General features: G+C 50.3%; 1 protein-coding gene across 1 annotated transcript; it reads right to left on the bottom strand.

Moving 5' to 3' along the window:
- Window positions 1-22,983: 22,983 nt before the first annotated feature.
- Window positions 22,984-56,184, bottom strand: TENT5C (terminal nucleotidyltransferase 5C). Its single transcript, XM_069203013.1, has 3 exons — window positions 56,058-56,184; window positions 24,973-25,086; window positions 22,984-24,293 (listed from the first exon to the last, which is right to left on the bottom strand). Exon 3 carries the CDS (start codon window positions 24,272-24,274, stop codon window positions 23,105-23,107), a length of 1,170 nt encoding a protein of 389 aa, XP_069059114.1. The 5' UTR covers window positions 24,275-24,293; window positions 24,973-25,086; window positions 56,058-56,184; the 3' UTR covers window positions 22,984-23,104.
- Between the last annotated feature and the right edge of the window lie 15,905 nt (window positions 56,185-72,089).

Genomic DNA, 72,089 nt, shown 5'->3' on the forward strand with positions numbered 1-72,089 from the left:
GGGCCCTGGGCACTAACAACTTTGATACTACATCAAATATCAAGCAAAAGTGGGAGCTAACCATGACAAAAGAGGCCTTTTCTCACACCTGTGTGCTGACGAGTGCATGGGTCTCTCAGTGCCATGTTCTATTCTGAGTGTGTTCCAGGACCCCGTGTGCTGGTGAGTGCACAGGTCTCTCAGTGACGTTTTCTGCCCTGTGTGTGCTCCTGGTCCCTGTGTGCTGGTGAGTGCACAGGTCTCTCAGTGCCGTTATCTGTTCTGAGGGTATTCTAGGGCCAATGTGCTGGTGAGTGCACGGGTCTCTGAGTGCCCTCATGCTCCGAGTGTGTTTCTGGTACATGTGTGTTCCCTGGTGGGTGCATGGGTCTCTCAGTGCCGTCTTTTGTTTTGAGGGTGTTCCAGGACCCCAGGTGCTGGTGAATGCACAGATCTCTCAGTGCAGTCTTCTATTCTGAGTGTGTTCCAGGACCTCGTGTGCTGGTGACTGCACAGGTCTCTCAGTGCAGTCTTCCAGTCTGAGTTTATTCCTGGGTCCTGTGTGCTGGTGAATGCACGAGTCTCTCAGTGCAGTCTTCTGTTCTGAGTCCCCGTGTGCTGGTGAATGCACGGGTCTCTCAGTGCAGTCTTCTATTGTGAGTGTGTTCCAGGGCACCGGTGTGCTGGTGAGTGCACGGGTCTCTGTGTGCCATCTTCTCTTCTCAGGGTATTCCTGGTCCCTGTGTGCTGGTGAGTGCACGGGTCTCTCAGTGCCCTCTTCTGCTCTGAGTGTTCCAGGGCCCTATGTGCTTCCTGGTGAATGCACAGGTCTCTGTGTGCCATCTTCTATTGTGGGTGTATTCCAGGGCCCTGTGTGCTGGTGAGTGCACGGGTCTCTCAGTGTCGTCTTCTGTTCTCGGGGTATTCCTGGGCCCTGTGTGCTGGTGAGTGCACGGGTCTCTCAGTATCGTCTTCTGTTCTCAGAGTATTCCTGGTCCCTGTGTGCTGGTGAGTGCACAGGTCTCTAAGTGCCGTCTTCTGTTCTCGGGGTATTCCAAGGCCCTGTGTGCTGGTGAGTGTAAGGGTCTCTCAGTGGTGTCTTCTGTTCGGAGTCCCCGTGTGCTGGTGAATGCACGGGTCTCTCAGTGCCATCTTCTATTCTGAGGGTGTTCCAGGGCTCTGTATGCTTGTGAGTGCACGGGTCTCTCAGTGCCCTCTTCTGCTCCGAGAGTGTTCCAGGGCCCTTCCTGGTGAATGCACAGGTCTCTGTGTGCCATCTTCTATTGTGAGTGTATTCCAGGGCCCTGTGTGCTGGTGAGTGCACGGGTCTCTCCGTTTCATCTTCAGTTCTCAGGGTATTCCTGGGGCCTGTGTGCTGGTGAGTGCACGGGTCTCTCAGTATCGTCTTCTGTTCTCAGAGTATTCCTGGTCCCTGTGTGCTGGTGAGTGCACGGGTCTCTCAGTGCCGTCTTCTATTCTGAGGGTGTTCCAGGGCTCTGTATGCTGGTGAGTGTAAGGGTCTCTCAGTGGTGTCCTCTGTTCGAAGTCCCCGTGTGCTGGTGAATGCACGGGTCTCTCAGTGCCGTCTTCTATTCTGAGGGTGTTCCAGGGCTCTGTATGCTTGTGAGTGCACGGGTCTCTCAGTGCCCTCTTCTGCTCCGAGAGTGTTCCAGGGCCCTTCCTGGTGAATGCACAGGTCTCTGTGTGCCATCTTCTATTGTGAGTGTATTTCAGGGCCCTGTGTGCTGGTGAGTGCACGGGTCTCTCCGTGTCATCTTCAGTTCTCAGGGTATTCCAGGGCCCTGTGTGCTGGTGAGTGCCCGGGTGTCTAAGTGCCATCTTCTATTGTGAGTGTATTCCAGGGCCCTGTGTGCTGGTGAGTGCCCGGGTGTCTGAGTGCCCGGGTGTCTAAGTGCCATCTTCTATTGTGAGTGTATTCCAGGGCCCTGTGTGCTGGTGAGTGCCCGGGTGTCTAAGTGCCATCTTCTATTGTGAGTGTATTCCAGGGCCCTGTGTGCTGGTGAGTGCCCGGGTCTCTCAGTGCCCTCTTCTGTTCTGAGTGTGTTTCTAGTCCATACGTGCTGGTAAGTGCCATCTTCTGGGTGTTTTCAAGAGCCTTGTTTGCTCTAGAAGTCTCTCAATCGCTTATTTTCTTGGGGGCTGATTTAAGAGGGCCTAGCACCTCCTTGCAGCACATTAGAGTAATTTTGTTTAACGCTAATGTGGTCCAACGAGTCCAAAATTGAGGCGCCAGATTTACAAAGTGATCCAATGCATGCATTACGTCACTTTGTAAGCCTTTGCACACATTATGCCTGCGCCAGGTATAATGTATGCAAAGGAGGTGAAAAAATGGCGTAAAGAAATCTAAAAGATTTCTTTGCGTCATTGATTTCGGCACTTTTAACGCCTGCTCAGAGCAGGCTAAAAGGAGGCTCGTATTGTTTACAATGGGCCTCGATGGGCTGTGCTGGATTAACCTCAACATTTTTGTTGCTAATCTTGCAAAACTCCGAACTGTCGTCAAAAAGATTGACGCTAGTTCCCCTAACTACTGCCGTGGTGCGCTGTATCTCAGATAAGGCGCACACATGGTGGCGTTAACGGGGTGCTGACAGGTGCAAGGAAAGAGGTGCTATACTGGGTGCCGCGCCGCGTTCCTTACATCAGGCCCTCAGTGTTTTCCAGAGCTCCGGGTGCTCACTATTGATGCATACTCTTTCAGGAACTTCTCTTCGGCGTGTGCTCCCGGTGAGTGCACGATCCTCTCAGCGGTTTCTTCCAGCTCCTTCCTGCCACTGTGAAAGCTTTCCATGAGCTCTGAGTTTTGATGGAAATGCACATGTGACCACTGGCCCCATGATTCTGTATTCAGAAGGAGCAGGAGATGGGGCTTCAGATGTTGCTGACTCTGGGCCTGATTTAGAATTTAAGCCGGGGGGGGGGTGCCGTGTCTGGATTCAATAGACACCCACTGTGTCGACTTCGATCAGTTCCTCATCCGCCTCTTCAGACCCCAGGATAACTCAAACCAGTCACCACATCTCCCCCCGGGCGGTCACTGCTGTGCAGTTATACAGAAGTCGCAGTTTCCAAAGGAAGAATGTTTTTGTTTTGCTAATATCTTTGGCGCCGTTTGAGAAATCTTCACAAAACTTTCAAACAATCCGTTTCAATCACCACAGCTCTACCTGCTCAGTTCTGGGGGGGATCTGCGGGTGTTCTGATTGGTTGGTCTCACCAGCACTAGCGCTCTGATTAGCTGACCGCGCACAGGGTCACTCCTCCCCGTTATAAATGTGTTTACATCTAAAATTCAGGGACAGTGACCTGTTTTTAATATCATAACACAGCAGCAGTTCACTAATATTACTGCAAATCTCTGAGACACCCCCACATTCCTCACCTGAGGTCCAATTGTGATTTTAAAGATTTTCATTGATGAATGTTGCATGAAACAAACAATTCTTTCTTGGCAAATTGTCTGTAATAGAGTCTCACACGTCACCTACACTAAAAATAATTTAAAGGAAACAATATTTAAACAATCTGTTTAAGACTTCCTCAACCTCATGAGGGGAAGACTCTGCAGAACAGAGCTGGCTGTATCGGGGCCCCTGAAAGGCTGGGGTCTGGGGCCAGAGCTGGCTGTATCAGGGGCCCCTGAAAGGCTGGAGCCAGAGCTGGCTCTATCAGGGGCCCCTGAAAGGCTGGGGCCTGGGGCCACAGCTGGCTGTATCAGGGGCACCTGGAAGGCTGGGGCCACAGCTGGCTGTATCAGGGGCACCTGGAAGGCTGGGGCCACAGCTGGCTGTATCAGGGGCCCCTGAAAGGCTGGGGCCCGGGGTCACAGCTGGCTGTATGAGGGGCACCTAGAAGGCTGGGGCCACAGCTGGCTGTATGAGGGGCACCTGGAAGGCTGGAGCCACAGCTGGCTGTATGAGGGGCACCTGGAAGGCTGGGGCCACAGCTGGCTGTATCAGGGGCACCTGGAAGGCTGGGGCCACAGCTGGCTGTATCAGGGGCACCTGGAAGGCTGGGGCCACAGCTGGCTGTATCAGGGGCCCCTGAAAGGCTGGGGCCCGGGGTCACAGCTGGCTGTATGAGGGGCACCTAGAAGGCTGGGGCCACAGCTGGCTGTATGAGGGGCACCTGGAAGGCTGGAGCCACAGCTGGCTGTATGAGGGGCACCTGGAAGGCTGGGGCCACAGCTGGCTGTATCAGGGGCACCTGGAAGGCTGGGGCCACAGCTGGCTGTATCAGGGGCACCTGGAAGGCTGGGGCCACAGCTGGCTGTATCAGGGGCCCCTGAAAGGCTGGGGCCCGGGGTCACAGCTGGCTGTATGAGGGGCACCTGGAAGGCTGGGGCCACAGCTGGCTGTATGAGGGGCACCTGGAAGGCTGGAGCAACAGCTGGCTGTATCAGGGGCACCTGGAAGGCTGGGGCCACAGCTGGCTGTATCAGGGGCACCTGGAAGGCTGGGGCCACAGCTGGCTGTATCAGGGGCCCCTGAAAGGCTGGGGCCCAGGGCCACAGCTGGCTGTATGAGGGGCACCTGGAAGGCTGGAGCCACAGCTGGCTGTATCAGGGGCCCCTGGAAGGCTGGGGCCACAGCTGGCTGTATCAGGGGCCCCTGGAAGGCTGGGGCCACAGCTGGCTGTATCAGGGGCCCCTGAAAGGCTGGGGCCCAGGGCCACAGCTGGCTGTATGAGGGGCACCTGGAAGGCTGGAGCCACAGCTGGCTGTATGAGGGGCACCTGGAAGGCTGGGGAAACAGCTGGCTGTATGAGGGGCACCTGGAAGGCTGGAGCCACAGCTGGCTGTATCAGGGGCCCCTGGAAGGCTGGGGTCACAGCTGGCTGTATCAGGGGCCCCTGGAAGGCTGGGGCCACAGCTGGCTGTATCAGGGGCCCCTGGAAAGCTGGGGCCACAGCTGGCTGTATCAGGGGCACCTGGAAGGCTGGAGCCACAGCTGGCTGTATCAGGGGCCCCTGGAAGGCTGGGGCCACAGCTGGCTGTATCTGAATGTGTAAGTGTAACATGTGGGTGAAGGAATCCGTGGTTAGAATGGGGTGCTGGTGCCTGGTCCTAGATACAGTTTTATTATCATTATTGGGCAGTTTCTGTATCAGGGGACGGACCAGGCCCTGCTAAATGTAGGTCTCAGTAAGAACCCACGATGGTGGCGACAAAGGCCGCAGTTTGTAGGGTCAAAGGAACTGCTGTGAAGGCAACACCTGCGCCAAGACCAGGAGGCAGCGTCCCTGCCTGGAGTCCAGGCTCCACCCCAGATGGAGAAAGCTGTGGTTAGTGCAGGGCCCACGTCAGCACCCATAGCAGGTAATGACTACACGGGGCTGCACGGATGCTGGGGAAGCGCATCACACTGAGGTCTCCTGTGGTACTACTCTGCTGGATCCAGCATGTTAGGGAGAGGACACACAGAACCGGCCACTCTGCCCCTGTGGCTGTCCTCCTGTGTGAGCACCATGGACTGCCAGGACCCAAACATGCCCCCTTGGCGCCTTTTTACGCATCTCTTCCTGCGAGAGGGGGGGGTGTGGGGGGGGGGGGGGAGAGAGAACACACCCATGTGTAGAAACAAGATCATGTGCTCAGTAGGAACTCCACGCGGTCTGTGGGAGGATTATTGGCCCACGCAGACCACATTCCACCTAACACATCCTGGGAACTGTAGTCTAAAACTATTCCCTCCCAAGCAAGACCAGAGCAATGAATGAGATGCAATCATCACCCACATCAGGAGTGATGGACTGTGCAGCCACAGAGTAGTAGGTCAGTGGACTCAGACTGACCGGTGAAAGTTTGCCCCTTTGTTGTTGCTTTTATCCAACCTCATCATTCAAATCGTCACATGCGCAATCTGGGGAACTTACGTTCTTCCCAGGTATGCTGTACATACAGATTAAATGTTGCTTTTTTGCCTGGACTTTAACTTCCTATTATGGTCATACACAGTCCTCACATGAATTGTCAGTTTCCACTGAGTGTCAGTCATTTTGTGAAGAGTTTGGAGCATCAGAAACTAAAGCTCATCTTTTTCCTGTCATTATGTCTCAGAGTCAAATAACAGGGACACGCATTGTGTCTTCGCTACTGCAGTTAGTAAACGTGCGTTGTTCCGTTGAGGTTCAGAGACCAGTATCATTCATAGGTCTCTCCTCCTAGATGGTACTGTCAGCTTACGGGGGAGAAGGGGTTAGAACCCACCCCTTGCTTACCATTGGTCAGCTTCATTGTCACTCTCATGTACTTATTTGTCAGATTGTGAGAGCCTTACTTCCTCTTTGTGAGTTTGTCCCTCCCCCTGGAGCACGGACACATTACTTGTGTGCTTCTCAGGCCTCAAAAAATCATAAAAATGTTACTAGACCTTCAGGTCGAGTAGCTTGAATAGATTACTTGACCTAAATGTAAAATACTCGACCCTGAAACAGGTCTCAAACTTGTGTGATCCTGGGCAAACATTGTATGTTACAGTCACCTTTTTCTTCATTCTCCCATATGAGTGCACCTTCAAATATGGGAGTTCAGCATTTCAGCTGGGGGGGGTCCTCTTTTGTTAATTAAATACACTAAGTGTTTGCTCCAGGTATAATAAATCTAGCACACATATAGGGTACACATGATCCTTGCATGACTTCCCCTTAGTTTTACTAACAGCTTTGCCATCAGGGCAGGAGTGTTTCTCAGTTTATTTTCAAACACTCACTTTTAATAAATATATCACTAAAGCATGATGTGGCAGGGCATGGTCATTTACAGTCAGTAAATTTCCAAGAACTGTCCAAAAACCTTCCCACCAACTTGCAGCTTTACTGATAAAACTATATAGTGTATTAATAAGCCGTGAAAATTGGGTTCCAGAAAACATTTATCATTTGCACATCACCAAGTAAAGTGTTCTGACTTTTTTTCATCCTATTAAAATATTTTTTCCCATCATAAAGAAGTACAGAAATGAAAATGTCACTTACCCAGTGTACATCTGTTCGTGGCATCAGTCGCAGTAGATTCGCATGTTCTGCAATAGCTCGCCATCTGGTGTTGGGCCGGAGTGTTACAAGTTGTTTTTCTTCGAAGAAGTCTTTCGAGTCACGGGACCGAGTGACTCCTCCTTTTGTCTCCATTGCGCATGGGCGTCGACTCCATCGTCGATTGTTTTTCCCCGCAGAGGGTGAGGTAGGAGTTGAATTGTAGTAATAGTGCCCATGCAATGGAGTGACTAAGTATGCACCTATTTAAGGTTGAGATGATACATATATAAATAATTGAAGGTAACTTCCAAACTGCTACAGGCTCCCGGGGAGGCGGGTGGGCACATGCGAATCTACTGCGACTGATGCCACGAACAGATGTACACTGGGTAAGTGACATTTTCAGTTCGATGGCATCTGTCGCTGTAGATACGCATGTTCTGCATAGACTAGTAAGCAGTTATTTCCCCAAAAGCGGTGGATCAGCCTGTAGGAGTGGAAGTGGTCTGAAATAATGTCCTTAATACGGCTTGACCTACTGTGGCTTGTTGTGCGGATAACACGTCTACACAGTAGTGCTTGGTGAATGTGTGAGGCGTAGACCATGTGGCTGCCTTACATATTTCTTGCATTGGGATGTTTCCTAGAAAGGCCATGGTAGCACCTTTCTTTCTGGTTGAGTGTGCCCTTGGTGTAATGGGCAGCTGTCGTTTAGCTTTAAGGTAGCAGATTTGGATGCATTTAACTATCCATCTGGCTATACCTTGTTTTGAAATTGGGTTTCCTGCATGAGGTTTTTGAAATGCAATAAAGAGTTGTTTAGTCTTTCTGATGTTTTTTGTTCTGTCAATGTAATACATCAATGCTCTTTTGACATCTAATGTATGTAGTGCCCTTTCAGCTACGGTATCTGGCTGTGGAAAGAACACTGGAAGTTCCACTGTTTGATTTAGATGGAACGGTGAAATAACCTTTGGCAAAAATTTAGGATTGGTCCTTAGGACGACTTTATTTTTGTGTAGTTGTATAAAAGGTTCCTGTATAGTAAACGCCTGAATCTCGCTTACTCTTCTCAGGGAAGTAATGGCGATGAGAAATGCCACCTTCCAGGTTAGGAACTGTATGTCGCAGGAGTGCATGGGTTCAAAAGGTGGACCCATAAGTCTAGTTAGGACAACATTTAGGTTCCATGAAGGAACAGGTGGTGTTCTTGGTGGTATAATTCTCCTAAGGCCCTCCATGAATGCTTTAATGACTGGTATTTTATATAGGGAAGTTGAATAGGTAGTCTGCAGGTATGCAGATATTGCTGCAAGGTGAATCTTAATGGAAGAGAAAGCTAGGTTAGATTTTTGTAAGTGAAGCAAGTAACCCACTACATGTTCTGGAGTTGTGTGTAATGGTTGTATTTGATTAATATGGCAGTAGCAAACAAACCTCTTCCATTTACTTGCATAGCAGTGCCTGGTGGATGGCCTTCTTGCTTGTTTTATGACTTCCATACATTCTTGGGTAAGTTGTAAGTGCCCGAATTCTAGGATTTCAGGAGCCAGATTGCTAGATTCAGCGATGCTGGATCTGGGTGTCTGATCTTTCGGTTGTGCTGTGTCAACAGATCTGGCCTGTTGGGCAATTTGATGCAGGGTACCACTGATAGGTCTAGCAGCGTTGTGTACCAGGGTTGCCTTGCCCAAGTTGGTGCTATCAATATGAGTTTGAGTTTGCTTTGACTGAGTTTGTTTACCAGGTAAGGAAGGAGAGGGAGAGGAGGAAAAGCATAAGCAAATATCCCTGACCAGTTCATCCATAGGGCATTGCCTTGGGATTGTTTGTGTGGGTACCTGGATGCGAAGTTTTGGCATTTTGCGTTCTCCCTTGTCGCAAACAAGTCTATCTGAGGTGTTCCCCAGAGTTTGAAATAAGTGTTCAGAATTTGGGGGTGAATTTCCCATTCGTGGACCTGTTGGTGATCTCGAGAGAGATTGTCTGCGAGTTGATTTTGTATCCCTGGTATAAACTGTGCAATTAGGCGAATTTGGTTGTGAATTGCCCAATGCCAAATTTTTTGTGCTAGCAGGCTTAACTGCGTGGAGTGCGTCCCTCCCTGTTTGTTTAGATAATACATTGTTGTCATGTTGTCTGTTTTGACGAGAATGTATTTGTGAACTATTATTGGTTGGAAAGCTTTTAGTGCTTGAAAAACTGCTAGAAGTTCTAGGTGATTGATATGCAGTTTTGTTTGATGTACGTTCCATTGTCCTTGTATGCTGTGTTGATCGAGGTGTGCTCCCCACCCTGTCATGGAAGCATCTGTTGTTATTACGTATTGTGGCACTGGGTCTTGGAAAGGCCGCCCCTTGTTTAAATTTATGTTGTTCCACCACAGAAGCGAGAGGTAAATTTGGCGGTCTATTAACACCAGATCTAGAAGGTGACCCTGTGCTTGAGACCACTGTGATGCTAGGCACTGTTGTAAGGGCCTCATGTGCAGTCTTGCGTTTGGGACAATGGCTATGCATGATGACATCATGCCTAGGAGTTGTAATACCATCTTTGCCTGTATTTTTTGTGTTGGATACATGCGTTGTATGATGGTGTTGAAATTTTGAATTCTTTGTAGACTTGGAGTGGCTACTCCCTTTGATGTGTCTATTATGGCTCCCAGGTATTGTTGTACCTTGCATGGCAGAATTTTGGATTTTGTGAAATTGACGGTGAACCCGAGTTTGAAGAGGGTTTGTATGATCTGATTTGTGTGATTTGAGCACTGTATGAACGAATGGGCCTTGATTAGCCAGTCGTCCAAATATGGGAACACATGTATTTGCTGCCTTCTTATGTGTGCAGCGACTACCGCTAGACATTTGGTAAAGACTCTTGGTGCGGTTGTTAATCCGAAAGGCAGTACCTTGAATTGGTAATGTATTCCTTTGAATACAAACCTTAGGTATTTCCTGTGCGATGGGTGTATTGGTATATGGAAATAAGCATCCTTGAGGTCTAAAGTTGCCATGTAGTCGTGTAGTTTTAGCAATGGCAATACTTCTTGTAGTGTGACCATGTGGAAGTGGTCTGATTTGATGAAAGTGTTCACTACTCTGAGGTCTAGGATTGGTCTCAGCGTTTTGTCCTTCTTTGGTATCAGAAAGTACAGTGAGTAAACTCCTGTGTTTATTTGTGTTTTTGGCACTAATTCGATTGCATTCTTTTGCAATAGTGCCTGCACTTCTATCTCCAGGAGATTGGAATGGTGTGTTGTTAAATTTTGTGCTTTTGGTGGTATGTTTGGAGGGAATTGTAGAAATTCTATGCAATAACCATGTTGGATAATTGCTAGAACCCAAGTGTCTGTAGTGATTTCTTCCCATGCTTTGTAATAATGACCTATTCTTCCCCCCACTGGTGTTGTGTGGAGGGGGTGAGTGACATGTGAGTCATTGTTTAGTAGTAGGGGTTTTGGGGCTTTGAAATCTCCCTCTATTTCTAGGGAATTGCCCTCCTCTATATTGTCCCCGAAAACCTCCTCTATACTGTCCTTCGTAAGTGGACGGTGTTGCTTGTGAGGTGCTGGCTTGTGTGCTTTGACCCCGAAACCCCCCTCGAAAGGGCGTTTTACGGAATGTGCTGTAATTCCCTCTGCTCTGCGGGGAGTAGAGTGCGCCCATGGCTTTGGCAGTGTCCGTATCTTTTTTGAGTTTCTCAATCGCTGTGTCCACTTCTGGACCGAACAGTTCTTTTTCATTAAAAGGCATATTGAGAACTGCTTGTTGAATCTCTGGTTTAAATCCAGACGTTCGGAGCCATGCATGCCGTCTGATAGTTACAGATGTATTAATTGTCCGTGCAGCTGTATCTGCAGCGTCCATGGAGGAACGTATCTGGTTGTTGGAGATGGTCTGTCCCTCCTCAACCACTTGTTTCGCCCTATTTTGGAAGTCCTTGGGCAGATGTTCAATGAGATGTTGCATCTCGTCCCAGTGGGCTCTGTCATAGCGCGCAAGTAGTGCCTGGGAGTTCGCGATGCGCCACTGGTTTGCAGCTTGTGCTGCGACTCTTTTCAGCTGCATCGAACTTGCGGCTTTCTTTATCTGGGGGTGGTGCATCTCCAGATGTGTGAGAGTTGGCCCTTTTCCTAGCTGCTCCTACAACAACAGAGTCTGGTGGCAGCTGTGTAGTGATGAAAGCCGGGTCCGTAGGAGGCGGCTTATACTTCTTTTCCACCCTTGGTGTGATTGCCCTACTTTTGACCGGCTCCTTAAATATGTCTTTTGCGTGCCGGAGCATACCAGGGAGCATAGGCAGGCTTTGGTAGGAGCTGTGGGTGGAGGAGAGTGTGTTGAACAAGAAATCATCCTCGACCTGTTCTGAGTGTAGGCTTACGTTATGAAATTGTGCTGCTCTAGCCACCACCTGAGAGTACGCGGTGCTGTCTTCTGGTGGAGATGGCTTTGTAGGGTAGGCCTCCGGGCTGTTATCTGACACTGGGGCGTCGTATAGGTCCCATGCGTCCTGATCTTGGTCACCCTGGCTCATGGTGGTGTGAGCTGGGGAGTGAGATGGAGTTTGTGCTGGTGAAACGTTAATCACGGGCGGAGGAGAGGGTGGTGGTGTAATTCTTTTAACCACTTTTGGTTGTGGTGCTTGTTCCGTCTGGAACTCCAACCTTCTCTTTCTCCTAATGGGGGGAAGGGTGCTTATTTTTCCTGTCCCCTGCTGAATGAAGATACGCTTTTGCGTATGGTCCACATCAGTTGCTTGTAGCTCTTCCTCAAACCTATGCTTTTGCATTTGGGAGGTTAGCGAGTGCTCTTCTGTATAAGAGCCTGAAGCTGGGTCGCTTGCAGTTTGTTTCGGCGTCGAAACTTTGTCTGCGTGTTTTTTCGGCTCCGAGGTGACTTTTTTCCTTTTCGGGGCCGAAACCTCTCGGCGTCGATCTGTTTCGGTGCCGCTGTCTCGGCGTCGAGCCGTGTCCACACCGGCATCTCGGTGTCGAGGCTTGTCTCCAGCACTTTCTCGGTCCCGAGAAGGCTGCGTGCCGGTGTCTCGACCGGAGTCGGACGATCTCGGCACTGTTTTGGCCTTTTTCGGTGCCGACGGTCGGTCACCGAATTTATGGGTGGAGCCATGGCCTGGTGGCAGTGGCGTCCCCTGGGCCTTGTAAATGTTTCTTTGTGTGGTTTTCGACGTCTTACTCACGGTTTGTGTGTCGTCGAATCCTTCGGAGTCTGAGTCTTGGATCGAGAAGGTACCTTCTTCTTCCTGTTCCTCGAACTCCCGTTGGGCTGTCGGTGCGGACGCCATTTGAAGTCTTCTGGCTCGACGGTCTCGGAGTGTTTTTCGGGACCGGAACGCACGACAGGCCTCGCAGGTGTCTTCGCTGTGCTCAGGTGACAGGCACAGGTTGCAGACCAAGTGTTGGTCTGTGTAGGGGTATTTATTGTGGCATTTGGGGCAGAAACGAAACGGGGTCCGTTCCATCGGCGTTGTTCAGCACGCGGTCGGGCCGACCAGGCCCCGACGGAGGATCGAAAAACTACCCCGAAGGGCACCGGAGCTCTTCGATCTTCGATGCGGTGTGAAATCTAAGTACGCCGATCCCGAACGCAACAATACCGACGAAAATCTTCCGAAATGAACTATTTTTTCCGTTCCGAAACTCGGAGCGACAGGAACACGTCCGAACCCGATGGCGGAAAAAAAACAATCGACGATGGAGTCGACGCCCATGCGCAATGGAGACAAAAGGAGGAGTCACTCGGTCCCGTGACTCGAAAGACTTCTTCGAAGAAAAACAACTTGTAACACTCCGGCCCAACACCAGATGGCGAGCTATTGCAGAACATGCGTATCTACAGCGACAGATGCCATCGAACATGATCTTTCACAGCTACCGAAATATATTATGAAATGTTTGTAAAGTGGAGTTAGTTATATAAATGTTGTGTGTTAGGAACAACCCGATACCAAAAGCCTTTCATTTTGTATAGGTCAAACAGTTCACCTTACAAACTCTGGAACTCTGCAGTCATAAGGAAAAGTATTTGCACTGCAAGAAGGCAAATTGACTTTTGACCTCTGCCTCTGAACACAGAGGAAATGTAATAAGATTTAAAGGCATCTTAATTGCTAATTCAGTTTCTGACTGAACAGGACACCTGTTCTTTGTCAGCTCCCCAGAAGGGTGGAGTGGAATCAAAAAATAGCTCAACCTCATCAAATAAAAACTTGCCACAGGGAGTGGTCCAGTAGATTTTTCAAGCCCTGCTTCTCGTGCTCACTTTTAAGCGCTACTTCTTGCTTTTTGGTTAAGTACTCCATGAGAGTTCATCTGCTTTCTGTCTCTTTCGTACAGTCCTCCCCCCGTTGTGTGGTTCTTCCTCTGCTCATATACTTTCTCCCGCCCCCATTGTGTGCCTCTTCATCCACATTTCTTTCTCACCCATCTGCTTATCCCATAGCTCTAAGACGCCCTCGTGCAACAGTTTGCTCCACATTCCGGTTTGCTTTCCCGCAATGTCCATGTTGCTTTACCCCCACCTTTGCCTGCCCCAGTTGCTTCTGTCAGCACCCCCATGTTGATAGCTCCCCCACCATCTTGTTGTTTCCGCTCACCCATTCTCGTCGATTCCAACCCCACCCCCTCCATATTGCCACCCCCAAGGTGACACACCTATATTTTCTTTTTGTTTAATGATACAACTCAGATCTGTATACAAAAAGAAAACTAAGTGCTGGTGTCATTTTGTAGGTGTGCATGGTCGTTATTGGGGATGCTGTACAGCATGGCTAAACCATTGGCAAAGCCAACAGGTCTCAAAGGCAGGAGCTATTGACTTTGCCAATACTACTTTTGCTGGTCTCTATTGTTTTTCCATGTTACACAAGTTCCACATGTGTGGTGTCCAGTAAAAAGGGACAACCTTGATAACATGCAGAGTGGATTATTTTAAGCAGTAGTGTTCAATCAACTGTGAACAATCTAGTCTGTAGGACGTCTGCCAAATTGAAACACAAAACGTGGTTTACCAGGGTTGCTCTGTTCAACTCCTACAAGGTTGTAATCTTTATTGCCTGTTCTCTTCATTTGATTTGGCAAAGTTAGGCAGGTAACTCCATCATTTACATCCTTGGTGTGTGATTCAAGGGCCTCCTGTGATTATTACAAACTTTGTTTTGCCTTGTTGGGTGTATTCTTTCTTGTACTTTCCAAGATGTGCATTCTCCAGTGCTTCAACTCTAGCCAGCTCAGAGCAATATCATACTTTGCATGTAAAAACTGTCTCTGCAGTAAATTCTCAAGCCCTTTTGCTGGTCCCTGCCAGATGTCGCAGGCCATTCCAAACTTTGGTGTATTATAGACTTTGTGTAGTGCAATCTCATTAGCTGTGAGGCAAAGAAAAAGCAAAGCCAGACTATCTCAGCTTATTGTAAGACAAAAGGAGGACCTTTGAATTAATTAACTCATTCAGAGCTAAATCATCTCCCTTATTATTGCTCCATACTAGCAGGATGGGATCAGTAGACCCTTCCCACAACCACGTGTCAGTGCTAAATGGGTTCCACTTTAGATCGATCACAGAATCATCAAAAAAGAGGGCATAAAGGTTAGCCAGAGAAGAGGCAAAATAAATGCCCATTGATGTTCCACTGATGTGAAGTTAATATTTATGCTGTCCTAGCAGAGAGAGGAAAATTAATCACTAAGGCAGGGCCAAGCCCATGTTCTTAAAAGTACTTCAGCGGTATGCAGTGCAGCCCATTGAGCAACATTAGTACAGGCATCTAACAAGTACAGCGGCGTTTTACCCACTTTTGGTCATTCAAGGGAAGAAATCATAACTTACAAAGAGATTCCGGATGCAATCAATAGCGACAGCCAATCATAAGCGCTACTTCAAGTTCTATCCAGGATTCAAAACACCTTTGTGAGGCATTAACATCTTCCTTTCACAATAAAGCAGAATCAGATGTTCATTTTGATTGCGCCATCACTGAACACTCTACGGAAGCAACTTCTACTACTAGCCACCCGAGGAGCGCTTTAGCTACAGTGATGCAGTCTTAGTCCATTAATCGACGACTTATTAACCTTTCATGAACACCTCAACATGTATTTTTTTGGCTTGTTGGAAGACGGCTACCGTAACACCTCGTGCAATAGTCTTCACTCAATCCCTTGGACCACAATTTTAGATCATTTCTCTTCACTGGTTTAAAGGTCTTCTGAAGCTGGTCATTCTCAAAATCCATATTTATGTGGAGGGGAAACTCCGTCTTAAATTCTCTTCATGCCAGTTTCCAACCAGGTAGAATCCCAGCAGTAGATCCATCTTAGGTGATGTGTAAATCAGCATAGTCAGTTTACTTGCTTTGCTTCAAGTATCTCCTACTTTTAATACCATGACCATTCCATCTCATCTTCCAGACTCGAGATAGTGCTCATTTTAAGCTAGTTTGTCTTGGACTTAGTCTGTGGTGTCCCACAGGGCCCTGGTTACTCACCTCTTTTCATTGCCCGTTACATGCACCCCTGCCAAACTGCTAGGCACTGCCAGTACTAAATATTACCCGTACGCAAATGATGTTCATATTATTATCATTTTTTTTGTTTTAACAGACTTACTCAGCTTGTTTTAATATGCTGCATAGTGTCCACCTAGTTAGATGATGGATGCAGCAAAACTGAGGCCAAACCCAGCAAAAATTGAATTATTTCTTGCTTCCACGATCAAGGTGTTTCCTCTGGGCTCCTGTTCCGCTCCCTCAACTTCAGTGCAAAATCGAAGCATCTTTCGAGAGTCCAAATGACCCCTCAGGTGGCACGTCACATGCACTTGTGTTTTTCCCCCAACTTAGTCTTGTAAAACGTTCTTCCACTTATCTATACAAGTGTTCATGTTCCAGTTATGACTACCCTGGTCAAATCACATCTATCCCGTGGAAATTTAATATATTTATCAGTAAGTTATTAACCATATTCAGCATAGTCAATGCTTAAGCGAGTCTAATTTATGCATATTTTGCCTTTCTTAAAAAAGCTCCAGGGACTCCCTATGTACAACAGTATCATTTTTAAGGCAAGGGGCAATGTAGGCTAGACTCTACTCATTTTCTCCAGATATCGTGGCCTCCAAATTCAATGGACTTAAGCCATGGCGCAATTCGGGGTCTTTTGATAAATGATTACTTGCAGTTCCTAGAAAGATCTCTTGCAGCAGCAACAGCCGTCCCTCTCCTGAAAGCCTTCCCACTTACTCAGTAGCAACCCAGGCACCTGCCTACTACGAGTTATTTCAAGTGCCAAGAAATCATGGAATAAATCCATCCCAGGGCCTGAAGCAATGGTTCATCCCAAGGGAAGGTGCTCTGTTCTCGTGCATATTTTTTTTTGTGTACTAAAACAAACATTCAGATGCCTTTTGGCTAGGTTCATGCTATGTAAATAACATACTATCAAGTATGGAACTACCGGTTTGCCAGGTCTTAAATCAAGTTTGTTTGCTGATCAAATCAGCCACCTGCTTCAGCGAGGCAGAAAACAGATCTCTGCGTATATTGTTTGGTGGTTCTGGGTCCGGTTTCCTGTAGTGCTGCTTGTGTCAGTCCACAACCCAAGAACCCGGTGCAGAGCTGGCCATTGCCTCCCAGATCACCTCAGACAACAGTCCAGAGGTTCAGGGTCAACATGTGCCTTCCCGACGCAAGGCAAGCTGTGCACCCATTAATGTGTGGGCCACATACAGTCAGTCATTGTCGCATGAGTCTCAAACAGGTCGCGGCTTCCCCATCTTGAGTGCCCAAGTGCCTGGCACATCTCTGCTCTCCCTGGACTCTGAGACCCGCACAGCTTAACTGCTCCAGGACAGAGCGATCTGCACATGGCTGGAGTAAGAAAAGTTGTGATCTTTCACATACACAGCAGCTGTGTCCGAAAGTCTACAGTTGTACCATGTTTGGTGTCAATCCCTCAGGATCCGAGGGACAGAAATATGGGACTTCGTGACTGCATGGTGTTCACCATGACTGAGCGCTCGACAATTCCAATGGCCTGTGGCCAGAGCAGTGTAGTGTAGTTTTGCGAGAACTCCTTCATTTAGCAAAGTGTTTGAGATCGGACGTCAGACTGCACAACTGCAGCAACAAGTGTAGATAATCTTGTCCAGAACAACCACATCAGCCAATATACTGCAAACATCAGTTACTCCAGAGAACCTGGACAACTCATCAAGAACATCTTTGAATGTTGACAATGCCACTGGAGCCATCCCAGGGATCGGACATTCAAGGGGGGGTTCTCTTCCTACTACACTCCCCGGTCCCAGATAAACAGCTTCACCATTTCATCTAGAAACAAGAAGCCTACATTTGGGGTCAGCAGCCTCAGTGGCTACCATTTAGCAGGGCCCCTTGTGCACCAGTTAGAGCTTCCCCTGTCAGTGCACTGGGAAGGACCAGCCCAACTCCTTTAAAACCAGATCTTGCCTGAGAGTTCATTCTCCTTTTACATATCGAAACTCCTGTCCTTTCCAGATCACCACTGGTGCACGATATTCAGATCAGCCACCGCCAAATGAGAGGAGGAGCCGCCTGCGATGCCTTGACAAGGTCTTCATTGCCAAGGAAAGAGGACGAACTATATACTGAGAGTTCTCCCCCTAGAAGTTTAAAACCATGCTACATGTATCTCAACTGGCCAGAAAAAAGTGTGCAGGGTTTTGATTCGTGCCAGGCTTGTGAGGAACCCTAAATTGATCGTTTTGGCAGCTGAAGGCTCACATTTACACTTAAGGGGGCATCTTCACTTTACTGAAGATTGATACAACTTGTGGACCAGTCTACTGGGAAGGTCTTTCCCTACACAAACAAACTGAAGTTTCCCTAAGACCACACAGTTAGGCTTTCCTTCCCTGCTTGTGAATATTTCTTCTTTGGGATCATCAACCTGCAACTCCAATATACAATGACTTACTAGTTTCTTCAGTCATGAAGACACTGAGGCCTTGACAGCACCAAGGCCAACTGGACTGTCAATCATTTCCATGCACAAGGTAGGGTCAAAATAGGGCATGTGATCTGCTCAGATAATGCAATGCCTAACTCTTCAAAGACAGCCTGATACTGTCACCACTAGCTATTGATTTGGCCTCCTGGTGAAATTTACTTCCCAAAGCAAAATGTTGAATTTGTCAGATGAGTCAGCTATGATTGGCAAGGATCCAGGGTAGGCACCTAATAGAGCTTTCGCTACATCTGGGTCAGGGCGATTGCCATCTCAAGGAAAAACTCATCGGTAGACGAATGATACTGCAGTTATATTTGAGCTAACGTGAGAGTACAAAGACCTTCCCCCAAACCAGATACTAAGAAGAGTCAATATCAGACCATTTTGACCAGCTTAGAAGATACAAACCCTGAAAACACCTGGAACTGGCAGCGTCTGTCAATATCACTCCTGCACTGAGAACTGGAGTAGATTCTAAAAAGATAAAATGATAACCAACCCCTACTAATCTTCCTAGATTAGTTTATATCATCATTTTTTGGCTCTGTATTCTTATTTACAGATATTTCAGGACCCCAGTTGCCATGTAATACTGAATTTAGGCGATTAATGTCCCCCTCGTCTAGCCAGCATACCCAGAGGGATGAGTTGGAACCTAAAGTGAGCCCAGCACCCCTAATCCATGGAGATTCTGTAGCGTGGGGTGGACAAAGTTCTTTTTCAGGTCTTACGAAGCCCAGCTTATCTGCTTACATTCATACCAGGTGTATAGTAACCTCTTGCATGGATCTCAAGCTGCCATATTTTTCCTCAGGGTGTTTGCCAGAGTAAATAGGGGTGGCCGGAGCAGGTACTAGAGTCTTGTACCCAGACACAACACCTGACGCAATGTAGAATGTGACAAAGAATTAAGTCTTCCTATTTGTGTGTCTGAGGAAATTAGAGATGCTAATGACTTAAGCCCACAGTATGCTCATCTCTGCTTAAAATACTCACACTGGGCTGGACATTCACTGTTGATTACCAAGCTCCAGCACAACCACACTACCCTGAGAAGCCAGACTGTTCGACCTTGCCACCAAGAGTCAAGTGCAGGAGGGTAGCACCTGTCTTATGCTTTGCAAACTGGCCACCAGCTGGCGGTGTCCTCAACCACCAAGGCCATTAGGTTGTTGCCCCCCCTCCCCCCCGAGTAGGGCTGAAAAGGGTCCAAGGCTCATTAAAACAGTAGGAGCAAGTCACTGCATCTTTGTGTCCAACTGAAGTCGCACACCAATCTTTGCCTTAGGAAACCTGGCATCCCAATGGGAGGCGCTGTAACAAAGTATCCGCAGCAGTTAGAGACCTACGTAACTTAGCATTTTTAGTTACTAGAATCAGTTTCTCTTGGACCCAACTCCTCTACTTCGGTTAATTACACATCATACACATGCTAGGTAAGGCCACTGGTGTACCCTCCATGCCACGCTTACCAGACAGATACTCCAGGTGTTTCCTAAAAGTGTGGTATAGAAGACAGCAGGGACATGCCTCCTGGATGCCACGCCGTGGCCTTCCACAAGAGAACTGCAGAAGCTAGCTCTAACACTTCAATAACTCAGGACAAAGGTTTGTAAAAACACATTTTTATTAAATCTTGAAAGAAAATGAACGTCAACTTCTTCAAAAATAAATTCACAATATCAGCATTACTGGGTCAAGAGGAAAGATTAAATCAGACAAAAAAAAAAAGTAACTTCATTGCAGCTGCCAAGTAAATCTTTGAGTTCAAAGTAGATCACGTGAGTCAAAGCATCCAGGATAAGTGGTTCTGATCAGACCATCCAAAGCCACCTTTTGGAAGGTGAGATGGCGTCCAGGATACAGCCCTGCCCACTGCAGTCCTCTCCCTTTTACTTTAAGCAGGGAGGGAACTAGTGGTTTGCAGTACTTAGTCCTACAGCACGTAGTCCGTATGTAAAATCAAACATCGCTCACAGGAGGAGCCTGCAAAAACCTTCACATGGAGGCAATGGGGACAGGTTGACTAAACAAAGGGATGGTCATCTCCGTGTGCGGGCGGGGCTAGGCCTAGTCCCAGAGTGAAGTGCCCAGCTCATTACAGCTCTAAACCCGACTGGGACTCTTAAACATGCACTCAGCGGTCTCAGATGCCTTGTTTTTCGTGAGTGCGGAAGTCCCCATTTCTCTTGGGGTAAGACCAGTTGAACAAGTGTCCCCTAAGCTCTGGGGGTTCTTGAAGAGGATCGAGGAGTGTGGGGTGCGGGAGGGGTTGGTACTACAGTAGATTGATGCTGGTCGTCAACATCCAACTGATCACCCCTGGCCTATAACCTGCTGTCCAGACAGAATGCGGTCACATCTTAACGGCTGTGAACAAAAGTCTGAGTCCAAGCAACACAAACAGTTAAACCAATGAAAAGAAAGATTGATTCAGTACCAAAATCTGAGACAGGGGTCCTCCCCTGAAGAACTGACTGCCACTTGAATACCTTTAAACACGTGCTCTTGGATAAGAATCCTAAAGCACAGGAGACATCACTGCAAGGGCACCTTTCCATGGAAACCCTTCAACTCGCCAAGCAGGAAGTAGCTATCCAATCAAGAGTAGATATTTGGACAAGATTGTATGAATAAGAACTCTTCAGAACAAAAAGGTGGGGGGGGCTGTAGTCACTGAAATTTAGAGCAAGGACATCATGTCCCCCTCTGCTCTTAGACAAGACCTGCACATACGTGTGTATGAAAGAATTTTCCCCTCTAATACACACCAGAAACATACCAACCCAGCAATCTGCAAAACTGCAACTCAGAATAACCTACAACAGACACAAGGCCCCATCTCAGTAGAGGTGGGAGTGCACCAACTGCACATCAGAACCAATGACTCAAAGCACACTTCAAAACACTGACCTGAAGCAGTGTCAAAATATTACTTTGCTGAAGCGTGGTTACAGTAAATTTTGATCTACGAAGCAAAAGGACAATCCATGAATATATACAGGAAGGTAGTGGCCTCACAGGCACACAAGAGGCAAGCCCAGGAGCAGCGAGACCACAACCTTAGTCCAGAGCCATGACCAGAGCATACCCTCAATGACTAGAAAACAGCCATCACCTGGAGTGTTTCAGCCTAAGGACTCGCAGGGTTGTTGTTCCCCCCCCCCCCCCCCCCCAATGGGAACTTTCAGTATTCACTGTGGCACAATGTGTGCAGATTGCACACCTGCCAGAAATAACCAGGACTTCTGGGATAGGGAATCAGAATGCCTTGTAACTCATCCCAAAAAGTCACCCCACACACCTCTAAGGGAAGCACCAACAGCAATGATGTGCAGATTAGGCAGGAGTGAGCAGTTCATCGACTATTCTCAGGTTACACAAACAGAGGGACCCTAGGTGGAAGTGTTGATACTTCCAAATATTCTAATAAGCGAGCCTGCACGGTCCAGGATGCAAAAGGCATCAGACCTACAACTGAGGTGACCCAGAGCAAGAATCCTCTGAAATGGGAAAGGGGCTTCAATATTGGTTACTTGGAGAACCCTCTCACCCCACCCGACGGGGAAGCAGCCATTCTAACACTCCCCACCCAGCTGGTGCTCTCTGCACCCAAGGCCACAAGCCTTCCTCCAACTTCCATCCCTTGCCCAAGACCCTCCAGAACAAAAAAAACACTACTGTTGCATCTACTAAAGCCAGTTCCGGAAGGCCCTGACAACCAGACAAGTACCGGCTGCTACTTAGGACAGCAGTTGTGCAGCGGGTCACTCAACAGCTGGATTCACCAAAGAGGACCTACGCGGTCATAGGACCATAGGCACTGCAAACCACAGGCTGGAAGTTATTCAAACTTGTGCGTTTCTTGCAGTGTGCAGCTGATGTAGACAAGTCTGAGTCACCTCAGCAAAGGCAGCCAATATACAGCTCAGATAACTCTGACCGTACATAATATGACTGCTTGTTGATCAATTAAGACAGCCATTTGCTCTTGAGACCTGCCTGGTGATTCACCTCCACACTGCAAGGTTCATGCATAGGAGTAAAGCGTGTACGTACCCAAACAGCACACCTATGGGGTGGGGGGGGTTCCACATCTATGCAGTAGACTGCATGAGAGTCAGCAGTTACTTAAAAGAAGCCAAGTGGAACGCCAAACCCTACTTCACAGTATTAGTACATGCCCATTATTTGCTTTTAAGTGAATTAGTTCCATTTTCTCTGAAATTAATTAAGAAAAACATAAAATATACAACTTCCCAAAAAAATATATATCACTTGTTCAACTCTAATGAACCTTCAAACTAAACTGTTTTTATTATTTTTGTCTTAATTTTTTTTTTTTTTTTTGTTCTTCCCTGCTGCCCCTTTAACATACGAGGTTTGAACAGTGCTGTCCATACTTAATCCCCCACAATAGTTAGTAACCTGTGACGGGCTTAATGTACCCTCCCATTAGCTGCATCAATCGCCGGGGTACCCCTGAAGTCAGAGCTGAATCCAAGCACAAAAAGACTCTTGCTCGGCTCATTGGCAGCCTGACTACAACACTCTAGCACAAGTGCTAGCCAACAGCCAAGATTGGCTTTTTGTGCCTTAGGACCATGCAGAAACTGTTCACTTTACCTTCATTTCACACAAGAGACTGAAGTGAAGTCAGCCTACAGACATAAACTGACTCAAACTGTACGCCAATTCCAACTCAGTGTAAGTCTCCCCACGTTCAAAGTTTTCATAGCAGAGGACAAGCCACTGTATTGGATGAGACTCCGGGGCCAGCGATCAGGCCATGCTCTGCCAGCATCTACAGAGCTCTGGTTCTTGCTTCTTCACATTGGTCAGTGTCCAAATGGGAGACATCCTTTTAGTGATAAGTGCCAGCACACATCACCCCAAACTCCAATCCAAGTGCACGTGAGAAACCCAAATTTGTGCACCACTAGCCCAAGCAATATTACCAACAATTCACCGTGAACCACTGCAAGGGGAGGGGTGTATTGTGGTCAGTCCTGCTGCTGCATTTAAGATGCCCTGTCACCGAAGCCAACTCAAGCAGCAAGTCCAATCTGCATCTCCACTGGAAGCCTCCCTTGACCTGGGAGGCTTTAGAGATCTAGGTCATGGCTAACTACAGGGCAACCAGGTGGGATAGGTCTGGCTGGAAGACGAATTGGCAATGTAGTAGTTGCTGAAGTTGGCATCACTAACGTAAGGTGCCGGCTGGTAGTAGCAAGTGACATTTGTGGCATTAGGGATGATGTTCTGCTCGGCAAGGACGCGCAGAGCGAGCAGGGAGATGAGGTTAAGCGTCTGCCTGCGCTCGTGTCCCATAAGGCACACTGTGCTCTCGTTCACGACCCGCCGCAGGATCATGAGGTAGTCATACTTGCTCTTCTCCTCCCCTATGAAGTGGTTCTGCAGGTAGCTCTCCAGTTTGCGCTGCTGTTCCAAGATGTCTGAAAAGTCTATGAAGAACCGGGAACACATGTAGCGCTCCAACATTTTGATTTTGTCCTTGTCGGCTGGCTTAAAGTCCCTGACCAGGAGGTTGCTGTATTTCATGAGCCCTCCCCCACGAATTGCCTCTGGATTTTTTGTAGCAATGAGTTTGTTCTGGAGGTGATCGAGTGCAGCCTCGAAGTCACCGTACACACTCTCGCCGATCACAGTAGGGTGGAAGTGTTCAGTCATTGGGTTTTCAGAGCAGCTATAGTAAAAAAGCAGAGAATCCAAGATTATCTGAAACGAGTCTACACTAAATTCAAACTGCCGCCGTATGGAGTCCACAAACTTGAGCTCAATGTTCCTGCCATCTTTGTTGGTCAAGGATATTAGACTCCAGCGGTCCGTCTCAGTACAAACTTTCACAAGCTTTTGTACGTAGGCTTCTTTCAAAGTCACTGGGCTTATCTTCTCCTTGTTCACCCCCTCGGGCAAGAAGTTCAGAAGTGACCCCAAAACTACATTCCGGACCAAATGGAACTCTGCCTCGGTGGGGAGCTCCACCTTGAAGATTAGGTCCAAATCCTTGTAGCCCAAGCCATTGTCCTTCACCAAGACATGGCTGGCTGCAGAGCCATTGAGACGCACGTCATGCACTTTAAGGCCCTTCTCCTCCAGCTGGCTACGCACCATCTGCACAATGTCTTTGAGGGTAATCTCTAGGGTTGGAAAGTTTCCCCTCCCATGGATGGGTACCATCTCTGTAAGGAAGTCATTCAAACGGCTGACTTGCTCCCAGCTGAGGACACTGCGGGACTTGCAGTCAGCGTTACTGTCTCCTTGATCAGCCATCTTGCTATTCAGTAGCACCCTAAAGAGTGAAAACAAGAGCGTTACATGGTAAACAACACTTTACACTTCGTCCTAAGCGTAGGCAGGTATGGAGTAGGCAATAGTCTGAAGATGCGACAAGCAACAAATCAGACTGCCTGTTCAATGGAAAGGTTGATGTACATCGTAGGCCTGGGAAAAATGTGCCGTCAATTTTCAAGACTGACAAAGTTTGCATTACACAGAAATCTGAATTAGGCAGTTTTTGCATGCCGGAGACTCTTAGCAGAAACTCATGTGGCTAGGTGCACGCTCGAAGTCGCAAGATACTGGTACCCCAGGATTCCCCTCTAACAGTAATGCAACATTTTGTAATTTAATCAAACTTCTGCAAAAGAATACACAATTTAACCCAGTAGTACACCACAACCTTCTCAAGAAGGTAAGGAGCCATCATTTACAGAGTCAAAAGGGGGAAGATAAGAACATGTATTAAAAAAAGTTCTGATCAGAAGTCAAACTTTTCTATACTTTTTCATTCATACATAGCTTTTCAAGTTAAGTTAACATTTAAACCCGATGGAAACCATACAGGGACATCAAAACCCCAAAACTAAAAGGCAGAGAGGCTTCAGTTTAATGTTCTCTCGTGAAAAACACCCAACTACTCCCCAGTCAACTAGAGTTTGGTCAACTTCCTTAAAGCTTGCAGTATTCACCTTGGTGCCAGAAGATAGAGGAAGTCTGTTCCAGACGGCCAGCTCTCAGGACGGGGTCCCTTAGCCTCTGCGTAGATGTCTGCACCTGGGGAAGCTGCGCCAAATCAACACTGACTGAAATAAAAAAAGCAACGAACATTAGTGGAAGACTTGCACAAGCAAACACTTGTGTGGGAGAACTTGAGGAGAACTGCAAGGCATATGGAACTGTGCAACCACCAGGAGTCACTGGTGCGGATAGATCTGTACTGCTGCCTGAACATATGGAATACAGTTCACTCGAGCCTTACCACACATCAGGGTTTTACTTTGTTTACAGTAAACTTTAAAGCAAAACTACAAGTTGCATCCTCTGAATGCGGGCACCCCATCAAAATAAAAAGAAGTGCACCAGATTGGGACATGAACCGAGAGAAGGTCAGAGCCATTTGGAAGAGCGGATTTTTCAGGGAAAGGTTGCAGCAAGATACGTTAAACCCAGAGATCACCTACATTTGCCAAACCTTAGGCAGTTTATCATCCAAATTTGTAAACTGCATCAGATTCCACAACCAGTTGCTAAAATCTTCCTTCAAAATATAGAACACTAGGGTCTTTCATGCAATAAGCTCCAGTTATAACACCTCAATGTTCGTTAAACTTAAATTCAACAAAAGTGAAAGTGCAGTTACTGTGGTAACAAACTGGGAGGGGGAAAAAAAAAAAAAAAAAAGCACAACCACACAAAAACCGAAATTCCAAACGTTAAAGGCTACCAATGCAATCCTTAACTTGCTTAACCATGGAAACCATAAGACAAATACAATTCCCACGACCTCCCCATAAAGATACGATAGCCAGTATTTAATTCGTAGATGATTACAAATTATACTTTTACAGAGGACTATGAATGTAGTATCATTGTTTAATTACACTCAGAGGTATTTGTTGGCACAAGTATTGTGAGGTCATAAGCACTCAATTTGAAGAGTAATGCTTTGTTGGCAGTTGAGGAAGAGAAGTCTTAAGTTGTAAATATAACTACATTTTGCAGAGTATACTTACTTTTATTGCACTACATAGAGCGAGCTTCACACCAGAGTCCAATGGATCCTCAATTGGTTTTGCAGAACCAAAAGTAGATAGGACCAATGCTCTATTTTGTGGTTGTGTGCGTGAGTAGTTACGCTTATCAAGAAGTCGTGTTAAGCATTTGTTGTACTCAAAAGGGAATGAACAGGACACTCCAAGAATAAATATTAGGCCAAATTAGAAAAATAAATTATATAGGTTTCAAAGCCAAGAACTTTGTAATCAGGTAAGTAGACTAAGAAGCGAAGAGTTAAACCGTAGTGGACTCACTCTGGGCAGCTGGGGAACCTTGCTGGCACAGTTAGTTCACTTTGCCTTGTGGACATCAGGTTTCAAGGTTCTTGAGGCTGCTGCAGAGTCCTTTGTTACTAATCAGGTCTGCTGCTCACAGGAGTCGAGTCTTTGTGAAAGGCAGGAAGACTTCCTGGGTTTTTTGGCAGCTCGGCTGCTGGTGAAGGCAGCAGGTAGGGCTGGTACCGGTCAGCTGCTGCTTCTGCCTCCTCTTATGTAGGGGGAGGAGACTGTCCTTTTCTTTGCAGGAAGTGGTGATCCAAGTTCTAGGGTTCAGGGGTGCCATCTACCTACTCAATTTAGGGGTGTTACAGGGAGTGCCAAGTGGTAGCCAATGGGCTCACTACACACTTTCTATGCCCACTGGGATGTTGGCATAACCCTAATGGCCCAATTACTTCCCACACAAGATGGACAAATTTATATAAAAAACAAGTCTAATTCAGCTCATTCCCTTTAGGGGTGGGGCTGGCATGAAGTGGGCACACCTAATCTGTCCAATTTTCCTTCCCCGTATACTGTCAAGTGGGGGTCCGGATTGGAGTGGGGCTATGGTCATCTCCATGATCTGGAGAGACCTGGGTCGTATTTCAGAGGCGGCTAGGCCTTTGAAGCTCCCCATCCTGGGATGTCCATTCTGCCCGGATAAGGCATTAGCACCTCAGCCCAAAGCAGGCCCTTGTTCTCAGCCTTCGAGAGTGCAGGCTCTCTCCTCAGGGAGAACCCCTGCGGTCAGCCCTCAGCAGGATCCGGGCACCAAGTCCCACATCAGACCCTCTGCAGGTCTCCAACTCCTGCTGCACACAGCTTTAGGCCAAAGGCCCTTCTCCTGTCCTGATGGCCAAGTACAGCAGTATTACACCGATTACTTTCACTTTTAGCAGGATTCAGGAATCTAGTGCTTGATTTCTGAATCCTGAGGTGAGGATAATCCAGGAATCTGCAAATCCCACTGAGGAATCAAATCCTAATCAAAAACAATGATAAAATTTTTATTTTACTGCTGGTGCACCACATGGGCCCAAGGAGGGTGCGGGGGACCCGTCCTCTTAGTGCCCCATTTTTAGCCCCCCCCCCCCCCCCCCCCCCCCAACACAGTTCTTGGTAATGGTAACCACACAAGAAATGTGACAGCTAATAAGTACTGCAGATTTGTGAACTGTAATTGGGTGGAGAAGAGCTCCCCAATATAACCGTGTCTTTTTAAGCTGGAATCACGAATCTTATGGATTCTTGGTTCCAGAGAATCTGGAAGTTAACAGTCCAGATCTAAAAACAAACTTCTACAGGCCCAACCTGAGCACCTTTGCAAGTGCTAATTTCTCAAAAACTAGCAAACAGATTTACAAAGCTAGCAAACACTTCCCTGAGTAACATTCTACCTTCAAGCCACATTTGGTGTAATTCCATTAAGCTGTTTCTGTACAAACCATATCATAGAAAATTACACTTTTGGACCCCTTTATCTTGGCACCTTCGAGGCATCTGAAGAAAAAAAAAAAAAAAAAAAAAACTATACTCTTTTTGGAAAGTCTGGGGCAGATTCAAAGATTCAAATAGGGCCAAAGTTATTAGTGGGGCGGTGGTACAAAAAACCATTCAATGGAAAGATTCATCCAAAGACACAGCTACCTCACATACACTACTCTGGGGGTGCTAGTGCACTTCCAGTTTGGGGAGACTTTCAGTGACTTTAGCAGAGTTTGAATAATCTGCACACAAAAAAAAAAATTAGTCTTTGATATATCGGCAAAAAAAAAAAATAAGTTTACCTTTTCTGCAGCCAAATAAGGGAACCAAAAGGGGGGGTGGGTTTGCATCAGTACATGAGGTACCATTCAGGACCGATCGTATGGAAGCAGAAAAATATCAGCCCATTTGGTGAGTCGGTGCAGAGCTGGCCCCAGGCCAACCCCTGCTGCACATGGCCAGGAATGCCAGGGCCTTGGGTGTGCCCACCCCACCCCCCCCCCATGCTCAAAGAGCTGGGAGAGGGCCCTGCCTTGGCAAAGCCATCAAGTTGTCTGACCGCAGCAGATCCCCACCAGAGTGAAGGCAGCAAGCTGTAGGAGGCTGCAATTCACAACCTCACGAGTGCAGAGTTGGTTATGAGGGACACTGCAATCCAGTATTTGGTGACCCCACTTATTACATGGGTCCATTTGCAAATAAGATGACCATATTGCTAACCTTTTTGCAGATGACTCCAGAGACAACCTTACCAGATGAGGTTAAGAACCTCCATTCTAGAGACCTGGAAGAACCTCAGCTTTCGTTGTGCACATCTATAGAGTCTTGAGGTTTGGGGTGGTCTTCTCCAAATACCGAGCCCAAAGTTTGGGGGAAATTGGCTACAGCTCAATTCAATTGCACAAATACAGTCACCTTCCAGTCAGAGGACCATTGGTACTGCAACCAAAAAACACCCCACACACACCACTTCCAGGCACTACATTATGGTTTTGGGTAGCAAGGTACCCTGGAAAGAAAGTAAAGGCCTCGAGAGTCACGCAGCGCGCCACCGTGTCTGGGAGACAACAGTACTGTGGTACCAATAGCATATAAAATAAAAATGAGTGTCCGATTTGCTACTGAAAAAAAAAAAAAAAAAAAAAAAAAAAACACAAAAACAGGCTCTAAATTAAAAAGAAGCTGAGCTATTTCCTGCAGAGCATTTACAGATCGCCATATTACAGGGGAGAATTGCTGACCATAGAGTCCAACTCATGGGTTCAGGAAGTCTCCAGCGTAGCAGCCACCCCCCCAGTACATCCACATGGCCCGAATGTGCTCAACCATGAGCACTATCCGACAGCGTGCCTGCTGCTAGGCCCAGAGGGGAAGGAAGGGGTGGTCTGGAAATTCCTTACCTTTGCAGCAGGGCAAAACAAAAAAACTTGCACATCTTGTGCAATCAGATGGGGAGCAGCAATCAACACACCAACACCTTAGAAGCAGCACGTCGAGGCCCCTGGAAACAAATCATCCCACCTACTAGCCTGGGCAGAATCCAGCAACAGCCGAGGAGACCAACACATGGGGTCTTACAAACTATTGGAAACAAAGCCCGAAATCTGCATCTTCCGGCGAGACAAAAAACACAAGTAACCCACGGTTGGTAAAACAACAACTTTCAAGCCATCTGAGGGACATGTAAAATGTATTTACTGCATTGCAGAGGGTTTTCCACATGGCCCGGCAGAAGGTGCCTTACCAGTCCACCTCTGAATCAGCTGAGAGTGATCCATCAAGGTGAAGGGACAATGAATACTTTCTGGAGGCTGCTCAAGGTTAAAAAGTGGGTTACCGGTTAGAGTGTAGAGGCGTCTTGTTAGGGGTATAAAGAGTAACATCCAGCGTGTATAGTTGAGTTCAGGGATAAGCAATACATCCTTAGAGGTGGTATCAACCATCACTTGACTGGGATACAACATTGGGCACAGCTAGAGCTGGTTGAATTACATCCCCCCCCCCCCCCCCCCCCCAACACAAAAAAAAAAACACACTTCATCCAATGGCGGACAGTGGTGTAAGACGAGTTTGTACGTAGTTAAACGACAGGACAAGTAACACTTGTTATTTAAAAAAAAAAAAAAAAAAAAAAAAAAAAAAAAAACTGAAGTTCACCAGTTTTCATTTCGATGTTATTTCTCATTTCAACATCCAACTGAATGGTTTCAACTTTTGCTTTTTCGTATATGTCATGTTTAACGCATACCCAGGTATTACATTTGTTTCAGTCTATTCACTAGACTGAAACAAGTCATGGGAAACACTTGTTTAGGGTTTTCAACAGGATTCAATGTTTGAAGAATGGCCTTTGGAAGTAAGTTCACCAGAAGCATAGTCTATGCGTAAACGTGGTTAGTTTGGAGAACATGAGCTCATTTATTGCAGAAAAGATCACAGCGGAGAGAAGCCGGTTAAGGCTGTGCCCTGCTTTCTAGTACTAGAAAGGCCCGGGTAGGAGGCGACTCCTTACAGCCAAGGGCAAGACGCCCCTTCTTGGGAACACCCAGTGTGGGACAAAGGTGGCATCTCAAACCCAGCTTTACTGAATTACCTCCTGCGCCTTCCTCTCTGCTAAAGCGCTGCACATGTGAGGGTGCGCACTTGATCCCTCTTGCCCTGTATTACAAATTTTTCCGTTGACCACTCCAATAAGTTTCAGAAGTGGTACTGCAGTTTCATTTCAGTCCAGAGCAACCAGGTCTAAAACCCAGGAGGGTGGAACCAAAGATGCCATGCCCTGGCATGAAAAGGACATGCGCTGTTCAGAACAGATTTGTAGTACACGCTACAAAAGTAGTTACAGAACATGGCACTGCTTGATGTGCAAAGGTTTTCCACCCCAAGAAAGGAGAACAGCAGATTGGTGATCTAGATTTGTCCCCAGCCATGTTAGCAAACTACACCACTCCTGTCATGGCTGGAATCTCAGATTAGGATTCACAATCTTTCGAAATGTTTGCATTGGCGTCTCAATCTTTTCTAATGAGTCCAAGGACATGTCACAAGTCACATGCCCCAATCACACCTGTCCTAGTCCATGACATTAGACACCACTCTGCCCATTTGCTGCTTAAGAGCCAAGTCAAGTACCTCACGTACTATTCTTGCATAAAAATTGGACTGATTTGTTCTAATGTGTTGACTTGGAGTAGTGTGATCAAGACTTATGCAGTATTTTTTTGGGGGGGGGCGGGGCGGGGGTGGAAGGGGAAATAAGGGACACCTTCTCTCCCTGTGCTGCACTTACTGGCCTTTCATGTTTGTCAGTCTGCATACAGGTCACATTGGTGGTCTACAAACGAGTCCATGTAGAGGAGAGGGGCACATCTGCCTGGTAGTCGGCCGTGGTTCTTTAGATGTGGTCTTGTTCAAACCACGGTTACACATAGCCCAGCCATGCTATTCAGTGCAGGTATCTGTCTGACTGCTCCCCTTACACACCCGAGTCCCAAAATGAGAACAAGAGTTGTAGAAATACTCAGGATTCCTCCTAGGAACAGTGGTCCGATTCGCCCTCCACACCTGCAACCCTAGTAGACCTGACCTGGGGTGCTCCACCCATTGGTTGTGTACACAATATTCTGAGTGGGTGGACTCTGCATCAAAGCAGATATAGATCCAGGCTATCCAGAGGAGGATTAGAGGCTTCCAGACAAGACCTGGACCACAGGCTGGTGGGTGCACTTTATAACCGAGTGCAACAGTCTTGACAAAATGCTGGTCCTAGCTTTGCAATCATTCACAAAAATGCTAAAAAGAGATTTAAAAAAAACAGGCATGGCGCCTAAGGATGTGCAAAACCCTCAACCATCTGATACTTGAAAATCTTCCAAAAGCAAAATAAAAGCACAAAAGTGGCGACAGAGGTATGGGAGAGGTTGTCCAGTGCATACCTTGGAGACCACATGCCCTGCCATAGTCACCAGCTAACCCTCTGGCCCCAGATGGCAATGCTGGCCCAGATACAGGACTGCTTCCTCCACCTCCGTTCATCAGGATGGCAGATCAGAGCCATGTAAGCAACACAAGTCAAGAGACGCCACTTCAAGACAAATACATAGATGTCACATCTTGATCCAGATAAAAACTGCCCACCCCTCCAAAATTCACAATGGACACCTTCTTCTGAAGTGGCAAGCTATGCCCAGCACCAGCTGCAGAATGGATTTGAGAAGTGCCCAGACCATCATTGGCAGGAAAGGTGACCGAAACTTGGTCAACTCTCGTACGGTCACTTATGGAAAAGTCAGGGACCCAAAGGGACCAGACCATGCCTGGTGTAGTTGCCAGCACAAGGTTTGACCTGGTGGGTCCTCTCACCAAGATACTGGAACCAGCCTTCAAAGCCAAGGATACTTTAGAACAGACTGACCCAGACATCCTTACATGCTGGGCCCAGAGAGCAGTCTGCCAGCTCAAATGCTAATGCACCATTTCAACAGAATGGCGCAGACTGATCATGATGGATCACCAGCTTAATGATGGATCACCAGCTTAATGATACAGCCAGTGCCGAGGCAAGCCAGAGAGTGTAAGGCCCGTTTGGGACCTAACTCATGAAGGACCTAGGGAAATGTGTGGCCACCATTTGCACAACTGATGAAGCCCAAGCTTCCCTGAAATAAGTTTAACTTTGGCCTGCATGGTAGGGCCAGGTGCTCATGGGAATCCCCATTCCAAGGATCCAAGATGGGACTTTACCACAAAGCCAGGAGGTTAAGACTTGTCCAGAGTAGGAACCTTCTTCCCTAACAAGTGTGAGGAGGCAGAGGAAGGTTCAACACAATACTGAAGGGCATCCTCAACAGGAACAGACTCCTTTTACAGGAAATAACTCCCTCTACACAAGATGATTTTGGGGACAGGGTTTAACACTTCCAAGCCAATTGGCAAAGCATACCACAGGAAGTGAGGTGACCGGAAAAACATTTGGGTTACAAGCTGGAATTGAACACTCCCTCCTCCCACCACCCCAAAATGTCTCTCCCCCCACCCCCCCTTCAAGAAAGACTTACAATAATTATTTAAAAAGAAAAGTGTCAACTCCCCACCACAGTGGTTGTGTCAGTACAATTTTCCTAGTGCAAAAGGCAGAGGCTCCAGGTTGGTCCTAAATTTGAAATAATTTAACATAATCATGGAGGGTATACACTTCCTTCAGGACTTCCTGGGGGAGCAATATTTAATGGTGCATCTACACTTAAGACTAACTTGTCAATCCCCTTCTTTGCTCTCCACGGAAAAGTTTTTTGGCAAGGCCCTTCCCTTCAGGCGGTCAGAAGCACCATGATGCTTGAACAAGCTCGTGGGACCAGTAGTAAAATCCCAAAGAACCAGAGGGGGTACAATGGATCTACTCTGATGATCAGACCATCTTATCATAGAACCATCAATCACTAATCCTTCATCTCACTTGGACAATACAACAGCTTCAGGACCTGGGCTGTGAGAAACAGTGAAATCGGTTCTGACATTCAGTGCATCAAATTCCTGGGTTCCAGGGAGCCCCAGTGAAGACAACTGGACGCTGCCTCAGAAGGTGAAAGCGATCAAGGTGTTGAGGTCTGCTCTGACCAGCTAGACTGGGCCACTGAGGTCATTGGTCAAGATAGGGGACTCTTGGTGTTGTCCATTCAGGTGATATTTCCAGTACCATTACATTATGGGGCTCTACAAAGACTCAGAACTCTAGCCCTTTGAAGGGTCAGTCCTATAAGGGCCAGATAACGCAGTAGGCAAACAATGACTAAACCTGTCTGAGCAGCTTGATCATATGAAGGTATGAAATGGCAGGGCCATATATCGCAGCTTACCAGGGGTAACAGCCTGGTGCCAGCAGCAGATCTGATGTTTATGGAGGGTGTGCTGTCCCTGGCCAAAATAAACCTTCACATAAATGTCTTGAAGCTTCTAGCTGACTCCTTTGCCATCAAGAGACTTTCCCCGCAGAAGACAGAATTGAATATGGTCAATTCGGTCACAGATGGCAGAATCAGGACTTGCTTACATGTCAGGAAGGAAAAAAAAAAATCAGTCATATCAGCAGGGCATTCTCCATTGGAAGGTAAGTGCATTGGGGAACATCTGTACATAAATGGATGCGCTATTAGACTATCTACACCACCAAAAGCACAGTATTCTGTTGAAACTAACATTCTTAGATTTCTGGAGCTTTGGCCCGGTGGTTGTGATCTACTAAGGAAACAGTCAGACGGTGGGGGGGGGGGGGGGGGGGGGGGAGAAATAACTTTATATGCTTGATGTCATAGAAAATAATTTGATGTTAAGATGAGCAACTTGGCAAGTAGTGTTGTGGGTTTCTCTCAGAACATAGATTCTCTATATCTCAGTACACAGAAACTCATAATATACCCCACTTTTCTGGATAATGGTGACGTGTGTAAGCAGAGGTTTAAAGACTAAAGCTTGTACAAGAGATTTACAACAGAACATAGGTAAGAAATATGGATTGCAAAAACCACTTGGGCCACTGTGCTGTCCAGGCGGATATGTTGGTTGACAGAAGCAGGTATTTAGGTAACCAAATTCGAAGCGCAATTGCATCAAAGGCCTACAAGATGGGCTCTTGACTGGAGCATCTCAGAGGCAGCCAAATGGTCATCAGAATCTACCTTTAGGACTTTACCATAAACCTATTGCTGATGTGGCTTTAGACAAGACTGCTTTAAACAACCATAATCCAAGCCTCCCGTCCGGACAATAAAAAACATTTTCTAGCCACCAATTTGTTTTATTTTATTGGAGTGTATTAAAACACTTGAGAAACTAATTAATGTAGCTACATGATAAAATGTACATCAAGACTGAAGCTGTGGTTTGATTTCTCCCAACCAAATGTTCAGCTATTGCAGATGGTTACTGTGGCGGTATTATGGCCAAGTTTGCTTTCTTTCCGGCACGGATACTACACGCGTGTAGCGATTGATTCCCCTTCTTTCCGTAAGGTATGTGGTGAAGAGGTTAATTTGGAAAACAGAAGAGGGGTCAGCAAACAAGCTACAAAGACCGCCCCAACCTCAGGTTCACATATTATTGTGAAGGTGGGTGCAATAAAAGCACATTTCAAACAGCATGCAAGAAATTTAACAAATACCACAGCTTTCTAACACTTTAGGCCAGGTGGCAAAATTTGAGTCAAGCTAGTAAAACTGTTCAGCTAGGCCTATTGTCTGTTTATTACCGAAATGTACAAAACATCCACCAGGACAGAGGACGCCCACACTGCCTGCCTCCATCTTTGTGAGCTGGACCTTGAAGGGAGCTTTGAACTCTGGGATGAGTTACTTAAATAACAGGACTGCCACTCCTTACCCTAACCACACCTTGGAATGGAGGGTTAATTTTAGCCTCATTTTACAGTCTCCTGCCCTCACCAGCATGAGGTCTCAGTTACAAATTCCAATGCCACGTGCACACTAGACCACAGATGGGATGTCAAAGCTCAGCATCAGACAGCGGCCCAAAGATGGCCATTTGGCTGATAAGAGGCAGTTTCGCCATTAGGACTAGAGGCTGCACACATGTGAAATTCTTACAAATTCAGATAATAAATACATTTTAGAGATACGATTGCACTGCTAAACAAACAACTATGTATTTAAGTCTGGGCTGTCTGTCCCAGGCTGTCTGGCCAGCCTCACCTTGAAGCAGGAGACAGAAGTCAGGCAGTAAATCAACTTCTCTGCATGGTGATGCACAGTTTAGCTTTCTCAAGCCCTCCATTTCCACTGTGGTCTAAGGAAGTACCCACTATAGGCCAGTGATAGTTTTAGCATCGTGGTTTCAGGCGTTGAAGTCTTCATCCCTGCTTGAGGGAAAACATCTGCCATTCACATGCATAGATCCCACCCATACTCCGTTTGTCACACAGTAGGTGTGGATGCAAGCACGTCTGGTTTAGTGCCTTGTCTTGGGTGAGTGTTATATGCTAATCTTGCGTTATTTTTATTGTACTGAGACCCCTTGTCATGATAGCCTCCCCCATGTGACACCCCAGGCCCTGGCTGCAGCTTGACGGCTCCTTTAGAAGTAGAGTGGCTGTATTGTTTTCCTCATGAAACTGTTCCAAACAACTAGCAGGGTTCTTGCAACAGGGATCCAGATCTCCTTCCACAGGCCTCAATAGTATTTAATTCACAGCCTCTAAGGAAATGCCTCCTTGGCATGGTTACCCCCTGACTTTTTGCCTTTGCTGATGCTATGTTTTGATTTGATTTGAAAGTGTGCTGAGGCCTGCTAACCAGGCCCCAGCACCAGTGTTCTTTCCCTAACCTGTACCTTTGTTTCCACAATTGGCACACCCTGGCATCCAGGTAAGTCCCTTGTAACTGGTACCAAGGGCCCTGATGCCAGGGAAGGTCTCTAAGGGCTGCAGCATAGCTTATGCCACCCTGGGGACCCCTCACTCAGCACAGACACTGCTTGCCAGCTTGTGTGTGCTGGTGAGGACAAAACGAGTAAGTCGACATGGCACTCCCCTCAGGGTGCCATGCCAACCTCACACTGCCTATGCAGTATAGATAAGTCACCCCTCTAGCAGGCCTTACAGCCCTAAGGTAGGGTGCACTATTATGCCATAGGTGAGGGCACCAGTGCATGAGCACTGTGCCCCTACAGTGTCTAAGCAAAACCTTAGACATTGTAAGTGCAGGGTAGAAATAAGAGTATATGGTCTGGGAGTCTGTCAAACACGAACTCCACAGCACCATAGTGGCTACACTGAAAACTGGGAAGTTTGCTATCAAACTTTTCAGCACAATAAATGCACAATGATGCCAGTGTACATTTTATTGTGAAATACCCCCCAGAGGGCACCTTAGAGGTGCCCCCTGAAACCTTAACCAACTACCTGTGTAGGCTGACTGGTATTAGCAGCCTGCCACACTCGAGACATGTTGCTGGCCACATGGGGAGAGTGCCTTTGTCACTCTGTGGCTAGTAACAAAGCCTGCACTGGGTGGAGATGCTATCACCGCCCCCTTGCAGGAGCTGTAACACCTGGCGGTGAGCCTCAAAGGCTCACCCCCTTCATTCCAGCGCCACAGGGCATTCCAGCTAGTGGAGATGCCCGCCCCCTCCGGCCATAGCCCCACTTTTGGCAGCAAGGCCGGAGGAGATAATGAGAAAAACAAGGAGGAGTCACTGGCCAGTCAGGACAGCCCCTAAGGCAACCTGAGCTGAAGTGACTGACTTTTAGGAATCCTCCATCTTGCAGATGGAGGATCCCCCCCCCCCAATAGGGAGAGGAATGTGACCCCCTCCCCTTGGGAGGAGGCACAAAGAGGGTTACCCACCCTCAGGGCTAGTAGCCATTGGCTACTAACCCCCCCAGACCTAAACACGCCCTTAAATTTAGTATTTAAGGGCTTCCCTGAACCTAAGAATTTAGATTCCTGCAACTTACCGAAGAAGAGGACTGCTGAGCTGAAAAACCCCTGCAGAAGAAGAAAGACACCACCCACTGCTTTGGCCCCAAACCTACCGGCCTGTCTCCTGCCTTCAGAAGAAAACTGCTCCAGCGATGCTTTCCCTGGGACCACAGACCTCTGAATCCTCAGAGGACTGCCCTGCTTCCAAGAGACCAAGAAACTCCCGAGAACAGCGGCTCTGTTCAACAAAGACTGCAACTTTGTATATAGAGGAGCAGATTTAAAGACCCCTGCAATCCCCACAAGAAGCGTGAGACTTGCAACACTGCACCCGGCGACCCCGACTCAACTGTTGGAGAACCAACACCTCAGGGAGGACCCTCCGGCGACTCCGAGACTGAGTAACCAAAGTTGTCCCCCCTGAGCCCCCACAGCGACTCCGGCAGAGGGAATCCCGAGGCTCCCCCTGACCGCGACTGCCTGACTAAAATCCTGACGGCTGGAAAAGACCCCGCAGCCCCCAGCACCTGAAGGATCGGAACCAGGAGGCCCTCTCCCTGGCCCAGGTGGTGGCTACCCCGAGGAGCCCCCCCTTGCCTGCATCGCTGAAGAGACCCCTTGGTCTCTCATTGACTCCTATTGAAAACCCGACGCGTGTTTGCACACTGCACCCGGCCGCCCCAGTGCCGCTGAGGGTGTACTTTGTGTGAGCTTGTGTGTCCCCCCGGTGCCCTACAAAACCCCCCTGGTCTGCCCTCCGAAGACGCGGGTACTTACCTGCTGGCAGACTGGAACCGGGGCACCCCCTTCTCTCCATTGAAGCCAATGCGTTTTGGGCACCACTTTGAACTCTGCACCTGACTGGCCCTGAGCTCCTGGTGTGGTAACTTTGGGGTTGCTCTGAACCCCCAACGGTGGGCTACCTTGGACCCCAATTTGAACCCCATAGGTGGTTTACTTACCTGCAAGAACTAACATTACTTTACCTCCCCCAGGAACTGTGAAAATTGCATTGTGTCCACTTTTAAAAACAATTAAATGTGTTTTATGTAAAAAGTATATATGCTATTGTGATTGTTCAAAGTTCCTAGAGTACTTACCTGCAATACCTTTCAAATGAGATATTACATGTAGAATTTGAACCTGTGGTTCTTAAAATAAACTAAGAAAAGTTATTTTTCTATAACAAAAACCTATTGGCCTGGAATTATTTCAGAGTGTGTTCCTCATTTATTGTCTATGTGTATGTACAACAAATGCTTAACACTACTCCTTTGATAAGCCTACTGCTCGACCACACTACCACAAAATAGAGCATTAGTATTATCTCTTTTTGCCACTATCTTACCTCTAAGGGGAACCCTTGGACTCTTGCATACTGTTCCTTACTTTGAAATAGTGCATACAGAGCCAACTTCCTACAGCGTCAATTTACAAATTGAAACATTTCCAATGTTAATTTTTTTGTAGCTAATCATTGTTACTCATTTATCTTAAACAACTAACAAACATCGACAAAGTCAACAGTACTGATAGGTTTTAGGTGTATGTCAGTTGCTGTGTTATATTTCTGGACGCAATAACATCTCATACAGAAACCAAGATACAGGCTGGATGGCACACTATGGTAATCACAAAAATATTTTATATGTCCCTTTTAGAGAGTACCAACTTTTTCATCCCACTTAAAGATCTGTCTGCACATGTGTAGGAAAGTACCATCTTGCCTGGCATGTTACCCCCATTTTTCACTGTATATATGTTGTTTTAGTTGTATGTGTCACTGGGACCCTGCCAGCCAGGGCCCCAGTGCTCATAAGTGTGCCCTGTATGTGTTCCCTGTGTGATGACTAACTGTCTCACTGAGGCTCTGCTATCCAGAACCTCAGTGGTTATGCTCTCTCATTTTTCAAATTGTCACTAACCGGCTAGTGACAAATTTTACCAATTTACATTGGCTTACTGGAACACCCTTATAATTCCATAGTATATGGTACTGAGGTACCCAGGGTATTGGGGTTCCAGGAGATCCCTATGGGCTGCAGCATTTCTTTTGCCACCCATAGGGAGCTCTGACAATTCTTACACAGGCCTGCCACTGCAGCCTGAGTGAAATAACGTCCATGTTATTTCACAGCCATTTACCACTGCACTTAAGTAACTTATAAGTCACCTATATGTCCAACCTTTACCTGGTAAAGGTTAGGTGCAAAGTTACTTAGTGTGAGGGCACCCTGGCACTAGCCAAGGTGCCCCCACATTGTTCAGGGCAAATTCCCCGGACTTTGTGAGTGCAGGGACACCATTACACGCGTGCACTACATATAGGTCACTACCTATGTGTAGCTTCACAATGGTAACTCCGAATATGGCCATGTAACATGTCTATGATCATGGAATTGCCCCCTCTATGCCATCCTGGCATAGTTGGCACAATCGCATGATCCCAGTGGTCTGTAGCACAGACCCACTGCCTTTTCAGGGGTTTCACTGCAGCTGCCAACCCCTCAGACAGGTTTCTGCCCCCCTGGGGTCAAGCCAGGCTTGTCCCAGGATGGCAGAACAAAGGACTTCCTCTGAGAGAGAGTGTTACACCCTCTCCCTTTGGAAAATGGTGTGAAGGCAGGGGAGGAGTAGCCTCTGGAAATGCTTTCATGGGCACAGATGTGCCCATTTCTGCATAAGCCAGTCTACACCGGTCCAGGGACCCCTTAGCCCTGCTCTGGCGCGAAACTGGACAAAGGAAAGGGGAGTGACCACTCCCCTGACCTGCACCTCCCCTGGGAGGTGTCCAGAGCTCCTCCAGTGTGCTCCAGACCTCTGCCATCTTGGAAACAGAGGTGCTGCTGGCACACTGGACTGCTCTGAGTGGCCAGGGCCAGCAGGTGACGTCAGAGACTCCTTCAGGTGTTGCTAGCCTATCCTCTCTCCTAAGTAGCCAAACCCTCTTTTCTGGCTATTTAGGGTCTCTGCTTTGGGGAATTACTTAGATAACGAATGCAAGAGCTCATCCGAGTTCCTCTGCATCTCTCTCTTCACCTTCTGCCAAGGAATCGACTGCTGACCGCGCTGGAAGCCTGCAAAACTGCAACAAAGTAGCAAAGACGACTACTGCAACTCTGTAACGCTGATCCTGCCGCCTTCTCAACTGTTTTCCTGGTGGTGCATGCTGTGGGGTAGTCTGCCTCCTCTGCACTAGAAGCTCCGAAGAAATCTCCCGTGGGTCGACGGAATCTTCCCCCTGCAACCGCAGGCACCAAAGAACTGCATCACCGGTCCCCTGGGTCTCCTCTCAGCACGACGAGCGAGGTCCCTTGAATCCAGCAACTCTGTCCAAGTGACTCCCACAGTCCAGTGACTCTTCAGTCCAAGTTTGGTGGAGGTAAGTCTTTGCCTCCCCACGCCAGACTGCATTGCTGGGAACCGCGACTTTTGCAGCTACTCCGGCCTCTGTGCACTTACGGCAGAAATCCTTTGTGCACAGCCAAGCCTGGGTCCACGGCACTCTAACCTGCATTGCACAACTTTTTAAGTTGGTCTCCGGCGACGTGGGACTCCTTTGTGCAACTTCGGGTGAGCACTGTTTCACTCTTCTTCGTAGTGCCTGTTCCGGCACTTCTGCGGGTGCTGCCTGCTTCTGAGAGGGCTCCTTGACTTGCTTGACGCCCCCTCTGTCCCCAGACGCAATTGGCGACATCCTGGTCCCTCCTGGGCCACAGCAGCATCCAAAAACCCTAACCGCACGATTTGCGGCTAGCAAGGCTTGTTGGCGGTCTTTCGGCAGGAAAACACTTCTGCACGACTCTCCGCGGCGTGGGGGATCCATCCTCCAAAGGGGAAGTCTCTAGCCCTTGTCGTTCCTGCAGAATCCTCCGCTTCTACTGTCCAGTAGCAGCTTCTTTGCACCCACAGCTGGCATTTCCTGGGCATCTGCCCATCTCCGACTTGCTTGTGACTTTTGGACTTGGTCCCCTTGTTCCCCAGGTAACCTCGACTGGAAATCCATCGTTGTTGCATTGCTGGTTTGTGTCTTTCCTGCAGAATTCCCCTATCACGACTTTTGTCCTTTGGGGAACTTTAGTGCACTTTGCACTCACTTTTCATGGTCTTGGGGTGGGGTATTTTTCGAACCCTTACTATTTTCTAATAGTCCCAGCGACCCTCTACAAGGTCACATAGGTTTGGGGTCCATTCGTGGTTCGCATTCCACTTTTGGAGTATATGGTTTGTGTTGCCCCTATCCCTATGTGTCCCCATTGCATCCTATTGTAACTATACATTGTTTGCACTGTTTTCTAATACTATACTACATATTTTTGGTATTGTGTACATATATCTTGTGTATATTTGCTATCCTCATACTGAGGGTACTCACTGAGATACTTTGGCATATTGTGATAAAAATAAAGTACCTTTATTTTTAGTATATCTGTGTATTGTGTTTTCTTATGATATTGTGCAAGTGATACTAGTGGTACTGTAGGAGCTTCACTCGTCTCCTAGTTCAGCCTAAGCTGCTAGACACCACTCTACACTAATAAGGGATACCTGGGCCTGGTGCAAGGTGTAAGTACCCCTTGGTACTCACTACAAGCCAGTCCAGCCTCCTACAACATATGTCTATGACTGATTGCAGCCAGTGGCTTCTTCCCGATTAGAGCATCTTCTTCCGAAGTGGACGCCGCATGCAGTGCAAGACACTGGGCATGCACACACTTGAAAGGGCCTGAAGTTGCTGCGCTGTACAATTTTCACCTTAAAGTAACTGTCGAACATTAATGCAGTAACATGGGACAGTTTATGTGTTTGGTGTTTCCAGGCTATGTTCCCACTTCTTTATAAGCCTAGCTTTCTCACTAAATTCATTTGCTTTCTAATGCACCATTTGTCAACCATTTTTCAATTTTCTTGGGAGGACTCTCCTTGGAACTCATGTTTGTCCATTAAACTTGCTTGCTTCACTCGTTAATAAGTCATACCCAACTTTTACACCCCACCACTTTCAAATGTCACCAGTGTGATAACATTGTCTTCCACGGGTGCCTGTAGGCAGCACAGGGGCCATGACCACTCCATTACTATTCTAACCCCAGCCCTAGAACATTTAAAGAAGTGCAAGTATTTGGAAAATAGCCCAAGAAGCTCATTAATTATTCTAACTCCAGACATTTGGGGAACCTTTAAAAGGGTTGAAAGGTTACAACGGTACCTTGCTGGAAACTACTGCCCTGAGGGCAGACACTAGGAATAGCTCAGAAGTAAAGGGCTGAAGCAGTGCCAGTTAGTGCAGCAGGTGAAGTGACAGAGGTCCAAGAAGCCCCCCTGGACCCCAATTAAAGTGATCTTTACTATGCAGGAGGGCAATGCCTCAATTTCTACACCACTGGCATGGAGGCAGAGGTGAGAGCCTGCTCTGAGCACTTCCAGGAAGGCTTCAGTGAGGAATGCCAAGTCCCCCACTAGCACCCAGGTCAAAGGTCACCCTGTACATCTGTTCAACATTGATGTCATAAGCAGAGTCGCTCCTGCCCTCAGGAGGAAGGCAAGGCCCATCACCAAGGGCAACATGGACCTCCATTTCCCCAGAACAGCCACGGGAAGACCAAACCCTTCCCACCAGACAGACCCCACAACCACCCTCTTCAAACCACTGCAGTCTGATGCTTAACACCTCTCATCTTAGTCTCTTAAGGTTTTTAAAGCAGACCCTCAAAGGCACCCTAACCCAACAGGACATTACCTTTTCTGGCAGACTGTCTTCCCATCACTGACGCAAGCTGCCTTACCAGTACGGGTGCTTAACTACACAAGTCTATGATCAAGGTGCTATAGAAACACATCCGAAGTGTAGGCAGTGGGACAGTGAGGGTCACATCCAGAATGTCCTCTCTGCCACAAGAAAACAGATCTTATGAAAAACTTCACTGGGATGACTGCAGATTACACCATAGTGAGCAGACATGGATGTCCATGAGAGTGGCCAGCAGGATGCAGTCCTGGTGCAAAGCTCCAGAGGCCAGAATACTGCTAATTTACCCACATCAAGCTCACTGAAGAGATAACCGCACAGAAACACGCCCCATGGGTGAACAAGAGTCACTGCACTAGAATGTGACTCACTAGTGCACACGTGGTCGTTTGAAGTAGCATCATGGCCTAGTTGTGTACAAAGGAGTCATTTCACTAGTGTGGCACACCAGGACCCACTTGTGTACGTAGGTGCCCTTCACTAGTGCAGATATGCAGTGTGACCCATTCTTACAAATGAGCCTCTTGCGTGAAAGGCATTTACTACTGCAGATATGCAGTGTGACCCACTATTGAAGGAGCCTCGAGGGAGGATCCTTCACTAGTGCAGATATGCAGTGTGACCCATTCTCACGAATGAGCCTCGAGTGAAGGGCCTTTACTATTGCAGATACGCAGTGTGACCCATTCTTAAGGAGCCTCTTGTGTGAAAGGCCTTTACTAGTGAAGATGTGCAGTGTGACCCACCTTTACAAAGGAGCCTCGAGGGAGGATCCTTCACTAGTGCAGATATGCAGTGTGACCCATTCTTACTAATGAGCCTCTTGCGTGAAAGGCCTTTGCTACTGCAGATATGCAGTGTGACCCACTCTTAAGAAGCCTCGAGTGTACCTCTCGACTAGTGTGGATATAGTTTGACCCGCTCCTATGAAGGAGCCTGAGTGACAGTCCTTCAGGAGTGCAACCCACTCTTACAAAGAAGAGTCTTGAGTGACTATGCAGGCTACAGGTGCAACAGATCTAAAGCAGGCATCTGTCTTAGCAGGTTCCCCTGCAGTGGTCATCTTCTGAGGACCAGACCCCATGGGGTGCGGGGGGAATACATGGTTATGCAGAGGGTGCCTCTGGTCTAGGGGCCACTAAACTAGAAGTCTAGTTTTCAGAAGTGTCCAGGTTTGCTAGGTTTTCCTAGGAGCTGGCTGAGCTAAAAGCCAAAATCCACAACTATGCACTTTCCAAAAAACGTCAGATTTCAATGTAAAAATGTGATGTGTTCATGGTTAGGTTCCTGTTGCGGGCATTAGCCTAACCACGCAAGTGTGGTACCATATATATTTTTTGGGTCAGGGGGGAGGGAAGACAAGACAGAATAGAAGATGTTATTGCCCTTTGTATTTCTACAATTTTCCTTCCAAATATAAGACAGTGTGTAAAAAAAGACGTCTATTTGACAAATGCCCTGTAATTCACATACTAGTATGGGGACCCTGGAATTCAGAGATGTGCAAATAACCACTGCTTCTCAACGCCTTATCTTGTGCTCGTTTTGGAAATACAAATGTTTCCTTGATACCCATTTTTCACTCTATATTTCAGCAAATATACAGTGAAAACCCATTGCAAGGTGCAGCTCCTTTATTGGCTCTGGTAGCCCTATAGCCCCACAACCCGAAAAGTCCAGCAGACTTGTAATTGTATATTGCTTTTGAAAATCTGACATAGTAGGAAAAAGTTAGCGTAAAACGTGGAGAGAAATTTTTCACCTCAATTGCAATATTTTTTATTTCAGCTGTTATTTTCTGTAGGAAACCCTTGCAGGATCTTCACAAATGACCCCTAGCGGAATTCAGATGTGTCTACTTTTCAGACATGTTTAGCTGCCCAGGATCCAGCATTGGTTTCACACCCATTTCTGTCACTAACTGGAAGGAGTCTGAAAGCACACACACAAAAAAAAAAACAAAAGTAAAAAAATGTAGTATGTCACAGTAAAATGCAGTTTTCGGATTCAAGTCTGTCTGTTCCTGAAAGCTGGGAAGATGGTGATTTTAGCACAGCAAGCCCTTTGTCGATGCCATTTTCAGGTAAAAATTAAAAAAATTGCTGCAGTTCCCCACCCCCCCCCCCCCATTTCTTTTAAATGAAAAAACATTTGTTGTATTTTGGCTAATTTCTTGGTCTCCTCCACGGGAACCCACAAACTGAGTACCCCTAGAATCCCTAGGATGTTGGAGAGAAAAAAACAAAAAAATAAGCACATTTGGTGTGGATACAAAGTTACGAGGGACTAAGCTTGAACTGCCCCAAATAGCCAATAAATGCTCCCCACAGAAATTGAATATATTACTGCAGGGTTCATTCTCCTACACAGTAAACATTTATAAAGTGTGTTCGAGGCAAAAGAATTAAAAACAAAAACAAAAAAGTACACCACTTGGTGCCATTGTTGCGAATAGGTGGAAGTGTTAGAACACGACCTTCTAAACACCAAACGAACCGTAGAGGGTTACTACTATCCCCCTGCTTAAGTGGCTCCCAACCTGGGGTCCTGGGACCACTGGGGGTCCCCCGAACACTCCTATGGGGAGTCTGTGACAGCTTAACAATTTTACAACATTAACAGATTAGGTCCACAGCTTAATTGGGGTCCCGGTCTTGGGAAAGTGGGGACCACAGAAGACAAGAGGTTGGGACAGCAGGTTTAGAACACTGGTCGTGAGGCACACGAAGGACCAGGGCTGGAGCCTGCCCAGCATGGTTTAGGCCTGTGTTGTGTGGGCACTATGCCCTGTATACCGGTGAAGCTGCTGCAGCCTGAACTTGTGGTGTAGAGGTTCACTTCACAGGGTGGTGCGTGTTTGAAGCTGCACATGGTTCACACAATAGCAAACAAGCTTTGTCCGAGCCAACAGACACCGCCTATAAGGCCTTGTTACCCTGCTATGTTTTAGGCATGCTGTACAGCATGGCAAAAATACACGCCACACAGCAACATTAGTGCAGGGGGTGGGGAGAAGCCCACAGGCAACACGAGCACAGGTGGGGGAAGGAGAGCACACAGGCAACATACCTGTCTGGGCAGACTAGGTAACCATGTCCTTGCTGGAAGGCCAAGGATACCTAATTTGGCAGAATAGTGAACCACGTCCTTGCAATAAAGGAGAAGACCTGTAGCCACCCTACAAATGCAGCGACGCCTCACACTGCATTAGCACAGATGGCATCATCTGTGCAAGGTACCCATCCTAGTCACAGCTTAAATCCTCCCCACCCCGTGCCAAGTTCCCAACTGTAGCTGACACCCCAACAGGCATCCTGTGCTTTGTGATCTGCAGCTAAGCAAGTCTGTGCCATAAACAAGCATTGGCAAAAGCAAGTCTTGCCTTTGGGTTTTATTGGCTTGATACTGCCTGTGTTGATTTACAGAATCAGCAAGATGCTGTGCAGCGTGGGCAAAAATGAATATAAGTGAAAAACGCAATGGTGACTGCGCCATTAGGTAGGTGCAGATGCATCATGAAGCCTAAACACCTTCAAAATGATGTGGGTGCCATTATACTTACAGCTTCCAGATAATCAGTAATCAACAAATCAAGTTGTGCAATTTGTTTTTGGCAAAGTGGAGCGGACAGCGGTTTGCTGCCTGTGTTCCCCAAAAGAAAAGGGGGGTTAAGAGGCTAGAGCAGTTTTATCTGTACAGTGGGGCCCTGGCAGAGCACACTGGACTGAAGCCTTGAAAGCAGGGCCCTGGCAGGGCAGAGCTAAATAAATGTGCACACACTGGTTCAGAAGTGAGCCAAGCCTTTCTAGGAGCCTTCACAAATGCCACCAGGAACAGTTCCGTGGCTCTGACGCAGGTGGGGACCCTGGAACAGGCTGTAAAGCAGGACAGAACAGCATGCAAGTCACTGGCTGTGCTCCAGGCCAGGAGCACCTTGGAACAAACCTGTGGAAACACCCTGTGAGTGGCCAGATCCGGGGTGCCCCGGAAGAGGGCCAAGACAATAAACTTTACAGGGTGAAAGCTAAATATAGCAGTGGAGCCTTACTCCGAGGTGGACAGTTTAAGAAACCATGAGAGGCAGCAGTAATGCCACACCGGCTAGTAATAGCCTGCACGCCATCCTGGCTGGAGAAGGCAGGGCCTGAATGACATGGAGCTCAGGTGGCAGGCATTCCATACTGTGTAGAACCAGGAGGTGCCTGCACACCCGGCACTGCAAGCCGAGGACCCACCCTGTGCAGGGTACCCCTGCACTGGCAGCTCAGCACATCCGGTACCCCAACACTGCCAGCTCCAGACACCCTGGGCACAGTACCCCAACACTGCCAGCTCAGGACACACCCTATGCACTGCCAGCGCAGTACACACCATGTGGATGGCACCCCACCACTACCAGCTCAGCACAGCCAGTACCCCAACACTGCCAGCTCAGTGCACACTCGGCACTGCAAGCTGAGGACCCACCCTGTGCAGGGGTACACACAGCCGGTACCCCAACACTGCCAGCTCCAGACACCCTGTGCAGAGTACCCCAACACTGCTAGCTCAGTGCACACCCAGCACTGCAAACTGAAGGCACACCCTGTGCATGTTACTCCAACACTGCCGGTACCCCAACAGTGCCAGCTCAGGGCACACCCTGTGCATGGTACCCCAACACAGAGGGGACATGGGGCCTTAGAGTGGACTACACACCGGTGCTGCCTGGGGAAACGCTCTTGCAGAGGGTCCTAGAGGGGTTCACCCCACACCCCTGCATGGACAGTCACTGCAACTTTAGACTTGACATCACTGTACAGAACGAAGACTACACCCCACAGCTAGAGAGCCCCTCCTTTTGAAGTGCTGCCCAGAAAGCCTCATCCCAACCCCTGCATTAAGGGTCACTGCAGCCTCGGGTACTTTACATCATTGCACAGAGGTAACAAGGGGGCCCTAGACGGGAGTACACACTGCAGCATGGACGGTCACTGCAGCCTCGGGTACTTTACATCACTACAGAGAGGTAACAAGGGGGCCCTAGACGAGAGTACACACTGCAGCATGGACGGTCACTGCAGCCTCAGGGGCCGAGGTACTTTACATCACTACACAGAGGTAACAAGGGGGCCCTAGACGGGAGTACACACTGCAGCATGGACGGTCACTGCAACCTCAGGGGCCGAGGTACTTTACATCACTACACAGAGGTAACAAGGGGGCCCTAGACGGGAGTACACACTGCAGCATGGACGGTCACTGCAACCTCAGGGACCGAGGTACTTTACATCACTACAGAGAGGTAACAAGGGGGCCCTAGACGGGAGTACACACTGCAGCATGGACGGTCACTGCAACCTCAGGGGCCGAGGTACTTGAGATCACTACAGAGAGGTAACAAGGGGGCCCTAGACGGGAGTACACACTGCAGCATGGACGGTCACTGCAACCTCAGGGACCGAGGTACTTGAGATCACTACAGAGAGGTAACAAGGGGGCCCTAGACGGGAGTACACACTGCAGCTTGGACGGTCACTGCAACCTCAGGGACCGAGGTACTTGAGATCACTACAGAGAGGTAACAAGGGGGCCCTAGACGGGAGTACACACTGCAGCATGGACGGTCACTGCAACCTCAGGGGCCGAGGTACTTTACATCACTACACAGAGGTAACAAGGGGGCCCTAGACGGGAGTACACACTGCAGCATGGACGGTCACTGCAACCTCAGGGACCGAGGTACTTTACATCACTACAGAGAGGTAACAAGGGGGCCCTAGACGGGAGTACACACTGCAGCATGGACGGTCACTGCAACCTCAGGGGCCGAGGTACTTTACATCACTACAGAGAGGTGACAAGGGGGCCCTAGACGGGAGTACACACTGCAGCATGGACGGTCACTGCAACCTCAGGGGCCGAGGTACTTTACATCACTACACAGAGGTAACAAGGGGGCCCTAGACGGGAGTACACACTGCAGCATGGACGGTCACTGCAACCTCAGGGACCGAGGTACTTTACATCACTACAGAGAGGTAACAAGGGGGCCCTAGACGGGAGTACACACTGCAGCATGGACGGTCACTGCAACCTCAGGGGCCGAGGTACTTTACATCACTACAGAGAGGTGACAAGGGGGCCCTAGACGGGAGTACACACTGCAGCATGGACGGTCACTGCAACCTCAGGTAACAAGGGGGCCCTAGACGGGAGTACACACTGCAGCATGGACGGTCACTGCAACCTCAGGTAACAAGGGGGCCCTAGACGGGAGTACACACTGCAGCATGGACGGTCACTGCCACCTCAGGGACCGAGGTACTTGAGATCACTACAGAGAGGTGACAGGGGCCCTTCTACCCAGAGGGGCTCATCCTACCCGCTGAGTGGACGGGCACTGCCACCTCAGAGACTGAAGGTACTTTACATCAGTGCACAGAGGTAACAAGGGGGCCCTAGAATGGACTACACACCCGCACTGAGGAGTCCTAGAGAGGATTCACCCCACCCTGCAGGAGACCCGCTGACCTCACTGCACAGAGCGCTGCACCCCCACAGTGCCGCATGTGAAGTATGCGGCTTCGAGGCACGTGTGCTGTACTACGCACCACCCCCATGGGACAGCAGTGAAGTGCCCCCTCAAACACCCACACGTGCCCCCACCAGGCCGATAGTGCCACAAGTCAGCGAGTTGTATTCATCCCCGGGGGCCAGAGTTGTCCCTGCAGGAAGCTGTGAGTGAGCCCGGTGGGGGCTGGAGCCTTCCTCATTGTGCGCGGCACTGAAGGCAGGGGGGGGTGGGATCAGGCGCTGGGGGCACAAGGGGGCACCATGGGCACTGAGGGGTAGAGACTGCCAGCAAGGAGGGGTGACTCTAGGACCAGGGGGGACCAGAGGCACTGAGTGCCAGCGGGGAGGGGTGACCAGAGGCACTGAGGGGGCACCAGAGGCACTGAGTGCCAGCGGGGAGGGGTGACCAGAGGCACTGAGGGGGCACCAGAGGCACTGAGTGCCAGCGGGGAGGGGTGACTCTAGAATCGGGGGCACCAGAGGCACTGACTGAGGGGGCACCAGAGGCAGTGACTGAGGGGGCACCAGAGGCAGTGACTGAGGGGGCACCAGAGGCAGTGACTGAGGGGGCACCAGAGGCAGTGACTGAGGGGGCACCAGAGGCAGTGACTGAGGGGGCACCAGAGGCAGTGACTGAGGGGGCACCAGAGGCAGTGAGTGCCAGCGGGGAGGGGTGACTCTAGAATCGGGGGCACCAGAGGCAGTGACTGGGGGGGGGGGGCACCAGAGGCAGTGACTGTGGGGGGGGGGGCACCAGAGGCAGTGACTGTGGGGGGGGGGGGGGCACCAGAGGCAGGGGGGGGGGGGCCGCAGCGGCAGAGACTGAGGGGCCGCAGCGGCAGAGACTGAGGGGCCGCAGCGGCAGAGACTGAGGGGCCGCAGCGGCAGAGACTGAGGGGCCGCAGAGGCAGAGACTGAGGGGCCGCAGAGGCAGAGACTGAGGGGCCGCAGAGGCAGAGACTGAGGGGCCGCAGAGGCAGAGACTGAGGGGCCGCAGAGGCAGAGACTGAGGGGCCGCAGAGGCAGAGACTGAGGGGCCGCAGAGGCAGAGACTGAGGGGCCGCAGAGGCAGAGACTGAGGGGCCGCAGAGGCAGAGACTGAGGGAAGGAGAGGCTGAGGGGCCGCAGTGACTGAGGGAAGGAGAGGCTGAGGGGCCGCAGTGACTGAGGGAAGGAGAGGCTGAGGGGCCGCAGTGACTGAGGGAAGGAGAGGCTGAGGGGGCACCAGAGGCAGAGACTGAGGGGGCACCAGAGGCAGAGACTGAGGGGGCACCAGAGGCAGAGACTGAGGGGGCACCAGAGGCAGAGACTGAGGGGAGGAGAGGCAGTGAGGGGCAGAAAGAGGGGGGGTAGAACCAGGGAGGCAGAGGCAGTGACTGAGGGAAGGAGAGGCTGAGGGGGCGCAGTGACTGAGGGAAGGAGAGGCTGAGGGGGCGCAGTGACTGAGGGAAGGAGAGGCAGAGACTGAGGGGCCGCAGAGGCAGAGACTGAGGGGCCGCAGAGGCAGAGACTGAGGGGCCGCAGAGGCAGAGACTGAGGGGCCGCAGAGGCAGAGACTGAGGGGCCGCAGAGGCAGAGACTGAGGGGCCGCAGAGGCAGAGACTGAGGGGCCGCAGAGGCAGAGACTGAGGGGCCGCAGAGGCAGAGACTGAGGGGCCGCAGAGGCAGAGACTGAGGGAAGGGAGAGACTGAGGGGCCGCAGAGGCAGAGACTGAGGGAAGGGAGAGACTGAGGGGCCGCAGAGGCAGAGACTGAGGGAAGGAAGAGACTGAGGGGCCGCAGAGGCAGAGACTGAGGGAAGGAAGAGACTGAGGGGCCGCAGAGGCAGAGACTGAGGGAAGGAAGAGACTGAGGGGCCGCAGAGGCAGAGACTGAGGGAAGGAAGAGACTGAGGGGCCGCAGAGGCAGAGACTGAGGGAAGGAAGAGACTGAGGGGAGGCAGAGACTGAGGGGAGGCAGAGACTGAGGGGAGGCAGAGACTGAGGGGAGGCAGAGACTGAGGGGAGGCAGAGACTGAGGGGAGGCAGAGACTGAGGGGAGGCAGAGACTGAGGGGAGGCAGAGACTGAGGGGAGGCAGAGACTGAGGGGAGGCAGAGACTGAGGGGCCGCCGAGGCAGAGACTGAGGGGCCGCCGAGGCAGAGACTGAGGGGCCGCCGAGGCAGAGACTGAGGGGCCGCCGAGGCAGAGACTGAGGGGCCGCCGAGGCAAGGAGAGACTGAGGGGCCGCAGAGACTGAGGGAAGGAGAGACTGAGGGAAGGAGAGACTGAGGGAAGGAGAGACTGAGGGAAGGAGAGACTGAGGGAAGGAGAGACTGAGGGAAGGAGAGACTGAGGGAAGGAGAGGCAGTGACTGAGGGGCCGCAGAGGCAGAGACTGAGGGGCCGCAGAGGCAGAGACTGAGGGGCCGCAGAGGCAGAGACTGAGGGGCCGCAGAGGCAGAGACTGAGGGGCCGCAGAGGCAGAGACTGAGGGGCCGCAGAGGCAGAGACTGAGGGGCCGCAGAGACTGAGGGGCCGCAGAGACTGAGGGGCCGCAGAGACTGAGGGGCCGCAGAGGCAGAGACTGAGGGGCCGCAGAGGCAGAGACTGAGGGGCCGCAGAGGCAGAGACTGAGGGGCCGCAGAGGCAGAGACTGAGGGGCCGCAGAGGCAGAGACTGAGGGGCCGCAGAGGCAGAGACTGAGGGGCCGCAGAGGCAGAGACTGAGGGGCCGCAGAGGCAGAGACTGAGGGGCCGCAGAGGCAGAGACTGAGGGGCCGCAGAGGCAGAGACTGAGGGGCCGCAGAGGCAGAGACTGAGGGGCCGCAGAGGCAGAGACTGAGGGGCCGCAGAGGCAGAGACTGAGGGGCCGCAGAGGCAGAGACTGAGGGGCCGCAGAGGCAGAGACTGAGGGGCCGCAGAGGCAGAGACTGAGGGGCCGCAGAGGCAGAGACTGAGGGGCCGCAGAGGCAGAGACTGAGGGGCCGCACAGGCAGAGACTGAGGGGCCGCACAGGCAGAGACTGAGGGGCCGCACAGGCAGAGACTGAGGGGCCGCACAGGCAGAGACTGAGGGGCCGCACAGGCAGAGACTGAGGGGCCGCACAGGCAGAGACTGAGGGGCCGCACAGGCAGAGACTGAGGGGCCGCACAGGCAGAGACTGAGGGGCCGCACAGGCAGAGACTGAGGGGCCGCACAGGCAGAGACTGAGGGGCCGCACAGGCAGTGACTGAGGGGCCGCACAGGCAGTGACTGAGGGGCCGCACAGGCAGTGACTGAGGGGCCGCACAGGCAGTGACTGAGGGGCGCAGAGGCAGAGACTGAGGGGCACCAGAGGCAGAGACTGAGGGGCACCAGAGGCAGAGACTGAGGGGCACCAGAGGCAGAGACTGAGGGGCACCAGAGGCAGAGACTGAGGGGCACCAGAGGCAGTGACTGAGGGGCACCAGAGGCAGTGACTGAGGGGCACCAGAGGCAGTGACTGAGGGGCACCAGAGGCAGTGACTGAGGGGCACCAGAGGCAGTGACTGAGGGGCACCAGAGGCAGTGACTGAGGGGCACCAGAGGCAGTGACTGAGGGGCACCAGAGGCAGTGACTGAGGGGCACCAGAGGCAGTGACTGAGGGGCACCAGAGGCAGTGACTGAGGGGCACCAGAGGCAGTGACTGAGGGGCACCAGAGGCAGTGACTGAGGGGCACCAGAGGCAGTGACTGAGGGCCGCACAGGCAGTGACTGAGGGGCGCAGAGGCAGTGACTGAGGGAAGGAAGAGACTGAGGGGCCGCAGAGGCAGAGACTGAGGGAAGGAAGAGACTGAGGGGCCGCAGAGGCAGAGACTGAGGGAAGGAAGAGACTGAGGGGCCGCAGAGGCAGAGACTGAGGGAAGGAAGAGACTGAGGGGCCGCAGAGGCAGAGACTGAGGGAAGGAAGAGACTGAGGGGCCGCAGAGGCAGAGACTGAGGGAAGGAAGAGACTGAGGGGCCGCAGAGGCAGAGACTGAGGGAAGGAAGAGACTGAGGGGCCGCAGAGGCAGAGACTGAGGGGAGGCAGAGACTGAGGGGAGGCAGAGACTGAGGGGAGGCAGAGACTGAGGGGAGGCAGAGACTGAGGGGAGGCAGAGGCAGAGGGGAGGCAGAGGCAGAGGGGAGGCAGAGGCAGAGGGGAGGCAGAGGCAGAGGGGAGGCAGAGGCAGAGGGGAGGCAGAGGCAGAGGGGAGGCAGAGGCAGAGGGGAGGCAGAGGCAGAGGGGAGGCAGAGGCAGAGGGGCCGCCGAGGCAGAGACTGAGGGGCCGCCGAGGCAGAGACTGAGGGGCCGCCGAGGCAGAGACTGAGGGGCCGCCGAGGCAGAGACTGAGGGGCCGCCGAGGCAGAGACTGAGGGGCCGCCGAGGCAGAGACTGAGGGGCCGCCGAGGCAGAGACTGAGGGGCCGCCGAGGCAGAGACTGAGGGGCCGCCGAGGCAGAGACTGAGGGGCCGCCGAGGCAGAGACTGAGGGGCCGCCGAGGCAGAGACTGAGGGGCCGCCGAGGCAAGGAGAGACTGAGGGGCCGCAGAGACTGAGGGGCCGCAGAGACTGAGGGAAGGAGAGACTGAGGGGCCGCAGTGACTGAGGGAAGGAGAGGCAGTGACTGAGGGGCCGCAGAGGCAGAGACTGAGGGGCCGCAGAGGCAGAGACTGAGGGGCCGCAGAGGCAGAGACTGAGGGGCCGCAGAGGCAGAGACTGAGGGGCCGCAGAGGCAGAGACTGAGGGGCCGCAGAGGCAGAGACTGAGGGGCCGCAGAGGCAGAGACTGAGGGGCCGCAGAGGCAGAGACTGAGGGGCCGCAGAGGCAGAGACTGAGGGGCCGCAGAGGCAGAGACTGAGGGGCCGCAGAGGCAGAGACTGAGGGGCCGCAGAGGCAGAGACTGAGGGGCCGCAGAGGCAGAGACTGAGGGGCCGCAGAGGCAGAGACTGAGGGGCCGCAGAGGCAGAGACTGAGGGGCCGCAGAGGCAGAGACTGAGGGGCCGCAGAGGCAGAGACTGAGGGGCCGCAGAGGCAGAGACTGAGGGGCCGCAGAGGCAGAGACTGAGGGGCCGCAGAGACTGAGGGGCCGCAGAGACTGAGGGGCCGCAGAGACTGAGGGGCCGCAGAGACTGAGGGGCCGCAGAGACTGAGGGGCCGCAGAGACTGAGGGGCCGCAGAGACTGAGGGGCCGCAGAGGCAGAGACTGAGGGGCCGCAGAGGCAGAGACTGAGGGGCCGCAGAGGCAGAGACTGAGGGGCCGCAGAGGCAGAGACTGAGGGGCCGCAGAGGCAGAGACTGAGGGGCCGCAGAGGCAGAGACTGAGGGGCCGCAGAGGCAGAGACTGAGGGGCCGCAGAGGCAGAGACTGAGGGGCCGCAGAGGCAGAGACTGAGGGGCGCAGAGGCAGAGACTGAGGGAAGGAGAGGCAGAGACTGAGGGAAGGAGAGGCAGAGACTGAGGGGCGCAGAGGCAGAGACTGAGGGAAGGAGAGGCAGTGACTGAGGGCCGCAGAGGCAGAGACTGAGGGGCCGCAGAGGCAGAGACTGAGGGGCCGCAGAGGCAGAGACTGAGGGGCCGCAGAGGCAGAGACTGAGGGGCCGCAGAGGCAGAGACTGAGGGGCCGCAGAGGCAGAGACTGAGGGGCCGCAGAGGCAGAGACTGAGGGGCCGCAGAGGCAGAGACTGAGGGAAGGGAGAGACTGAGGGGCCGCAGAGACTGAGGGAAGGGAGAGACTGAGGGGCCGCAGAGGCAGAGACTGAGGGAAGGGAGAGACTGAGGGGCCGCAGAGGCAGAGACTGAGGGGCCGCAGAGGCAGAGACTGAGGGGCCGCAGAGGCAGAGACTGAGGGAAGGAGAGGCAGTGACTGAGGGCCGCAGAGGCAGAGACTGAGGGCCGCAGAGGCAGAGACTGAGGGGCCGCAGAGGCAGAGACTGAGGGGCCGCAGAGGCAGAGACTGAGGGCCGCACAGGCAGTGACTGAGGGGCACCAGAGGCAGTGACTGAGGGGCACCAGAGGCAGTGACTGAGGGGCACCAGAGGCAGTGACTGAGGGGCACCAGAGGCAGTGACTGAGGGGCACCAGAGGCAGTGACTGAGGGGCACCAGAGGCAGTGACTGAGGGGCACCAGAGGCAGTGACTGAGGGGCACCAGAGGCAGTGACTGAGGGGCACCAGAGGCAGTGACTGAGGGGCACCAGAGGCAGTGACTGAGGGGCACCAGAGGCAGAGACTGAGGGCCGCAGAGGCAGTGACTGAGGGCCGCAGAGGCAGAGACTGAGGGCCGCACAGGCAGTGACTGAGGGGCGCACAGGCAGAGACTGAGGGGCGCACAGGCAGTGCACCTCGGAGCACCCCGCGATAGCGGCAGCGGGGAGTCCCGCGCCCCCGACCCCCCGTAACCCCTGCGAGCCCCGCGATCCCGGCGCCGCCGCGCAGAGCCTGTGGCCCTGGACACGCCCTCCCACCACCGGGGGCCACGCGCCCCCTTTACTCCCCGGACACCGGAGTCACCCCCGGGGGGGGGGGGCCCCGGCGGGTTACCTGCGCTCAGACCGGGGCGGCGGGCGGTGCACGTGGCTCCTCGGCGGGACCGCGGGGGGAGGAGACTCAGGCGCCGGCAGCGGATCCGCACTGACAGCGGCCGCTCCGGGCCGCGCCGCCCTTAAGTACCCTGCGTCACCCGTGACGTGGGCACAGCTGAGCGGCGCCGGACGCAGGAGCGCGCGAGGCACCCCGAGGCACGCGGCGCGGCTACAGGAGCCCGCGCGCAGCTGCACGGAGCCGCCTCGCGCGAGCCCACCTAACGCGTATACTAACTCCCCCGCGGGGTGACGGAAGGGGGCGCGCGCCAGGGCGTGGCTAACACTGCGCGAGGGACAGCCGGTGTCTCCGCGGGGGCGCGTGCGTGACGACAGCAGCGCGAGCTCCCTCGGCCGTTGGTCCGTCCCCCGCGCGCCGCCTCGAGGCAGCAGAGGCCGTTAGTAGGCAGAGGCCGGCCTCAGCACCGGGAGCGCCCGGGAGCGCTGGCGCCTCTGACCAGGAGTAAACTACCAGGGCACGGTATGGGCCAGGGAACCCTTCACGAGCAATTAACACGCTCACACCATACATCCGGCGCAGGAAGGTCAATAACATCAGTAATCAATGACATTAATAATCAATGCAATCAGTAAGTGTCACACACCATCACCTTTCCTCAGAAACAACCACACCTTTACTAAAAGTTAAAATATTTATTTCCCTATATTTACAATGTTAAGGTCACGTAAAATAATCTCAAAATCAAATGATACTTGTACAGAACCAACACTAGCTGTCCAAACCTGCAAAAGAAACGCAATCTAATCAAAGCTTGAACTACCACACATTCTAAGGTCACAGTGCAAATTAAAAACAACAATTGCGTAAACAATATCACATACATTTAGATTCACCAGAGAAATTCCTCAAACGTTATTCCCTATTGGCAGATTTTCATTAGTGAGAATCCTTATCTAACATCAGATTAGCATCAACATGTTGGGCTTCATGCAAAACAATTTACTAACACAAATTTGGAAAACATCTAACTATGGCTCTATCAAAACAGTGCGGCTGGTACCTAGAAAGAAAAAGCAAATAGGCATAACAAACATATGGGTACAAAAATACCTCCCCTCAATAGGATCGGCAAGCGGCAAGCTAAAATAATCTTCGTCATCAGGATATCAGTCGGGGGCATGGTCTGGCCATGATCGATGATGGACACCTAGTAGAGGAGGTCCGTGCGGCAGCGGGCCTTGGGCCGGGAGTGGATGTGCTCCGGAGGCAATGCACCTCCTTGTTTTGGAAACGCACTGTGGCCCGCTGACGTGGGGGGCATGAGGTGGATGGGAAGAATGCCTGTAGTCCCCCGCTCGCACAGCACGCTTGTTGAGGCCTGCAGTCTGACGCCAAGCCACAGCCTCTCGTAAAGTCCCGGTGCGGTGTAGCAGTGAAGAAGGGGCAGCTCAGGACGATCCCATAAGAGGTATGCGCTGGTAAGGAGCCCCGTCGATGGGCCGCTCCCAATGCCTGTGAGCCCGCTTCCCCATCCCTCCATCTTCTCAACATCCCCTCTCCCACCCCCCTCCGACAGACCCTCTCCGGGGGACGAGGGCACCTTGGACCTCTGTGGGTCTGGGCCACCGCACGGCACAGAGGATGTCACCGCTGGGTGCCTGCGCCTTGGAGGGGGTGCTCGCAGGACAGGAGCCCTTCGGCGTTGCTCGGAACTGCGCCCCGTGGTGGAGTACCGTGTCTCAGCACGAAAAGAGGGATAGCAGAACCCCCAGGCGGCCCTAGGAGAGGGGCGCGCCCAGCCAGAGGAACACCGGAAACCCACCTCCAGCACTTGTGGCCCTCCTACCTTCACGTCTTCACACCCCCACCCCACCTTCGTGAGGACATAGCGTGAGACGAGAGTGCCCGGGACCCAGTTCAACAGGCGCTGCCTCGTACTGTGACAGGCGGCAACGCTGTGCACTTGCACTCCGGGGGGATGCGAAGCTCAACACAGGCGACCCCTGACAACTTTTCAGCGGCCAGTGGCGACAGAGCGCGACCACTGGAACTAGACGGCATACAGGCCGCGACATGCCATTGGCAGTGAGAGACACCAATCAGCCAACTCATCGTCCTCCCAGTGCCTCGAACTTTGGGCCCTGAGAGTGGAGAGACTCCCCCTCGCTCCCCCTCCCCCCTTCCCTACCACGCATAACATCAGGAGGAAATGCGACTCAATAGGCCTGCCAAGTCTCAGAAAGGGGACCAAACCTCGCCTGGATCCCCAGTCCACCACGCCCTACCTGCACCACACAATCTGCAATACCAGGGGGCAGATCGTCGAGCAAGCACTCGGGCAAGCCAGCAAGACAATTACTCTTCTCTGAAGCCCTACAAAACTCCTGGACTTCGCCCTCCGCACCAGAAGTGCACCCACGCCACACCATGGCAGACCAAGTACAGGAAACAACCATGGACCGCATCCTCCAAGAGATCTCGGCAGTGGGTCGCAGGCTGGAGGGGATGGACAGCATGATGGCCTCTTTGACGGAGGAAACAAAATCAATGCACCAGTCACGGGTGACGAGCCTAGAACAACGTGTGACAAGGGTGGAAGCCCACGCCACTGTATTGCTACATGCACTACGTGCAAGGTGTGGACCATTGGCCTCTGCTTCCATTGGCCTTCGCTTCCATTTTGGTTCACAACTCCATTTTGTCGAGTCTGGTTCTGTGCGTAAGGCACTGTTCTGTGTTTTTCCACAAGCTTCGGCAAGCCGCAGGGTGGGGTGTTTTTCTGCTCAACTTCGCTCCATCTGCCTGATACGAAGGGCGCTATTTACATTCCACGAGCTATCAGTTAGAACAACAGGGAGATGCGCCTGTACTCAAGGAGGAATGCAAGCTTCACCTTGGAGCCCTCTTCTGGGAACTTGGCCCGTTCCGAGGAGACGTCTCGAAGGGTGAACAAGGTACCGCCGATTGCACAATTTGTAAAGGAGGGGGTCTTTTTCTAGAAAAGACTCCTGGGCGTTAGTAAATACTATAAAGGTTGGGGGCCTGGATGGACTGGTTTAGGAACTCTCTTCTGGGTTGGACACAACGCCAGGAGGACTGATTGTCCCGAAGGAGGCTCCCTGTGCCAGCCGATTTGGGTTCCCCGGCTTGGTGTACGGCGGAGGGATGCAGACGCTCTTTTCGGTGAAGCTTTTCAATTTATTAAGCATTGAAGTATATTGTGTGTGCGTGCGTGATATGCACTTATTCTTGCAGTCATTTTCATGCTATTAAGCATTGAAGTATATTGTGTGTGCGTGCGTAATATGCACTTATTCTTGCAGTCATTTTCATGCTATTAAGCATTGAAGTATATTGTGTGTGCGTGTATTATATGCACTTACTCTTGCAGTTATTTTCATGCTATTCTTCATGATATCACAGAGTGCTTATATTCTCACCATTATTCTCATGTTATTCTCTTGATATATATATATATTAGTGTGGTTAGTTTTGCCATATGAGAACTTGCCCCTTAAATAAACTTGATTATTCTACTCACTAAGGTGTCTGAGAGTGATTGCTTTACATTGTGCCTTAAAATATCCTGAAGTGCATAGTTTTGATATTCTGAAGAGTAAAGCAACACAGCCACCTTCTCCCAGGACAGAGACCAGGAACTTCTGCTTCTCTGCAGCAAGCTAATCGACTTGGAGAATAGGAGCCGCAGAGACAATATCCGCTTTCTCGGATCCGGAAAACATAGAAGGAGCAGACACCCATTCCTACTTGAAAGAGATCCTGCCCAAACTCACTGGCCTGACTTTCAACTCCCCCCCTGGAGTTTCAAGGAGCGCATAGACTTGGCCACAAGCGCTGAGACGAAGCTAACAGTCCCCATCCAATCATAGCCTGCCTCTTGCCACACACACAGGCATGCCAACTCTTGCAGATGGCTCGCACTCACGGACCATTCTGATGGACGAGCAGGAGATCCGGATGACTGCTGACTTCTCAAAAGAGAACAGTGAGCATAGGAAAGCATTCTTGGCACTCCGGCCCCGCCTGCGCCAGCTAGAGGTGAAATATGGACTATTCGAACCAGCGAGGATGTGGATCACTAAAAACAGTGTGTCCAAAGACTTCTACGATCCAGAGGACCTGCACTTTCTTCTGGACAGCCTACAGACCCACCCAGGACACTGCCAAACCGGCCCAGCCCCAGAGCTTGCCTGCAGTGACTCCGGACCTGCCACCTCAGGGCCTCGCCCCCGGGAGGCCGGGCTGGCATGCCACGGACTTTCTCCCCAGGGGGAGAGACCTAGAGAGACTCACGAAGAATCATGATGACAGGGGGCAGGTGCCGCATGCGGTGGCGATGCACACGTAGGTGACAGACAGAGACAAATCTCGCTCCTCCCTAAAACCCACCACGCCCCCCACCTGAAGACAGAGACATCTGACGCACCACGAGGACTATACCGCTGGCAACTCTGGTATCCTGCGCATGGAATAATGGACTCCCTACTGCACCAACGGACAGATGAGTAACGTCCATACATGCATACTGCCATTGTTGTGTTATGGTTGAACTGTACTCTCACAGGTTTACAGTGGAGGATGAGCGAAACACCCTGCTGTCAGTAACCCGTCCAGACTATTTAGCCCTATGCCTCATACACATACTGATTTTTGTTTTCTTACAGTTTGACTACGCTCAGAAAGTTGTTGTTTGTTTGATGTTTTCAAGCACCAATGTTATACTGTTCAAATGGTTGAGAACCCCCTTTTTTTTCCTTGCTCTCTCCTGCCTCCCTCTCCCCACATCCCCTCCCCCCCCGGGACTGAACCGTGCGACTCGACGGACCTGGCTGCACCCCTTAAACCCACTATGCTGCCTGCCCGGTCTCCACGTGGCCACAGCATCTTCCATTTGTGATTAGCATTCACTGAAGAGTACTGGGACTTCCGCTTGTCCCTTGGACACCACCAGGCCGCCAGGAGAGAGAACCCCAACAGATGGTCAACAGACATACCCCTCTCATCACCTCCCTCACCCTGACATCCCACCGCCACTTCATCCACATGCTTCATTCACATGGCTCCTCACTTTCACTGCTGCACTGGCCAGCTGTCACCCACTACACTTACAGCAGCAGTACTCTAGCCATGCAGCTCTTTCCATTGTCTTGCCCCCCCCGGCGCTGCATTGACCTCTGCCACAAGCCCAACTATCGGGCATTGTTGCTGTGCCGCCGAACAGAGCGGGCGAAGATCAACTTGGAGCGTCCTGTGCGTCCCCTCCCGGCTGGGGGCCCACTGGCCGAGGGTATAGGCTCCACAAAGTTAGGTTTAGACCCGCAGAATACAGTTTAAGACTAGCGGGGCTTTTGTGCTCTGCCTCCTCCCCCCTTTTCTTTTTACTCTCCGGTTCAAAGTCTGTATTATCATCCTACTGTCTTCTGAGTTCGCACCCAGAATCTCTGCCTTTCTCCTCCGCTCTTCTCCCCTCTTTTCTCTTCTTCCTCTCCTTCTTTCCCCCACTTTCTTGCCTTTCTCTTCCCTGGTGTCTTTCTGTTTCTTTCTTCCCTTTACCACCTGTCTCCCCCTCCCACTCCACACCTCCTCCCCCTACCATCTCACTACCTACCTGGATAAGCCCTTCTTACCAGATACTAGTACTCTCCTATCGTCCCCTTCCTCTCCCCTGTTATACACCCACCCTGCCCAACCCTTATCGGTTGTGCCCATACTGACCCTTGTCTCCTCTTGCACATACACACCGTCCCCCACCACTGCCCACCTCTACCCCCACTTCTCGACCCCGCTATGGCTGGCCCTCCCACAGCCCAGACTACCCCATTACAGATCTTCTCCTGGAACGTCAACGGCCTGACTCAGTTCATAAAACGCAAGAAGATACTCTCATACCTCCACTGGAAACGGGTGGATATAGCCCTACTACAAGAGACACACCTTGACAGGGTAGAATCTGCTAAACTGCACCATGACTGGGTGGGAACAGCGTTATTTAGCTGCAGCCCCACTTCACAAGAAGCAGACTGCGGCGCCCCACGGAAGTGCGGCGTCGCGATACTGCTGCGGAAGAGCATACCTCTTACTGTCACTAAAACATGGATAGATCCAGAGGGACGCTACGTGTTTGCCAAAATAAAGCTGGGTAACTCCTCAATATGTGTGGGCTCCCAAAGCTGGGTAACTCCTCAATATGTGTGGGCTCCATCTATACTCCAGTTGGATCAAAACAACAGATTTTTCTACAAATCAACCGCCTCTTGTCGGAAATAAGGGCTACCCGCTATGTAATAGGGGAGACGAACCTGGCTAGAGATGCGGTATTGGATAGGACTGGACCCCTGGTTATTGCCAATAATGGCAACAGAGCCATCCAGTCTGATGTAATGCAGGACAACGGCTTGGTACACCATTGGAGGTTAACACACCTGATTGAAAGAGAATATACTTTCCTGTCACCGGTGCATGGCACCCAATTCCAATTGGATTACTTTCTCATCTCCCATAGTTAAGTGGCACATGCCCAGGATTCCCATATATTGGAAGGCGGTCTTTCGGACCATTCCCCAACCCAATTAGCTGTCCAAGTGGGCTTGGTGCACCCGGGTCGCAAACCATGGTGATTTGCGGTTCACCACTATCACGCCCCACAAGGTAAAACACAGGTACGAGCTCACACGTCCACCTACGTCCAGAATAACCTAGGCTCCAGAGACTCCAAGAGGATCATTTGGGCAGTGGCCAAGGCAACCATACGTGGACAAATGATGAGAGATGCGGCGTTGGCAAACAGAGGAAGGAAAGCACAAGTGGCTCTGGAAAATGATATAAGGCAACTAACGGGGCAATACACAGACCTCCCATTCCTCCCCATGCGTAGACGCTTGGAACGCGCCTGCATGGCTTTAAACGAGCTATATACCTCCCAGGCCGAAAACGCATTGCAACGCATACAAGGAAGACATTACGAGCAAGGGGAGAAGACTCGTGGCAGCACAACTCCGCCGGAGAACGGCAGCCCTAGCCATACCGGCCCTTAACGCCCACACAGGAGAGACAATAAAACATCCTCAGGAAATAGTCAATGAATTTGCATCCTACTACCAACAGCTATACACCCCTGAATCAACATCCACACCCGACAAATGGACCCATCTGGGCCTTTCCATGTGGGGCAAGGCACAGGCGGTGAGAATGGTCACGATACCACGCTCCACCTACGTTTTAGGTCTCCTACCCTTACAAGTGCCTCTTTCAACACTATGATCAATTGACACACCAATCAGAACTTTTGTGTGTAGCTCTACATGCCCATGACTTTCACCAGCTAAACTAATGGCGCGCCACTCCCACAGGGGAATGAGACTCCCCTCGGTGGAGAATTATGCCGTAGCTCTACAACTGTCACAATTGGCCAATTTACTGCCTGGACTGACGGAGTTGCCGCATTAGGTATCAGTGGAGAAATCGCTGCTTTCCCATGGAGGATGCCTCAGCGGGCTCTACTGCGCTGCCTCCTCAGTCCCTAGCACAACGAATCCGATTTTGAAGGCGGTACGTGCGGTGTCGAGGAGAGCTCACCGTCTACTTGGAGTTGACCCTTTTTTACACACCCAGGCCCCTCTATGGAACAATGATAGCTTGCAAATAGGGTGAAAGGTTTTCATCTGGCCGCAGTGGAGTGGAGTTGGCATTGTCCATCTGGCCCAGATCCTAGAGGATGGAGTGATCAAACCCTTTGCCACGCCGCAGGAGGACTTCAGTCTCCATCCACAACAGGAATGGCTCTACCTGCAACTCAAACATTGTCTACAGCAAAATACAGATATCATCCGTTGGGGTCTTCAGACTTAGCCCGTGGTATCCTATCTTAAGACATGAGGGAAAGGCAAAGGCATTATGGCAGGCCTCTATGAGGTCATCACACGTCACCAATACTCGCAACCTCTCCTGGAAAAACTACGCCTGCAATGGCAAGCTTCCCTACGGCGGACCTTTGATGCAGAAGACTGGACAGACATACTGGATGCTCTCGATAGGGGTACCCGCGAAACTCGCTTAAAATTCTGTCTCTTCAAGATCATCCATGACTGGTACTGGACTCCGGTGAAGTTACACAGGGCAGGGCTTCTTCCACACGCGAAATGCTGGCGCTGCAATTTGCTCCACATTCTCATTGGATGCCCATCGGTCCAGCCCTTATGGGAAGCTGTGGGACTTACTTTGACTACCTCAGTGTAGCTTTGAACACCACTGCCCCCCTCTCTTATCATGATGCACGATATGGATTTCCTCCCGACCCTGTCAGGACCACACTAAAGACTGCTGCACACGGCACTAGCCACCGCAAAAATCTGTATCCTCTGTCATTGGAGATCAGATGACCCTCCCACCCCGGATGAAGGGCTAGTGACAATGATTCACATAGCCGCACACAAGAGAGTCATCTATAACCTACAGGATCAGGCTGCCCTGTTTCATCAGGTGTGGGCTCCCTTCCTCGAAGACCCTCCACCACCTCTTGCTCACCGCTAGCCTCCTTTGCTACCAACCCTTCCCCGTCCTTATTCTAGATGCCCCATAGTGGTATCCTGGCTGCCTCCCCTCAGTCCTCCTCCGCCCTCCACCTCCCCCCCCCATGTACCTTTCACATATCTGCTTACTACCACCCCATATCTCCTACACCCCTCCCTTGTCCCATCCTTCCTCCCTCTCCTCCCCCCTTGCTCCAACTTACCCCCCCTTTGTTTCTGTTTCCTAGACACCAGTTTCTACCCTCTAAAACCCAACCTATCTTCCCCCATATCTATCCATCTCTATCATCTTTCTCCCATCATGAAGGGATGATCTGCTACATAGCTGCGAAGACCTTTAGCATTTAGCACCCACCCCCGGGTACCGCCGTACAGTTGCAACACTACACTACCACATTACCCATCATCATATGTCACAAATCAACAGCCCGTACCTCAGCTATCAATCTCCTCTCCCTTCCCTTTTCCTCTTCTTTTCTGCTGCTATCCCATCCCCACTTTTCCATTCATTAGTCGTCATTGTCCTTTTATATTGCTTAGATCTACCAGTGACTGTGTTTAGCCCATCCCGTTACCCATAAGTTACATTTTGTACGATTTCCAAAATAGTACGGGGACTTAGATCCCCTTTTCTGTTCTGTATCATTCCACATTATTGATAATAAAAATAATTACAAAACAGGAGATCAGTTGGTCAGCAAGAATTCAGGATTCAGCATCAAAGTTCAGAAACGCAAAGTCTTTAAGAAACTCGAAAGAATAGAGGTAAACCCTCAAGAAGGACAGAGAGAATTGCGGCCTCTCCTCGCAGTGCAATCCTGTTAAGTTAAATTCCCTAAAACTATTTCTCAAGTCCCTATTGTCAAGGGATCTCATGTTCACATTTTGTTCAATAAAACAAAAACTTAAAATGTATGAATTCTACCACTACTCCGTTTACATGTCGCTGATTGGTTTCTCTTGCAATGTTCTCATCATCCGGCTCATCAGGTAACAATATTGTTCCAGTTTATAATCCAGTCAGTGTATCCATTGTATCCTCCTGAGAAAGTTAGTGTCACACACATTACATTCATAATGTTACATTCTAGCAAGAACACCATCTTCTAGCAATCGGTTCTCATGAGAAAGATTTTAGCTACGAGCACATTTACACAATACAATGGAAAATCACAGTTTAACTCTCTAGGACAGCCATTTTATTAAACGTTAAATGCAGCTTGACATGAGGCCTGGCAATTAGGTCAAGACCTCCACTAAGTTAAGGCATATAATTAATAAAGCTAGTACATGATGCATAACTCTTAATATGACATATTACTACATTAATCTAACATATACCCAACAATTCATATCAATAAACTATTAATGAGTACACTTCGTGAACATTGGCGGCCACTCGTCGTGATCACATCTTCAAATGCGTTCATTAATTTTTTATGTTATTACATTTTCTATGCAAATCCATTACTCAGAATATATGAACACTCAATAATTTTAATTAAAATACCTGTGCTAGCAGAAGCAGGTGCTGAGACGGGTCCCTATCAGGCTCTCTATTACTGCCCTCAGCCTTAGGTTCTTAGCTCTGTAGCAGGACCACCCTGCGCTGGCTTTGATGTAACTTCAAGGAGGCTCCTTATAAACTTTTTTCACAGTCTCATCATCATAACTGAAGCGTTTGCAATATTATGTACAAGGAAGTGTAGGAGGCTGGACTGGCTTGTAGTGAGTACCAAGGGGTACTTACACCTTGCACCAGGCCCAGGTATCCCTTATTAGTGTATAGGGTGTCTAGCAGCTTAGGCTGATAGATAATGGTAGCTTAGCAGAGCAGCTTAGGCTGAACTAGGAGACGTGTGAAGCTACCACAGTACCACTAGTGTCATTTGCACAATATCATAAGAAAACACAATACACAGTTATACTAAAAATAAAGGTACTTTATTTTTATGACAATATGCCAAAAGTATCTCAGTGAGTACCCTCAGTAGGAGGATAGCAAATATACACAAGATATATGTACACAATACCAAAATATGCAGTAATAGCAATAGAAAACAGTGCAAACAATGTATAGTCACAATAGAATGCAATGGGGGCACATAGGGATAGGGGCAACACAAACCATATACCCTAGAAGTGGAATGCGAACCACGAATGGACCCCAAACCTATGTGAGCTTGTAGAGGGTCGCTGGGACTATTAGAAAACAGTGAGGGTTAGAAAAATAGCCCACCCCAAGACCCTGAAAAGTGAGTGCAAAGTGCACTAAAGTTCCCCAAAGGACACAGAAGTCGTGATAGGGGAATTCTGCAGGAAAGACCAACACCAGCAATGCAACAACAGTGGATTTCCGGACCTGAGTACCTGTAAGACAAGGGGACCAAGTCCAAGAGTTGTGACAGTGTCGAGAGTGGGCAGGAGCCCAGGAAATGCCAGCTGAGGGTGCAAGGAAGCTGCCACCTGGTGGAAGAAGCTTGGTGTTTTGCAAGAACGAAGAGGACTAGGAACTTCCCCTTTGGAGGATGGATGTCCCATGTCGTGAAGAAGCTTGCAGAGGTTTTCCAATGCAGAAAGACTGTAAACAAGCCTTGCTAGCTGCAAGGGTCGCGGTTAGGGTTTTTGGATGCTGCTGTGGCCCAGGAGGGACCAGGATGTCGCCACTTAGATGAGGAGACAGAGGAGGCGCCCAGCAAGTCAGGGAGCCCTCACAGAAACAGGCAGCACCCGCAGAAGTACTGGAACAGGCACTTAGAAGAGGAGTGAACCGGAGTCCATGCGAAGTCACAAAAGGGAGTCCCTCGATGCCGGAGGACAACTCAGGAGGTTGTGCACTGCAGGTTAGAGTGTCTGGGACCCAGGCTTGGCTGTGCAAAAAGGAAATCCTGGAAGAGTGCACAGGAGCCGGAGCAGCTGCAAATCACGTGGTACCCAGCAATGCAGTCTAGTGTGGGGAGGCAAGGACTTACCTCCACCAAACTTGGACTGAGGGTCACTGGACTGTGGGAGTCACTTGGACAGAGTGCTGAGTTACAGGGACAACGCTCGTCTTGCTGAGAGGGGACCCAGAGAACCGGTGATGCAGTCTTTTGTTGCCTGCGGTTGCAGGGGGAAGATTCCGTCAACCCACGGGAGATTTCTTCAGAGCTCCTGGTGCAAGAAGGAGGCAGGCTACCCCCAGAGCATGCACCACCTGGAAACAGTCGAGAAAGCCGGCAGGATGAAGCAATACAAGGTTGCTAGTAGTCATCTGGCTACTTTGTTGCGGTTTTGCAGGCGTCCTGAGCAGTCAGCGGTCGATCCTTTGGCAGAACGTGAAGAGGGAGATGCAGAGGAACTCTGGTGAGCTCTTGCATTCGGTATCTGAAGAATTCCCCAAAGCAGAGACCCTAAATATCCAGAAAAGGAGGTTTGGCTACCTAGGAAGGAGGATTGGCTACTAAGAGAGGTAAGAACCTATCAGAAGGAGTCTCTGACGTCACCTGCTGGTAGTGGCCACTCAGAGCAGTCCAGTGTGCCAGCAACACCTCTGAATCCAAGATAGCAGAGGTCTGGGGCACACTGGAGGAGCTCTGGGCACCTCCCCTGGGAGGTGCAGGTCAGAATAGTGGTCACTCCCCTTTCCTTTGTCCAGTTTCGTGCCAGAGCAGGGCTGGGGGATCCCTAAATCGGTGTAGACTGGCTTATGCAGAGATGGCCAGCGTCTGTGCCCATCAAAGCATTTCCAGAGGCTGGGGGAGGCTACTCCTCCCCAGCCTTCACACCTATTTCCAAAGGGAGAGGGTGTTACACCCTCTCTCAGAGGAAATCCTTTGTTCTGCCTTCCTGGGCCAGGGCTGTCTGGACCCCAGGAGGGCAGAAACCTGTCTGAGGGGTTGGCAGCAGCAGCATTGGAGACCCCGGAAAGGCAGTTTGGTAGTACCCGGGTTCTGTGATAGAGACTCGGGGGATCATGGAATTTTCCCCCCAATGCCAGAATGGCATTGGGGTGACAATTCCATGATCTTAGACATGTTACATGGCCATGTTCGGAGTTACCATTGTGACGCTATACATAGATAGTGACCCATGTATAGTGCACGCGTGTAATGATGTCCCCGCACTCACAAAGTCCGGGGAATTTGCCCTCGACGATGTGGGGGCACCTTGGCTAGTGCCAGGGTGCCCTCACACTAAGTAACTTTGCACCCAACCTTCACCAGGTGAAAGTTAGACATATAGGTGACTTATAAGTTACTTAAGTGCAGTGGTAAATGGCTGTGAAATAACGTGGACGTTATTTCACTGAGGCTGCAGTGGTAGGCCTGTGTAAGAATTGTCAGAGCTCCCTATGGGTGGCAAAATAAATGCTGTAGCCCATAGGGATCTCCTGGAACCCCAATACCCTGGGTACCTCAGTACCATATACTAGGGAATTAAAAGGGTGTACCAGTATGCCAATGTGAATTGATGAAATTGGTCACTAGCCTGTTAGTGACAATTTGGAAAACAGAGAGAGCATAACCACTGAGGTTCTGATTAGCAGAGCCTCAGTGAGACAGTTAGTCACTACACAGGGAACACATTCAGGCACACATATGAGCACTGGGGCCCTGGCTGGCAGGGTCCCAGTGACACATACAACTAAAACAACATATATACAGTGAAATATGGGGGTAACATGCAGGCAAGATGGTACTTTCCTACAGTAGCCAATCCCCCTCTCATGGCCATTTAGGGTCTCTCCTGTGGGTTCTCTTCAGATTCTACTTACAAGTTTCCAGCAGCATTCCTCTGCAACTACTACTTCATCCTCTGACCTTGGATCGACCGCAGACTGCTCCAGGAACCGCTGTAACAGCAACAAAATATTCAGAAGGGATATCTTTGCTCTGCAACTTCAGCTCCAGCCAGCAAATGCAACAGTTTCCACGGTGTGCACACCCTGAGGACTCCCTGTCTTCACCCTGCACCAGAAGGACCGAAGAAATCTCCAGTGAGGGGACTGAGTCACTCCCCTTCTCATGCGGGCACCTTCTAAGTCAAGGACCGGTTCTCTTGGACTCCTCTCCTGGCGACGAGCGTGCTCCTTGGAACACAGAGGGTGGACCCCATCGACACAGACTGTCCTGAGGTCCTGCTGTCGCAATTTAAAGGAGGAAAGACCTTGCCTTCCCCCAGAACAACAGTACCTCGTGCACTGCGTCTTCTTCACTTCCTGAGGCCTCTGTGCACCATTTGCAAAATTCCTTTGTGCACAGCCTGGCCCAGGTCCCCAGCACTCTATCCTGCGACGCTCAACTCGCTGAGTTGGTCTCCGGCGGTGTGGGACCTTCCTTTGTAGTGCGGCAAAAACTACATTTTGCAGCTCCTTTGTCCCCATGTCCCGGGACTCCTGTGGGTGCTATCTGGTGCTCTGAGGGCTCCCTGAAGTGCTGAGAGCCCCCTCTTCCTCCTCACGTAGAGTTGAGGCCCCAATGTCCCTCCGGGGTCCAGATAGCGCTAGTTCATGCAAAACATGACTTTGCCAGAATCAAGGCTTGTTGGAGGAATCCAGTGCCAAAACTCGCCTGCATCCAGCTTCACAACGTGGGACATTCTTTGCGTCATTCAGGAACCCGCTGGCATCTTCCAAGGGTGAATTTCTGCAGTCTTCGTCCATCCGGGGACTCTTCCTTTGCACCCTCTTCTGGGTTGGCAGGGGCTCCTGTCCTTCCTGGAACCTCTTTCGACTTCTGGACTTGGTCTCCTTCTTTTGCAGGTCGTCAGGTCCAGGAATCCACTGTTTGTTGTTTGCAGACTTGGTTGGTTCTTGTAATAATCCCAATCACGAGGTGTAGTGTGTCCTAAGGAAACTTGCAGTACTTTACTCCAACTTCTCTGGGCTCTGGGGTGGGGTATTTTACTTACCTTTACTGTATTCTTACTCTCCCAGTGATTCTGCACACACTACACTTGTCTAGGGGGGAATTTGTGATTCGCATTTCCCTTTCTTAGTATATGGTTTGAGTTGCCCCCTACACCTATTTTCTCCCATTGCATTCTAAAGCATTTCCCATTATTTGCACTATCCGATGTCTAATTACTTACCTTATTTTGGTGCCTAGTGTATATATTGTGTATAACACTTACCTCCAGAAGGAATATTGCCTCTAAGATATTTTTGGTACTGTGTCACCCAAATAAACGACCTTTATTTTTGGTAACACTGAGTATTGTCTTTACTTGTGTATAAGTTCTGTGTAACTATAAGTGGTATTGCATGAGCTTTGCATGTCTTCTAGTTCAGCCTAAGCTGCTCTGCTATAGCTACCTCTATCAGCCTAAGCTGCTAGAACACTACTACTTCATTAATAAGGGATAACTGGGCCTATTTTAAGGTGTAAGAACCCAAGGTACCCACTACAAACCAGGCCAGCCTCCTACATTGGTGGTGCAGCGGTGGGATAAGTACTTGCAATTGCTTTACCGCTTTGTTACTGGTGCTTTTCACAAGAAAAGCTTGCTCCAATACTTAGAGCATAAATAATATATGCCTAGATGTAATTTTCTAACTTTCTAAAAAGTTCTTTAAAACTTTGCAAAAGTTTTTACAAAGTTCTGAAACGTTTTCTTCTTTTCTCTAAAAAGTTAGCTCTGTTATTCTACTAACGTTTTACTCACTTTCCTAAACTTTTTTTCCTTCAATATGTCCTCTGTAGAAGCTACCCCTAGGGTGGTCAAAACTACCTATGAGAATCTAAATTTAAAAAGTTTGAGGTGTCTCTGTGTTGAAAGAAGTTTAAGGATTGGGAAGAACCCCAATAAGGAGTTCCTCTTAAATCTTCTCCTCCAAGATGACCAGGGACTCAGCACTGGTCCCGATCAGACAGGGGAAGAGGTAGAGGATGATTCCAACCAAGAGGGCTCAGATGAGCAAACTGACAATCCTGGGGAGGGTCCTTCCACAGATTTATCTGTTAACAAGCCCCTTAGTACAACTGGGAGTGGGAAGGGTTCACACACTAATAGGGCTCCCTTCACTCCTAGAAGCCAGGTCACTAGGGTGGCCCCTGTTAGAGATAGATCTTCCTCTGCACATTCCAATGTTACCTCTGTTTCAGAGGCATCCCGCACATCTAATCCTGAGGATCAGTCCCTAGATAGGGAACTCAGAAAGCTGAGGTTAGAGGAGGCCAGACTGAGGCTAATGTAGCAACAGTTGGCCTTAGACAGGGAATCCCTGGCTGTGGAAAAGGAAAGGCAGGGTTTGTGGTTAGTTCCCCATGGTGGCAGCAGTAGTTTCAGAACTTCAAATGTCAGGGAACCTTAATTTGACTCCAGGAATCGGCATAAAGTTGTCCCTCCTTACAAGGATGGTGATGACATCTATAAGTGGTTTGCTGCATTTGAGAGGGCCTGTAAAGTTCAGAGGGTCCCTCACGTACAGTGGGCTGCTATCCTGTGGCTATCCTTCTCTGGTAAGGGGAAAGAAAGACTCCATATTGTCAGAGAGGATGAT

The sequence above is a fragment of the Pleurodeles waltl genome, chromosome 8 (assembly GCF_031143425.1).
Source record: "Pleurodeles waltl isolate 20211129_DDA chromosome 8, aPleWal1.hap1.20221129, whole genome shotgun sequence".
In the NCBI taxonomy this organism is placed as follows: domain Eukaryota; kingdom Metazoa; phylum Chordata; class Amphibia; order Caudata; family Salamandridae; genus Pleurodeles; species Pleurodeles waltl.

Coding starts and splice junctions, on each gene's coding strand:
- TENT5C (XM_069203013.1), bottom strand. CDS start 24,274: ATGGCTGATCAAGGAGACAGTAACGCTGACTGCAAGTCCCGCAGTGTC.